Here is a 60,948-nt window from a genome sequence, read left to right on the forward strand (position 1 = left end):
TGCTTGGACCATGTTAGTTTGTTGGTGATGTGGACGCCAAGGAACTTGAAGCTCTCGACCTGCTCCACTACAGCCCCCTCGATGGAATGGGGGCGTGCTCGGTCCTTCTTTTCTTGTAGTTCACAATCATCAACAATGATGTTGTCATTTAAACAAAAAATTGAACAAACGTGTTTTTACTTACTTATTTTCAATACTTGTGAATGGGTTCAGGTACTGTATATGTCAACCTGTAATATGGTTTGCACTGTTGAAGTGCTGGTAAGCGTTTTAGTTATTGTAAGACCCCATAAGGGCAGAAACTATTACGATTGGTTCAGTCAGGCGTCTAATCAAAACGGTGCAGAGGCGGGAGCAGGGTAGAGGTGGGAGTGGGAGCTCAACATGGAGAAGACACTGGGAGTGACTGCTTTGACTGCAGGCTAGCTTGGAGGCAGATGGATGGGACTGCGATTGTTACAAAGTTGTAGCTTTGTTTTTGGCTGATTTGGCACAACTGTACTGTGACTGGTCGGCATGGCATAAAGTACACAAAATATTCCAAATAGGTGAGGTGAAATGAAAAAACAACAAGTTAATTTTTTTTTTATATATATATGAAAAGTGGTGGGTGCATATGTATTCACCCCCTTTGCTATGAAGCCCCTAAATAAGATCAACCAATTACCTTCAGAAGTCACATAATTAGTTCAATAAAGTCCACCTGTGTGCAATCTAAATGTCACATGATCTTAGTATATATATATATATATATATATATATATATATATATATATATATATATATATACATATATACATACACCTGTTCTGAAAGGCCCCAGAGTCTGCAACACCATTAAGCAAGAGGCACCACCACGCAAGCGGCACCATGAAGACCAAGGAGCTCTCGAAAACAAGGAAGTGGACCAAAGTGGAGAGTGGTGAGCGTACATTTCTCTTTTTGTTTAAAATGTCGCCAACAAAACAATAAACGAAAAACAACCGTGAAGCTTACAGGGCTAAGTGCCACAAACAAAGTTAACTACCCACACTGAAAGGAGGGAAAAAGGGCTACCTAAGTATGATTCCCAATCAGAGACAACGAGAATGCCCACCCAAATCACACCCTGACCAAACCAAAATAGAGACATAAAAAGCTCTCTAAGGTCAGGGCGTGACAGTAAGGGACAAAGTTGTGGAGAAGTACAGATGAGGATTGGGCTATAAAAAGATATCCAAAACTTTGAACATCCCACGGAGTACCACTAAATCACTATTTAAAAAATTGAAAGAATATGGCACCACAACAAACCTGCCAAGAGAGGGCCGCCCACCAAAACTCACAGACCAGGCAAGGAGGGCATTAATTAATCAGAGAGGCAACAAAGAGACCAAAGATAAACTTGAAGGAGCTGCAAAGCGCCACAGCTGAGATGTGAGTATTTATCCATAGGACCACTTTAAGCCGTACACTCCCAGGCTTTAGGCATGTGGGAGACTCCCCAAAGGAAGAAGGTAAGAAGGTATGGAAGAAGGTACTCTGGTCAAATGAGACTAAAATTGAGCTTTTTGTCCATCAAGGAAAATGCTATGTCTGGTGCAAACCCAACATCTCTCATCACCCCGAGAACACATTCCCCATGGTGGTGGCAGCATCATGCTGTGGGGAGGTTTTCATCGGCAGGGACTTGGAAACTGGTCAGAATTTAAGGAATGATGGATGGCGCTAAGTACAGGGTTATTCTAGAGGGAAACCTGTTTCAGTCTTCCAGATTTTTGAGACTGGGACGGTGGTTCACCTTCCAGCAGGACAATGACCCTAAGCATACTGCTTAAGCAACACTCAAGTGGTTTAAGGGGAAACATTTAAATGTCTTGGAATGGCCTAGTCAAAGCCCAGACCTCAATCCAATTGAGAATCTGTGGTATGACTTAAAGATTGCTTTACACCAGCGGAACCCATCCAACTTGAAGTAGCTGGAGCAGTTTTGCCTTGAAGAATGGGCAAAAATCCCAGTGGCTAGATGTGCCAAGCTTAAAACCCTGTTCCGCCAGCGGGACCCCTCGCCATCAGCCAATGAAATTGCAGGGCGCCAAATACGAAACATCATAAATCTCATAAATCAAATTTCTCAAACATACAAGTATTAGGCACAATTTTAAAGATACAATTCTTGTTAATCCAGACACAGTGTCTGATTCCAAAAATGCTTTACAGCGAAAGCTCCACAAACGATTATGTTAGGTCACCACCAACTCACAGAAAAACCCAGCCATTTTTCCAGCCAAAGAGCCACAAAAAGCACAAATAGAGATAAAATGAATCAAATCAAATCAAATCAAATTTTATTTGTCACATACACATGGTTAGCAGATGTTAATGCGAGTGTAGCGAAATGCTTGTGCTTCTAGTTCCGACAATGCAGTAATAACAAGTAATCTAACTAACAATTCCAAAACTACTGTCTTGTACACAGTGTAAGGGGATAAAGAATATGTACATAAGGATATATGAATGAGTGATGGTACAGAGCAGCATAGGCAAGATACAGTAGATGGTATCGAGTACAGTATGTACAAATTAGATGAGTATGTAAACAAAGTGGCATAGTTTAAAGTGGCTAGTGATACATGTATTACATAAGGATACAGTCGATGATATAGAGTACAGTATGTACGTATGCATATGAGATGAATAATGTAGGGTAAGTAACATTATATAAGGTTTAAAGCATTGTTTAAAGTGGCTAGTGATATATTTACATCATTTCCCATCAATTCCCATTATTAAAGTGGCTGGAGTTGAGTCAGTGTCAGTGTGTTGGCAGCAGCCACTCAGTGTTAGTGGTGGCTGTTTAACAGTCTGATGGCCTTGAGATAGAAGCTGTTTTTCAGTCTCTCGGTCCCAGCTTTGATGCACCTGTACTGACCTCGCCTTCTGGATGATAGCGGGGTGAACAGGCAGTGGCTCGGGTGGTTGATGTCCTTGATGATCTTTATGGCCTTCCTGTGACATCGGGTGGTGTAGGTGTCCTGGAGGGCAGGTAGTTTGCCCCCGGTGATGCGTTGTGCAGACCTCACTACCCTCTGGAGAGCCTTACGGTTGAGGGCGGTGCAGTTGCCATACCAGGCGGTGATACAGCCCGCCAGGATGCTCTCGATTGTGCATCTGTAGAAGTTTGTGAGTGCTTTTGGTGACAAGCCAAATTTCTTCAGCCTCCTGAGGTTGAAGAGGCGCTGCTGCGCCTTCTTCACGATGCTGTCTGTGTGAGTGGACCAATTCAGTTTGTCTGTGATGTGTATGCCGAGGAACTTAAAGCTTGCTACCCTCTCCACTACTGTTCCATCGATGTGGATAGGGGGGTGTTCCCTCTGCTGTTTCCTGAAGTCCACAATCATCTCCTTAGTTTTGTTGACGTTGAGTGTGAGGTTATTTTCCTGACACCACACTCCGGGGGCCCTCACCTCCTCCCTGTAGGCCGTCTCGTCGTTGTTGGTAATCAAGCCTACCACTGTTGTGTCGTCCGCAAACTTGATGATTGAGTTCATGATCTTCATCAGATGACACTCATAGGACTTCATGTTACACAATACATGTATGTTTTGTTCGGTAAAGTGCATATTTATATTAAAAAATCTCATTTTAAATTGGCGCGTTACGTTCAGTAGTTCTAAAACATGCAATGATTTAGCTTAGAGCCCCATCAAATTACAGAAATACTCATAATAAACATTGATAAAGATACGACTATTATACATAGAACTAGAGATATACTTCTCCTTAATGCAACTGCTGTGTCCGATTTTTAAAAAACTTTACGGAAAAAGCAAACCATGCAATAATCTGAGAACAGCGTTCAGACAACAAAAAAGCCAAAGCGATATCCGCCATATTGGGTAGTCAACATTAGTCAAAAATAACATTAGAAACATTCACTTACCTTTGATGATCTTCATCAGAATGCACTCCCAGGAATACCAGGTCCCCAATAAATGCTTGATTTGTTCGATAAAGTCCATCATTTATGTCCAAATAGATCCTTTTGTTAGGGCATTTGGTAAGCAAATCCAAACGCGCGTGCAGGTCCAGCAGCAAGTCAGACGAAAAGTTCAAAAATGTATATAACAGTCCGTAGAAACCTGTCAAACTAATTATAGAATCAATCTTTAGGATGTTTTTAACATAAATGTTCAATAATGTTCCAACCGGAGAATTCCTATGTCTGAAGAAAAGCAATGGAACGAGAGCTTACTTTCTCATGACCGCGCGTCATGAGACCAAGGCACTCTGCCAGACCACTGACTCACACAGGTCTCATGAGCTCCTCCTTTATAGTAGAATCCTCAAAATAGTTGCTAAAGACGGTTGACATTAGTGGAAGCCTTAGGAAGTGAAAAATGACCCCATGGACAGTGTGTATTCGATAGGCCAAGCTTTGAAAACCTACAAGACTCAGATTTCCCACTTCCTGGTTGGATTTTTCTCAGGTTTTCCACTGCCATATGAGTTCTGTTATACTCACATCATTCAAACAGTTAAGGAAACTTCTGAGTTTTCTATCCTATACTACTAATAATATGCATATATTAGCATCTGGGACGGAGTAGCAGGCAGTTTACTTTGGGCACCTTATTCACAAATATGCTTAAAAATATGGAGAGTGTTTTTCAGAAATGTGTATTTGATTTGCCCCAAACGTACAGTAACACTTTGTATTAGGGACAAAAAAGTGAATTGCTTCGCAATTTTTTTGCAGTATTACTTTAGGGCCTTGTTGCAAACAGGATGCATATTTCAGAATATTTGTATTCTGTACAGGCTTCTTTATTTTCACTCTGTCAATTAGCTTAGTATTGTGGAGTAACTACAATATTGTTGATTCATCCTCAGTTTTCTCCTATCCTGGCATTAAACTCTGTAACTGTTTTAAAGTTACCATTGGCTTCATGGTGAAATCCCTGAGCGGTTTCCTTCCTCTCTGGCAACTGAGTTTAGAAGGATGCCTTTATCTTTATAGTGACTGGGTGTATTGATACACCATCCAAAGTGTAATTAATAACTTCACCATGCTCAAAGGGATATTCAATGCCTTTTTTTTTACCCAGCTACCAATAGGTGCCATTCTTAGCGAGGCATTGGAAAACCTCCCTGGTGTTTGTGATTGAAACTGTGTATGAAATTCAGTCCTCATTCTGAGGGACCTTGCAGATAATTGTATGTGTGGTGTACAGACGTGAGGTAGTCATTAAAAAATTATGTTAAACACTATTATTGCACATAGAGTGAGTCCATGCAACTTATTATGTGGCTTGTTGAGCAGAATTGTACTCCTGAACTTTTTTAGGCTTACCATAACAATGGGGTTGAATAGCTATTGACTCAAGGCATGTCAGCATTTCATTTTTTATTAATTTGTAAAAAAAATATATATATATTTCCACTTTGACATTATTGTGTGTAGGCCAGTGCCCCCAAAAATCTAAATGTTATCAATTTTCAATTCAGGCACTGTAATAGCACACAAAAATAAAAATAATATTGTTGATATACAGGTACTGTTGGGTAGAGGAGAAATGAAAACATTCATTCGGGAAAAATGAGTTAGATTGCTGGCAGAGACAATGGGATACATTTGAATAATACAAGGAAACCTGTATGGGAGTGTCATGTAATGGGAACAGAATGGAGGAAGTTATGTTGTGTAGGATGAGATTAGGGCATATGGGATTTAATTCTTATTTGAAATTGATAGGGAAACATGGGACTGGAATGTGTACACATGTACAGTACAACCTTGCTGGCTGCTTTGAGGGCACCTATGAACCTGTCTCTAGCTAGCACTACTTTATTCTGCCCTGGGGATAACTGTACAACCTTGCTGCTTTGAGGGCACCTATGAATGTTTCTCTAGGTAGCTATACTTTCTTCTGCTTTTTTGTGTGCACCTAGTATGCACACAAAAAAACAGGATAATAGTACCCTGCAAGCAGACAGATTTATGCTTATTAATGAAGAGGGTAACTACCTTACTAACAATAGCCTATTTATTTTCAGGGTAGCTTATTATCCCACTCAGTGCTGCCAACTCTTCAGTAAGGAAAGTAGCTATTGGCTGCCCTTAAAGTCGCTAAATTATGTCATCACCTAATTTGCATAATTGGCCATGTGTATGTAATTATGATGGACGCTGTAGGAGAGAGGAATAACGTCGTGGGAGAGACAAAAAGTGGGGGGAAGGCCCACGGCAGCGGGCGATTGAGAAGAGTAAGAAAGATACGTGAGAAGGAATTCATGCAATCATACATTAACCTCTAATGACTCCCCATCCCGCATGAGGGAGCGTAATCATTGACTGACACTAATTAGCATAACGCAACGGACATAAATATTCCTAGAAAATATTCCTATTCATGAAAATCACAAGTGAAATATATTGAGACACAGCTTAGCCTTTTGTTAATCACCCTGTCATCTCAGATTTTCAAAATATGCTTTACAGCCAAAGCTAGACAAGCATTTGTGTAAGTTTATCGATAGCCTAGCATAGCATTTTATCCAGCTAGCAGCAGGTAACTTGGTCACGGAAATCAGAAAAGCAATCAAATTAAATCGTTTACCTTTGATGAGCTTTGGATGTTTTCACTCACGAGACTCCCAGTTAGATAGCCAATGTTCCTTTTTTCCAAAAATATTATTTTTGAAGGTAAAATAGCTCCGTTTGTTCTTCACGTTTGGCTGAGAAATCGCCCAGAAATTGCAGTCACGAAAACTCCGAAAAATATTCTAAATTAGCTCCATAATATCGAGAGAAACATGGCAAACGTTGTTTATAATCAATCCTCAAGGTGTTTTTCAAATATCTATTCGATAATATATCCGCCGGGACAATTGGTTTTTCAGTAGGACCGATTGGAATAATGGCTACCTCTGTATTTTACGCGAGAATCACTAGGGTTCAACATAAATGCGTAAAACTACATCACAATACTGTAGACACCTTGGAGAATACCGGGAAAAAGGATTCTGGTTGATAGCCCATTCACTGCTCAATAGGGACGTATTGGAACGCAGCGCTTTCAAAACATGAGGCACTTCCGGATTGGATCTCAGGCTTTCGCCTGCAATATCAGTTCTGTTATACTCACAGACAATATTTTTACAGTTTTGGAAACGTTCGAGTGTTTTCTATCCTAAGCTGTCAATTATATGCATATTCTAGCATCTAGTCCTGACAAAATTTCCTGTTTACTACGGGAACGTTATTTTTCCAAAAATTAAAATACTAGTCACAAAAGGTTTTTTAACAAAGTGCAAGAGGAGAACAGCTGATGCTATTTCCAAGCTCCAGTGTCCACCAGAAAGGTCTAGTACTGCTTCTATGCATGCGAAAGGGCCAATAAGTGTTCAACTGAAATATGTGACTCGTTTTAGGAAACTAGGCGTATGTCGCACATCACTACTTCACAGGAGCGGCATTTGAACGTAAACATTTATTTTTTATCAAAAAGCATTTTTTGGCAGAAATGCCTACTGGAACATGTGAACTTTCATGTGCCTTAATTCCATCTATCAATACAAATACAATTGTTGAATTACAAGCCTAGTTGGGTTAGCCACAGAAAAAGCCAGGAACCTTCCCGCTAGCCATGATTGGCTGAGATAATGGATGGGATGGACATGCCGGGAGAGGAGTTTGGATTCGCAAGCCATGTAGCTTGCTTCTGTCTATAATGTGGGCTGTTCAATATGTGTTTACAGTCATTTCTACCGTGCCGTTTTTGAAAAATAAAACGTTAGACATCGAGAACTACAAAAGTTTTGCTACTTTTCTCAACAACATTGATGCCCTAAATTTAGCAGCCGCTATCGACAGATCAGTTGGAAAAAGTGATGGGCTACTTTCTGCACACTTGACTTGACACAAAGCTAGTCAAACAAGATGTAGCTACAAACAAAACAGAGTTAAATGGTTCCAGTCTGCCGTGAAGCATTCATCCATGTATACGGGTAAGATTGTAGCTACATTTTCAGATAAGTTTCTAATTTTGTCAGAAAGTCTTTTTTATTGTAAGTTAAAGTGTACTGTTAGTTAGCTAGCAAACGCTAGCTTGCTGGCTCGCTAGCTAACGTTACGCGTATGATCTGTGTAGTAATATTATTCTAATCAGAAATCCATTTGCATTGCTAGTTAAAGCCTAATGTTATTTAGCTAACAATTAACCTAGTTTGTTAGCAGATTCATACTACAGCTATGACAATGTTTGTATTGGTAGTAGTATGCATTGGGATTTAGCTGGTTCCTTGTTTAGCTAGCTAGCTACCTAGGTAGTTACATGTCTAAACAAAAAACTCAAATTCAGCAGGATTATTACATGACCCATTAAGTTAGCCAGGTGTGTCTGGGGGTGATTACGGCTATCTATTGTATTTCATGAACATGTGTACATTTTGATACGATAGTGACCCATCCACTTAGCTATATGTGGCTGGGGGGTGGTTATAGCATTTCCTTTGCATGACCCCTCAATTTAGACAAGTGTGTCGGGTAAGCGTCATATAATAATGATAAAATATTTCTAAAATATTTTTATCTGGACATTTTCTGTGTTTGATATTCTACTATGCAAGTTACCACTTCACTGTACCGTTTACACCTTCTGTATCCTGTGAAAGTGACAATTAAACTTTTATTTGATATAGGGTGTGTTTACCGCATGGCCTCACGTGAATCATTAAAGAGATGGGTGGAGCTAAGGCTTTAGAGAGTGAACATGCTGAATTGGTGTAGACCAGCCTTAAAGTATGGGTCGTGACCCACTTAATGGTGGGTCGCGACATGTCAGAGTAAACTTATAATTATTGAATTAATTAATGGAATTGATTTGGCATCTGCGCTCTCTGTTCAGTGCGCCATCACTAAATGCATGCTCTTCAACCGATCGCTGCCCGCACCTGCCCACCTGTCCAGCATCACTACTCTGGACGGTTCTGACTCAGAATATGTAGATAACTACAAATACCTAGGTGTCTGGTTAGACTGTAAACTCTCCTTCCAGTCTCACATTAAGCATCTCCAATCCAAAAGAAAATCTAGAATCGGCTTCCTATTTCGCAACAAAGCATCCTTCACTCATGCTGCCAAACATACCCTCATAAAACTCACTATCCTACCGATCCTTGACTTTGGCCATTTACAAAATAGCCTCCAACACTCTACTCAGCAAACTGGATGGTCTATCACAGTGCCAACCGCTTTGTCACTAACGCCCCATATACTACCCACCACTGTGACCTGTATGCTCTCGTTAGCTGGCCCTCGCTTCATATTCATCGCCAAAACCACTGGCTCCAGGTCATCTATAAGTCTTTGCTAGGTAAAGCCACGCCTTAACTCAGCTCACTGGTCCCCATAGCAGCATCCACCCATAGCACGCGCTCCAGCAGGTATATTTCACGGGTCACCCCCAAAGCCAATTCCTTCTTTGGCCGCCTATCCTTCCAGTTCTCTGTTGCCAATGACTGGAACGATTTGCAAAAATCACTAAAGCTGGAGACTCATATCTCTCTCACTAACTTTAAGCATCAGCTGTCAGAGCAGCTCACAGATCATTGCACCTGTACATAGCCCATTGTAAATAGCCCATCCAACTACTTCATCTCCATATTGTTATTTTTTATATATATATATATATTTTTTTTTTGCTCCTTTGCACCCCAGTATCTCCACTTGCACAGTCATCTTCTGCACATTTATCACTCCAGTGTTTAATTGCTAAATTGTAATTACTTCGCCACTACGGCCTATTTATTGCCTTACCTCCCTAATCTTACCTTATTTGCACACACTGTATGTAGATTTTTTCTATTGTGTTATTGACGGTATGTTTTGTTTATTCCATGTGTAACACTGTGTTGTTTGTCACACTGCTTTGCTTTATCTTGGCCAGGTCGCAGTTGTAAATGAGAACTTGTTCTCAACTGGCCTACCTGGTTAAAAAAAAGGTGAAATAAAAAATTAAATTACAAAAAATAAACTTGTCATTCCCACTCGCCATCACTCACCGCTGTCATCAAATGGAGTAATGCTAGCCACAAGTTCTGACTGAGCTCAATTGTCGTGAAACGCATATACAGCGATGAAATTCTCTCTCTTTCATACAAACCTATAACGAGGAGCGCCCACAATGTGTTTTGTGTGTGAAGTGCTTAGTAATGAGTCTCTCATAATGAACAATTAATATGTCCTGACCAAACATCCACAGCATGATGGTAAACCCATGGAGTTCTTTCGGAACAGGGCATAATGGTTCAGGAAACAGTGCTTTGACAGTGGAAAAGTAAGTCAGCTAGCAAGGCATTGTTGTGATTTTATAACAGGTGATGATGAGCAGAAATAAGGGAGTACTAACCAACTCTCATAGTAGTTGATGTGAGTTTCCCTTTCAAACAATCCCCTGGCCTTGTACACAGCTAATAGCTAACATTCGCCAATGCAAGCTAGCTATTGATAGTGCAACCCTAGTAACTACAGATGAAAAGATGTACAGTAGGCCTGATCATTTAATGTAGAAATTATTGTTGATCTATAAAATACAATAATATTTTTTTTATTCTTAACTGGAATAAACTGAAGTGAGATGCTAACACACTCACAGAGTTCTGGGTTGCTCATCTACAGGAGGAAGCAGTCTCCTGCCTGACTGAGAAAGCGCTATATGTTCTGGTCCAGTTTGTCACCACATACCTATGCGAGTCAGGGTTCTCAACTCTGACATACTTAAAAAACAAGTACAAAAACAGTTTCCATGCTGAGCATGACCTCAGTGTTCCACTGTCAAGACATGCTCTCATTAGGACTGTGTGTGTGTTTTCTGGTCTACATCTGTGTGATGTGATCAATCAGTTTATTCCAGTTCAGAATGAAAAAATATGCATTGTATTTTAACAGCAACAGTTCCAACCTAGACTTTCTTTCAACAATAATTTCTACAGTAAGATGTACAGTAGGCCTGATCATTTTTCATCTGAACTGTTACTTACTGTTGCACTATAAAAAAACTGAGCCTGTGTGCACTGTATGTGTTCTGTTATTCATCTGTGTGATGTGATCAATCAGTTTATTCCAGTTCAGAATGAAAATTATTTATTGTATTTGAACAGCAACAGTTCCAACCTAGACAGATATGTCGAGTGTTTAAAATGGCGGAAAATAAACATAACAAGATATTTATATGGATCTTTAATTTCATTGCTATTTTTTGTCTATATTGCATTTGTTTTAGGCATAATGGCAATGAAATGTACCAATATCTATGTATAGTTGCATATTTTCCTATGCTTGGGTCCCAGGAAAACACTGAATTTCTCATTTGGGCCCCAGGCTGAAAAAGTTTAAGAACCCATGGTGTAGACAAAAAAGAGCTCTCCAGTGGGTATACCATTTTCTCAAAGGTGGGCTTACAAGTTTATCAACGTTCAAAGCAGAATTACTTTCCCATTGTTCTTCAACTGCAGTGTATGAGTCTCTACTTTTAATCCAATGTAAAAAAATAAATAAAATAAAATTCAAATTTAGCTTCAAAAGGCCGAATCGAGGCGGTCAGTCACATATGCATTAGCTAGACAGCAAGCAACAGTTCAGAAAGGAACATTTAATGATGACAGGTGGTAATTAGATGTGCACTGTAGCCAGAACCAAACCTGCACTTGTGTTCACATTGGATAGTGATGCTGCCAGTTTCCACACTAAAGCTACCATCATAAGCATGTCTTTGCATTTAGCTGTAATCACAAAATGACATGCACATTTTTAATCAGCGGAGGCTGGGGAGCCTGGCGATCTGTCTGAGGCATGAGAGCCTGTAGTGGCTCCCGGACCCGACCTCACCCCCCCCCCCCCCAATTTTTTTGCACATTTATGAATAATGATTGAATACACACACAAACTAATTGTGACCTGTTTCAGGAAGCTAGGCGTTTGCCATCTGAACCAAAAATTGTAGAGTATTCTGATGACAGTGATAGGGAAGAAACGTTGATCAACAGTGTTGTTGTCACGGATGAAGTTGACTGAGTTTTGAAATCAGTGGAATGCCCAGTGGAAGATTTTTAATTGCATCCGTAACAGAGAGGGAGAAAGATCTGATGATTCTTATGAAATTGCACATGGTCAATGTGAATGGGAGTAACTTAATACAATGGGCCAAGCAAGCGGTACAAACAAAACAGAAATGACACAGGATGTCTGACTTAGTTAAAGAGGTTCCAGTCTGCCGTGAAGCATTCATTCATGTCTAGCTACATTTTCAGATATTATATGTTTCTAATTTTGTCCAAAAGTATTTTTCATTGCAAGTTAAATCGTACTGTTAGCTAGCTAGCTAACATTAGCTGGCTGGCTCACTAGCAAACATTAGGTGTATGATCTGTTTAGTAATATTATTAGTATCTCAGAAAGCCATTTGAATTTCTAGTTATAGCCTGTTAGCTAGCTAACATTGAACTTAGTTGGTTAGCTTTAGCTATCTGCAGATTCATACTACAGCATTTCATGAATGGTGGCTAGCTATGAAAATAAGTTTGTATTTCTAGTACTAGTACTGTATGGATTGGGATTATGGTTCACTGTTTATCTAGCTACAAAAGACTCCACTTGGCCAGATAATTGCATGACCCATAAAGAGATGGGAGAGGCTTAAACTGTAGCCAGGTGGGTGAGAGAGACATTGTGTCCCCATGGAACAACACATTTCTATGATTGATGGCACTGTGATAAAGGTATGTTGAAGACATAATTAAGTGTCAAAGAGTGTTGTGTTCAAGTATTGTTTTGCTTCCAAAACAGGTCTGGGGAAGGAACTTGATGCCTTGTCAAGGGAGAAGGCGTGCAAGGACTTGAGGCACTGGAAGCTGTCCATAGTGAATCATCAGTAGTGGACGGCAGATTCAACTCCAAGTGGAAATCTGGATGTGAAGGAGGCCAAGTGGAGAAAGCTCGTAAACCACGTGCAGGACATCCGCAACACCTTTGCCTCTAGGTCACCAGGCTGCTCATTATGGCGCACACCTGTCACAATCATTACACACACTTGCGCATCATCAGACTCACCTGGACTCCATCACCTCCCTTTTTAAATTTTATTTAACCAGGTAGGCCAGTTGAGAATGAGTTCTCATTTACAACTGCGAGCTGGCCAAGATAAAGCAAAGCAGTGTGACAAAAAACAACACAGAGTAACACATACAGTAGGATAAACAAAAGTACTGTCAATAATACAATAGAAAAATCTATATAGCTTTATCTATATAGCTTTACCTAGCAAAGACCTATAGATGACCTGGAGCCAGTGGGTCTGGCGACGAATATGTAGCAAGGGCCAGCCGACAAGAGCATACAGGTCGCAGTGGTGGGTGGTATATAGGGCTTTGGTGACAAAACGGAATGCACTGTGATAGACTGAATCAAGTTTGCTGAGTAGAGTGTTGGAGGCTATTTTGTAAGTGACATTGCCGAAGTCAAGGATCGGTAGGATAGTCAGTTTTACGAAGGTATGTTTGGCAGCAATTAGAAGGATGCTTTGTTGCGAAATAGAGTTTACAGTCTAACCAGACACCTAGGTATTTGTAGTTGTCTACATATTCTAAGTCAGAACCATCCAGAGTAGTGATGTTAGTCGGGCGAGCGGGTGCACATAACCACGTGGTAAAATACCTGATGAACAGTGTAGAGGCCTCATGTTCGACTGTGTTCCACGCTGCTTCAGATTAAGGTAGCACACGTGTTTCACACTGCCACACTGCTAACTTAATGTTAGACATGTCATATTTGCAAGAGAAACATTCATAGATGCCCTCAAAGCAGCAATGTTGTATAGTTTCCCCCAGGGCAGAAGAAAGTTGAGCTAGCTTAGCTAACAAGTAGGAAGCGTGCTTTTGGTAGCTAAGTACTGCAGCTAGTTTGCTATCTAAACATTTTAAACTAGAATATCGCAGCTATTAGCTAGCTTCCTGGCTAATGTAGCAAGATAGCTGGAAACTAGAGGCACATTTTGCATTTAGTATCTAATCAATAGATAGATAGCTAAAACCCAGTGCAAAACAAGCAAATGTGAAAACTTTCTATCTTAAAGCACTATGCAGACATCACTCCGCCATTTCCTGGTTGCTAAAATTTGAATAGTTCGCCTAATTTTACTTGACAAAACAAGTAAGTATAGTGTAGAGAATCCTTGTACCATCTAAACTGCTGTGAAACATATTTTCCATAACCAAAAATATTGTATTTTCAGATCGTTGAAGCTGGTGTACAAAACCGAAAATAAAAAAATTCAAAAATGATACTTAAGAACTGGAAGCTTAGAAATAGTGCACATAGAACACATCTATCGCATTTATATGAATTTGGTCTTGTTGCCCAAAGAGTTACATATTGCAGCCTTAACATTGTAAACTAGAATATTGTAGCTAGCTAATTAGCTAGCAGCTAGCTAACATCACTTAGTTAGGTTATCTAGCTTCCTAGCTAACTAATGTAGCAAAATAGCTGCCAACTAGAGTCAAGTTTCACATTCAGTATCTAATCAATAGATAGCTAAAACAAACTGCACTAGCAAGCAAATGTGGAAAAACTTGCTACTATCCAACATACGTTTTCTGCTGCAAACAAATTAAAACTAATCAAGCCAAAATACTTTAATGCAGATGTTTCGGTCATTAACTATGTCAACATTCACAGACAACTTTCAACAGATTATTTGTTAGCTTGAGTCAGAGACATCTAAGTGTTAATGTCTCATCTGCTTTATACATCCATTGGCATCCTCAAACAAGCAGTATGAATGTTAGCGGACGAAACTCGAACGTTTATGATGAACTTCACCAACAGAGTGGAGCAGAGACCAGCCTTTGTGAAATCTAGCACCGATTACATCAACAAAAACTAGAAAAAAGTTGGTTGTATTTGATTAACGTTTATTGTAAAAGTAAGAATTTCAGCAAACAATTAAAGGCATGCAACTACAGAGGACAAACATAGGTACAAGGTACATGATTACGTTTTGTATTGACCTTAGACAAATGGATGTAGTCTGATCTAGATTCCACAAAGCCTGGTCTCTGCTCCACTCGGTTGGTGAAGTTTGTTCAACTTGGAGTGGAGTTTAGTCCACTATATGAATGTCAACTTTGTCATACAGTAAAAAGTGTGCGTGTGTGTGTTATATCCTATGTAGTCCTGACTTTCAACCACACAGGCAGAAAAGTAAACTTAGCCATTTATAGACATAGAACTAATCCTTGAAGACCACTCCTAATCAACAAATTAATCAATGTGTGCTACTTAACAATACACTATTTCCAACTGTTCTAATTTAAAAATGCATAATTGTTCCTTTCGTCTCATCATGATCAGAAGTGTTAAATTGAAGACTAAAAGCACATTTCTGCTGGCTTCACGTGTGACGCTCCCTGCCTTGGCTGTGAAAGTGCTCGGCCCAGCTTGCCATATTATAATTGCTCTCTGATACGGTATGTCTTATTCTGTGTTCATAACCAAGTGAGAATGTGGTAATTACCAGTTGTGAAGTCGTAAATCCCAGTTGCATTCACATTTCTCGTTGAGAAACGTTGATTGGCTAATGGCCAATAAGCTCTTTCAACCATAAACTAAAAGTACAGCTATCGTGTTTGTAAACAAATGATTGTGTTCAAAAACCATATTAATGAATTGCTTTATATAAATTATGTTTTGTTTCATTTAACTGCTGAAAATGCTGTTATCGGGGTAATTTCCTTACCAGGAGATTTCAGAATGTGGGAGGGTTCAGGGATGATAGATGAGTTTCCCACTAGTAATTACGAGTTGGAGGGGCATTCAAGTGGATTTCTCCTAGTCGTATGAGGTAAATACCACCTTCCCACTTGGTTATGAACGCAGCATAAAATTGTGGGACACCCAAGACATAGCAGATGCTTGAGTTGCTTCTCTTTCTATGCTTGAGTCTCACAGCAGCTACAGTATGTTCTGCAATGTTAACTCTCCTCTGGCCTTGACCTTGCTCTTACATGTAAGCCAGCAAAGGAATCATAATGGATGTGAAGATATCACAATAAGAATCACAATCAGTTTCTTAAACTAATTTTATTAAGACGGTTGATACACAAAAAAAACATATATACTTTTCAAAAGACAACATACGGTATCATTTGTATTTGTTCAGTGCACCATAAAAGGCACTTTAGCCAGGGTTATGGAATTCCCTGCATTTTTCATCCATGCATAGAATTGGAGCAGTAATTTTGTTAAGATGACAGACTAACAACGTTGTTAACAATCCTGAAGGGTGACATCCTGTATAGACACATTATACCCAGGCACAAACAAGCCTTTAATCTAAGGCATTATTTCTAACTCAGCAGCCCAGTACAGATCAAAATGAGGGAAATTACTTCATGTTGCTGCTTATAGGAAAAAAATAGATAACAGAAAAATGTATTCCTGTGAATATATTTCAAGGGTTAAGATACTTGGTAATGTTATTATTCCTGTCTGTCCAGATGAGTTTCAATGTATTCAGTTTTTACATGTTATATTAGTTACAAAGAAATGTGATAAAACAAAAAAAGTAATCCCCTTTTTTATGTGATTTCAATTGCATATGATGCAAGAAATATTGGATGATATTTTTCTTCTACACTTAGACCTTGTACGTTTGGGAGCCTCCCAACTCAAGAGCTGCGTTGAGTGTATCACTCAAGAACAAAAAGCTCATAACCACTTCCTAAGTCCCTCTCCTTTCTGGATTTAAACAAAGACACCTCCAGAAAGACAAACACTCACTTTCTCACACACACACACACACACACACACACACACACACACACACACACACACACACACACACACACACACACACACACACACACACACACACACACACACACACACACACACACACACACACACACACACACACTCTCTCGTAATACATGCACATATTCTGTCTTCAACACACACATACACACAGTCTGCTCGCCTCGCCTTGCGAGTGTCTAGCATTGTGAGAAAGGGACAAGTGCCGTGTGTTGAGGATTGCTTGGCTCATGTGTATCTATGAGCAGAGGAAGCCCTTGTCAGAGGCTGGGCCAGAATCTGCTGGGTTAACAACCGGATTAACTGACAGCCCATCTGATTTACCCTGCTTTCTGTCAGTACTCTCAGAGTCTAGCTGTCACAGACTGTCTGATACTACAACACTCCCTTCATTCACAGCTGCTTGCCTGTGGAGGTTCAGTACAGTGGGACGCCAGTGCTCCCCTTATATGCTGACTATTGTGGGTTAAAAGTTTTGGCTCATAATAGCTTCAATGGGGCCTCCCGAGTGGCGCAGCGGTCTATTGCACAAACCATCTTTTGATTTCTGAACGTGTCGGCACCGGGTACTCAGGATGTGGCTGTGTTATTAATGTCATGTTAAATCAGGACTTTTCATTTGAACATATGGGGTGTTTTAGTTTTGTAGGCGAGGCTACCTATTTCTGATCTCGCTCCCAATGATCAGTGCTTCAGTTTATTATGTTGCTGTCCAGAGGTTCTGAATTTGCAATGCACCCGACTGTCCACATTTTTCTGCGCAATAGCCTCTTGATTTGAACATTTGAATTTTTTTGGGGTGTGTAGTAAGCTATTTGATTTAATATATATCTATATATGTATATATTTGAACAGAATAAGTTAGAGCATGCACACTTGCATGCATGCATGCACGCACTCACTCACTCACACATGCACATAGAAACACACACACAATGCATTATTAGTTAGCTACATAATTATTTAGGTAGGGGAAAAAAACATATTGGTCCGTTCAAAACAGTGTTTGGTTGAGGAAACTCACTTGGTTTTAAGATGGCTGCTTTTGGTGACAGTATCAAAACAAATGAATGACTAATTAATAATGAATTACTCAACAAATATAAGTTTGTGTAATGAACAATAACTAGTACAATCATAACAATAAAAACATACAAATTATTATACAAACTGTATACTTTTGGTACAGTATTGCTGTTTCTTTCAGAGACATGGCTGAATGGAATGTTTGAAGGGAATGTCTTTATACCCAGCAGGTCATAATCACAAAGCTTTTCTTTGTTTTGTGAGAGCATTTTCAAAGAGGTAAAAAGAGGCAATACAATAATACATACACATACATTTACATTTGTACAATTACACACAGAATGGGTTTACATTTACGGTTCAACCATCTATCACATCTGATTTCCATTTTTCTTGGCACTGAACATCAATCATTTGTCCCGAAATTACGATAATGCCAAATATAGTTTTTCCTGAGTTCAATCATTTAGATGTTAAATCTTCATTTTTCATATTTTTTTTGTTGGTCTTTACAAATCTCACAATGTTTTTGGTAAAAACTTGCTTTGGGGTTGACTTTAGTTTGCATTGAGGAAAGTAAAATGTGTCTCTATCTAGCTAGACATAATACAATTTCAGATAAATATTACATATTTTTTAAATGGACTATAAAAACTATTCATTCGCAAAGGCTCCTAAGTAACATTGACATGCATGGACATTTAGTTATAAATTCTGCTTGTATGTAACAGATGGCTTGGAGCAAAACAATATGATGTACAGTGCATTTGGAAAGTATTCCGACACCTTCCCCTTTTCTACATTTTGTTACGTTAACACCTTATTATAAAATGTATTAAATCGTTTTTTTCCCTCATCAATCTACACACAATACCCCATAATGACAAAGCAAAAACTGTTGTTTTTTTTGCAAATATATTACAAATTAAAAACTGAAATATTATATAATATGTATTATATAATGAATAAGTATTCAGACCCTTTACTCAGTACTTTGTTGAAGCACCTTTGGCAGCAACTTTGAGTCTTCTTGGGTATGATGCTACAAGCTTGGCACACCTGTATTTGGGTATGATCTCCCATTCTTCTTTGCAGATCCTCTCAAGCTCTGTCAGGTTGGATGGGGAGCGTAGCTGCACAGATATTTTCAGGTCTCTCCAGAGATGTTTGGTAGGGTTCAAGTCCGGGCTCTGGCTGGACCACTCAAGGACATTCTGAGACTTGTCTCAAAGCCACTCCTGGGTTGTCTTGACTGTGTGCTTACGGTCATTGTCCTGTTGGAAGGTGAACCTTTGCCCCAGTCTGAGTTCCTGAGAGCTCTAGAGCAGGTTTTCATCAAGGATCTCTCTGTACTTTGCTCCGTTCATCTTTCTCTTGATCCTGACTAGTCTTCCAGTCCCTGCCGCTGAAAAACATCCCCACTGCATGATGCTGCCACCACCATTGTTCACCGTAGGGATGGTGCCAGATTTCCTCCAGACGTGACGCTTGGCATTCAGGCCAAAGAGTTTAATCTTGGTTTCATCAGACCAGATTATCTTGTTTCTCATGGTCAGCGTCCTTTAGGTGCCTTTTGACAAACTCCAAGCAGGCTGTCATGTGCATTTTACTGAGGAGTGGCTCCACTCTACCATAAAGGCCTGATTGGTGGAGTGCTGCAGAGATGGTTGTCCTTCTGGAAGGTTCTCCCATCTCCACAGAGGAACTCAGATGCTCTGTCAGAGTGACCATCGGGTTCTTGATCACCTCCCTGACCAAGGCCCTTCTCCCCCGATTGCTCAGTTTGGCTGGGAGACCAGCTTTAGGAAGAGTCTTGGTGGTTCCAAACTTCTTCCATTGAAGAATGATGGAGGCCACTGTGTTCGTGGGGACCTTCAATGCTGCAGAAATGTTTTGGTACCCTTCCCCAGACCTGTGCCTTGACACAACCCTGTCTCGGAGCGCCAAGAAGAATTCCTTTGACCTGTTGGCTTCGTTTTTTCACTGACATGCACAGTCAACTGTGGGACCTTATATAGACAGGTGTGTGCCTTTCCAAATCATGTCCAATCAATTTAATTTACCACAGGTGGACTCCAATCAAGTTGTAGAAAAGGATGATAAATGGAAAAAGGATGCACCTGAGCTGAATTTAGAATCGCATAGCAAAGGGTCTGAATACTTATGTAAATAAGTAAATAATTTTGTTTTAAATGAGCAAAAACCTGTTTTCACTTTGTCATTATGTGGTATTGTTTGTAGATTGATGAGTTTTAAAAATATTTTTTATCAATTTTAGAATAAGGCTGTAATGTAACGAAATGTGGAAAAGGGAAAGGGGTCTGAACTTCCCGAATGCATTGTAACTCAAGTGAAACGGAATGAAAGAGAGAAACAAAAAAATAAGGTATCTGACTAGCTCACCAGAATAACCCATTCTCATGCTTGTGCTTAACAATCCGACATCTACATAAATTAAGAGGTAGCCGTTTCCCAATCTTTCCTGACTCATATAAAGACAGATACCCCTTGGTATTGGAGGAGAACATTGGATATTTTAGCTTTGTTGATCTGTCTGAAATCTTCAAATCTGACAAGGTGTCTTCCAGCCACCCATATACATTAATACAATTTTAATTAAAACTACAGTCAATGTGATAGAACAGGTGTCAGTCCAGAATCTATCTCTAAATTGCCTACAATAAGGGGCCCTGACATTTCCAATCATAACAACTGTGGATGTCGAGAGACAAAAACAGTTTCTCTAATAATGTTTTTAAAAGTCAATCTTTTGTCTCTTTTTTTTCACTGACTGACTCTTATTGTGCCGCCATCAGAGAGGCACAATTTATTGAGAAGAATGCAATGAATTTCCTGTTAGTTCTTAGGGGATATGCTTTGTTTTTCCTGTTGCTGGGAGCCGGGGTCTTTTTTTTTCACCCTCGCTGACTTTCCGTCTGGAACTTTTGCTGGGAGGCTAGAGAGGTGAATGTTAGGTGCCTGGACTAGACTAGAGTCGCCCCCCACCCTCCCATTCCTGCTCCTCCCACCCCTTCCTGCCCCCGACCTCACCACTTTCAGGTAGGGTTACGGGTGAGAGCGGGTGCGTGTTTGTGGTGTGACTAAAGAGAGGGGGGTAATGCTTTCTTAAGCATGGTGAAAGAGCGACCAAATAGCACAAGGCCCCTCGGGGTGTCAGAAAGGGGAGACGGTGGTGATGATGATCTCATGCCATGCTGCTGGTTGGCGTGCTCTGAGTGCTGCCAATGCTGGCATTAGCACTACTGTTCTCAGAGGGGGAGGGGTTCGTAGAAACGGGTTGCCGTTTGCTGGTCAGAGAGCAAGGACATCCTGGGGAGAGAAAAAATGTTTTTTGATTCATGGCAAACCAAATTTCAGGTTGCAAAACTGTTGCCTCTGGGGTGCAAACCAGTTGCCTCTGCCTCTAATAAAGACTAATTTACTTGTTGGTTGATTGATTGCATGAATGATTGAGGGAGAAAGACCATGAGAGAGATCAGAAAAGGAGGAGGAGACGGGTTTTCCTGATCTATATGTGGTGCCTACATTACCATTCCCTATTCATGGAAAATATAGCTCTTTATGTTTAACTGTAACTGGCATCAACCATAAACAGTGACTAGCATCTTACCTGAGAGGTTTACTGCAGTCGACCCGACATCCAGTCCGGTGGGGTATCCTAGATCCCATAAAACAGAATAATACCGTTTTAAAATGAAGTCATGGTAAAAATTAAGAGAGATCTCAAATCAAGAGAAAAATACCTCTAAAACACTTTTGAAGTATGTCATTGTAACAACACAAAAGAGATAGTGGGACTCTGACTCACCTGTGCGGATCTTGATGAACCACAGAGCTCCAATAAGCAGAACTCCGATCAGGAAGCCTCCAAAAGCAATGCCCAGCACGGCTGACAGACCAAAGTCAATACACACAGCTAGAACACACAGAAGAAACACATGAATGAATGTCTTACAATGGGGTATTTTGTAGTATCGTTGGAGATCAGCGGAATCACACAGATCAAATCAAATTGTATTGGTCATATACATATGTTTAACAGATGTTATTGCGGGTGTTCCTCCTATGATTTCCTCATTTTCAGCACACAACCAGTTAACATTACAAGCTCATAATTTTTTTTGTTTTGTTGTCTTAAGCTCATTGCACAATTTAGGCCAAATCTGTTTGTGGAAGCAAATGCTTATCGCTGTTGTGTACTTGCTAGTTCTGGCTTTCTCATCATGCGATGTGAAGTCCCAGAGCTTGGCCCTGGCAGTGCCACCATGGCAGCCTGTGTGTGGCATGGTCCCGCACAAGCCGTTGCAGCAATTACAGACATAGATGCAAACAAAACAACTGGAGCCAATGGCTGAGGCAGAATTGCTCTCTCTCGGCAGAACTCTCAAATCAACTATTCTGAAAAAGGCCAGAAAACAGGCCTTGGCCATGTGCTGCGTTGACAAAGGCCTCTGACACACACACACACACACACACACACACACACACACACACACACACACACACACACACACACACACACACACACACACACACACACACACACACACACACACACACACACATACACGTGTGCATCCTAGCAATTGAGCATATGTGCACAAATGCATGCACACCAAGGCACACACACGTTTCCCTGCTTCTGCTTCCTTACTAGTGAACATTTCCAACATGGATCCTGAGAATTTGGGAGGAAGCTAATCATCAGTCCCCTGGGCAGAAACCATCCTGTTTCTTACCCTGTGCAGTTTCTCTCACCTGCCACCTTAAGCCTCCTGCATCCTGTGCCACTGCGCTACATGCTAGGCTCAGCGCTACGCTAGGCTACCGACCGCTCTCTCTTTTCCTGAAGGAAAGACAGGATGCAGGAAGGGTGAGGGACAGCATTCTGTTTGTTTGGCTGCATCTCTTGCCACAATCCAAGCCATGTGCATCTGGTTAATATTGTTATTTATGGTGTCTGTGTTCTTTAAATAATAATCAAGATCATTCATCGCCTCACCTTATTAAAATCACTTAATCATCACTACTGTCACAATATATTGAAACCCTTGTGTGCCAATGAAATGAAACTAATGTGAAGAATACATCCTTCAATAAAGTCTAATGAATTAGATTGTAAGTGATTGTAAGTTATCTTTATAGGAGGATCATTCATGATCTACTACTGTACTAACAATACAGACTCAAAGGCCCTGTCCCAGTTCATGTCTAAACAGAAACCTACTTTACAGTCTTTCTTTTATTTGTTTTCCAAAATGGGCCGACTTGTTATTTGTGTGTTTGGGTTAGACAGCAAAGCTGAACAAACAGAGACAGGAAGCAGAAGCCTTGTTGTAGGTGGGGAGGAGGTGGAGAAGACGGGCAGCAGCAGGCCTGTACTACGACACTACTACTCCAAAGAGCCCTCTGGGGGACAGCTACCAAACAGCAAGGACAACTTAGGGGCTTACACTGTCAAAAAAGCTAAATTCCAACACTCAGGCCAGAATTCTGAAGCAGAACTGAGAGCCCAGAAAGTTGGCTGGCTCCAGTTGTTTGGTGTGTGCACTGTGTAGTCACTTGGCAGGCGTGGATAAAAAGGAGCGCTTAGGTCAATGAGGAGTTGCCTGCAGTTTAATGGGAGGAAACGTTGTTCCCTTGCCACTGATTCTCGTTCAACCATTCTCCATCACAAGTCCCTGAGTCCCTCCACACGCCCACATCACCTTTCCATTACATAAGAACCAGAATGGGCTGGCCAGTAAAACAGGATGCAAAAACAAAAATGAGCAGCGGTGGTCTGGCTGTGTCGCCTCCAAACCCATCACCATCAAGCCGCTGATGCTCCAACCTGTATCCTCTTCTTCTCCTGCATGAGGAAATTGCAGGAAACAATTACTTGTTGGCCATAGCTGGGGAGCTATGTCCCAAGCCAAAACTGGGGAGCTATGTCCCAAGCCATAGCTGGGGAGCTATGTTCCAAGCCAAAGCTGGGGAGCTATGTCCCAAGCCATAGCTGGGGAGCTATGTTCCAAGCCAAAACATGAACCTGGGGTTCTCTTTTCTTTTTCACCCCAAAATAATGGGCTTGCAGAGGGTTGAGGAATGCAAGGTTAGTTCCTGACTCATCTGCCCAGAGATTGTCCTCCCCTTTGAAGAGTGACACCTTCCCCTCTTTGTTTTCGGGGGTTTCTGACAATAGCGCCAGTAATTATTTTGTGACGGACAGCCGCTCGGCCAGACCTCGGACACAATGGATCCCCCTGAGGGTCATTACTAGCTGATTGTGGCCACAAAGTCAGGCTGCAGGCCTTCCTAAGGAAGAGGCCCCACCCCACCTCGCATCCCCTCTACGACCCCTCTCTTTTTGTATATCCTGAACTCATCGTCACCATGACAACGGGCCCAACGTTAAAGTGGAGCTCGTTGGAAGGCGAGACAACTGAGACAGACGGACAGACTGGCAGCAGCTGCTGTGGCTGGAATGAGATGGATGATGAATGTTCTGAGAAGGGAATTGCTGAAGAGGACAATGCGGTGGCTCTTCTATTATTGCATTTGACAGCAGTGTTAGTGCTGATTTAATTTGGATTTCTTTTGGTTTTCCACAGGAAAGAAGATGGCACATTTTAGCATAGGGGAAGTCGGGGGTCATATCAACGATAGAGAAGAGTCATGTTTAAAAAAAATAATTTATGAATTTTGTCATTTAAGGGCCAACATTGGGGTTATCATGTGTACTGTAAATGACTGATGCCAAAGCTGATAAGAGAAAAGGTAAGGGTTGAGTTGCCAGAAGGACAAACTACACTACAACAACAGAGCTGGAAGGATTTGGAGTTAACTGAACTCACTTGGTGGTGGGATGTATGTCTGGGTGACCTCCAAATTCCTCTTCACTCTTCCTCCATCTCCACATTTCTACAAGATAATACAAAGAGAGTGAGACACACATCATTCATATTGCTTTGTTGGCAAATATACTAAAACCTACTAAAGTTAACTCAAAACATCAAAAATGCTTTAAGGTGAAAGGGAAAGTTCACTAAATATTTGGGTTGTTGACTAAGCTACAGTTTAGAATGAACAATGTTTAGTGAGCAACAGTTGGCACACATTATCCCTTGAAGCATATTCTCTGTGTATGATATTTCATTTTCAGTCTAGCTCTAAATGTACACTTTCTGGAACCGTTGGTGCTGTTATGAGGTTGAAATCAATTTGTCAGAGAAAAATGTATTCAAGGAGCTATGAAAAATGCTCAATAAGGAAAGAAAGGATACTAAAAGAAAAAAATGGAACAGACTTTCTCATAGAAGTAAATAAAAAAAAGCAATACCCCCCCAAAACACACACCTACATGCACACACACACACCTCCCCCCCAACACACACCTAAAGTTGAAGTTGGAAGTTTACATACACTTAGGTTGGAGTCATTAAAACTTCACATATTTCTTGTTAACAAACTATAGTTTTGGCAAGTCGTTTAGGACATCTACTTTGTACATGACACAAGTGATTTTTCCAACAATTGTTGACAGACAGAACATTTCACTTAAATTCATTGTATCACAATTCCAGTGAGTCAGAAGTTTACATACACTAAGTTGACTGTGCCTTTAAACAGCTTTGAAAATTCCAGAAAATGATGTCATGGCTTTAGAAGCTTCTGATAGGCTAATTGACATCATTTGAGTCAATTGGAGGTGTACATGTGAATGTATTTCAAGGCCTACCTTCAAACTCAGTGCCTCTTTGCTTGACATCATGGGAACGTCAAAAGAAATCAGCCAAGACCTCAGAAAAAAATTTGTAGACCTCCACAAGTCTGGTTCATCCTTGGGAGCAATTTCCAAATGACTGAAGGTACCACATTAATCTGTACAAACAATAGTACGCAAGTATAAACACCATGGGAACACGCAGCCGTCATAACACTCAGGAAAAAGACGCATTCTGTCTCCTAGAGATGAACGTACTTTGGTGCGAAAAGTGCAAATAAATCCCAGAACGAGAGCAAAGGACCTTGTGAAGATGGAGGAAACAGGTTCAAAAGTATCTATATTCACAGTAAAACGAGTCCTATATCGACATAACCTGAAAGGCCGCTCAGCAAGGAAAAAGCCACTGCTCCATAACCGCCATAAAAAAAGACAGAAGAAGCCGGTTTGCAACTGCACATGGGGACAAAGATCGTACTTTTTGGAGAAATGTACTTTGGTCTGGTGAAACAAAAATAGAACAGTTTGGCCAATATGACCATCGTTATGTTTGGGGGAAAAAGGGGGAAGCTTGCAAGCCGAAAAACACCATCCCAACCGTGAAGCATGGGGGTGGCATCATCATGTTGTGGGGGTGATTTGCTGCAGGAGGGACTGGTGCACTTCACAAAATAGATGCATCATGAGGAAGGAAAATGATGTGGATATATTGAAGCAACATCTCAAGACATCAGTCAGGAAGGTAAAGCTTGGTCGGAAATGGGTCTTCCAAATGGACAATGACCCCAAGTATACTTCCAAAGTTATGGCAAAATGGCTTAAGGAAAACAAAGTCAAGGTATTGGAGTGGCCATCACAAAGCCCTGACCTCAATCCCATAGAAAATGTGTGGGCAGAACTGAAAAAGCGTGTGCGAGCAAAGAGGCCTACAAACCTGACTCAGTTACACCAGCTCTGTCAAGAGAAATTAGCAAATATTCCCTCCAACATATTGTGGGAAGCTTGTGCTACCAAATACTAATTGAGTGTATGTAAACTTCTGACCCACTGGGAATGTGATGAAAGAAATAAAAGCGGAAATAAATAATTCTCTCTACTATTATTCTGACATTTCACATTCTTAAAATAAAGTGGTGATCCTAACTGACATAAGACAGGGAATTTTTACTAGGATTTAATGTCAGGAATTGTGAAAAACTGAGTTTAAACGTATTTGGCTAAGGTGTATGTAAACTTCCGACTTCAACTGTACATACCTCACTGAAGCAGAGTTTGACGGAGCACTCCAGGTCCCAGCTAGTGGACGCCAGGTCATGGAGCAGCTCTAGGGAGAAGCTAACCCTGGTACTGTTGGGGCACATGGTGGAGGAGCACATCTCTGACCTGAAGGGCATGTCTCTGACTACCGGGCATGAGCCCTTGGAGCGCACCGAGCAGTTGATCACCTCGATGGTCAGCACAATCTCCCCCAGCATCCTCCCTGAGATCTGGAGGAGAGGAGAGGGATGAGTGGGGACAGGAATAATTGGAGTGCTAGAAATGTTTGCATACACTACAGTATGGATGTTATATTGTGGCCTAGAGCAGGCCTGGTGGGAGACGTTGGTGGATGCATTTGCTCCCAAGTACATACTGCAAACTACATTGTATGGTCACTATATCATATATGGTGTTATACTGTATAGCAATATGACGATACTATGTACTGTAGATACATCCAGTCCTCTCCTGGATGGAGCTACATCCCCAAACATGAATTAATACCTGTAGATTGAGATCCTATTGAAGAGACTTCTGCTTTGTGTGTTAGGAGTCATGCAGATGTGAAGGTGTGCAGGGCTTAGAGGATGAGAATTTGGGCGCGGCGGAGGAACTGGGAGAGGATTAGAAAGAGCAGGAAGGTGTTGGACTGAAATAAATAGAAAATGGTCTCACCTCTGCGTAGATCCTCTTGTCGCTCTGCACCTTGGCGTTGAGGTCCAGGGGGGAGCGGTAGTCTGGAGAGGTGTACAGCTGCATGATCAGAGGCATCTGAGGGGGGCTAGCGGGCGATGGGGTGGTCTCGGTGGGTGCAGTCTCTGTGACTGAGACAGCAAGACACAACGTTCACCTGTCAGTAAGAATCCATTTGTACAGGATAGGTGGACCATATAATTGTTTTAATAAAATCCTAAATAATAATAATGTTGGCTAAGCTAGTTAGCTAGTCTAGTACAGGAGCCTGCTGGCAACAGTGGCATAGTGTTAGCTACCAATTACTGAGAAAGCTTGATAAAGCATATTTTATTGCAGTTTTGCACCATTATACCAACCAACAGTATGATCATTTATGATTGTAGAACTGGTCACTCTGCATCGGAATTTGCATTAACTTCATACATTAACTAATCGGAACAATTGTCAAATTTCCAGGAACTCCCTAGTAATGCTAGCCTTGCTAGAGGCCAATATTGACTATGCTCACTGTGACTATAACTGTATTTTACCTGGTGTGTGGTCCTTATTCCCCAGGACCAGTGTGACCATGGTGCCCTCGGTTCGGATCTCAGAGTAGCTTGTGATGGTGCTTGCTTTGAAATGGTCCAAGGCCTTCTTCTGTACAGCATCGGCACTGTCTGTGGTGATGGCGACCGTGGGAGGGATCGTATGCATCATGTTGGTGGCAGCAAGCATGATCACGTTGTTAGACTGGGCGAGATAGATATAAAATTAACGGAATTTGATATAATAGATAGTACTGTATGGTTATTTTCCAATTTATATAGGACACCTTTGTCAGTCATAGAGTATAATGCATACTGATCTGAGCCTGAAATGATGACCAGACAAATGCAGACAAAATGTCTGAGTCATTGGTGATTCAGTTTCAGGCATTGATACTACAATTTAGTCAACTGTAGATGTTATCCAGTGCTTACAAAGAAGCTGGTGTGCTGTGGGTCATGGATGCTCCACGTGGTACCCTGAGGACCTCTGAGGAACAGACTGATCTGCCTCTCACTGATGACGTGCACAGAGACATAGCTGGAACAATAAAATAGTGTTGATTTACTGTTCAAGAGCACCAACAACCAACACAATAACCAGTATAAGGCCACTATCATGGAAAGTGTTGCTAATGTTTTCAGCCAAGAGACTCTTCGGTGTCTTACCGAATGCTGACATCCTCAGGGATGTTAACGATATATAGTTCTTTCTCAGTGTGACTGTTGAGAGGCTGGTTCGAGCAGGACTTGATCGATGAAGGTATGTTTGATTTGAATGTCAGATAGTGCTTGAGGGAGTGCCATTCATTTTCAAGTGTACAGTTGTTGGAGCCAGTTGGAAGGAGTCTTGTTCCTGTAAAATCATTCATGTTTATTATTCAGATTTGTTACATCATCTGTAATTCTTCAGTCACATCAAAAACAGACCGTTTGTGGGAGTTGTGTAAGTTTGAGGTACGTTGTATGTATCTGACAGTGTCTTACCCTCTCTCCCTGTGGAAGCGATGCTCGTTGGGTTCTGGACGGTGGTGAAAGACGTCACCCCACCAAACTCCTCGGTGGCCCACCTCACTAGATCTTCGTTGTCTGTGGGCAGCGCTTTTCTATGGATGTTGCCTTTTGAACCATAAAACATTATATTGGAGTTGTTGGCCACCTGGAGAGTAAAGGAAAATACATTAGACATTTCATTTCAGGTCTCTTTGACTATCTATCTACTGTATGTAAGTTATGATACTATGGGTTCACTTGAATTGAACCCATATTGCAATAATGCAACACAGTCTGCTGGTCAAACTAGACCACAGAATAAAAATGTACATACTACTTATTAAGTTATCTTTTCAGGTAGACTCCCCTCACAATTTGATTATTAAGAAGAGGCGTGTGCCTAGGCAGTAGTTCATAAACAAACACACTACATATATAAGGCAAGTTTGATTGAATCTGTCTGTTACCATGATCCACTCTACCTCTATGAGGGTTAGACAGCTCTGTTTGTCTGCTCATTGTTACCGTGGCATTAGGTGAGTCAGCGCCTTATTTAGAGACTGCTACCTCATGTTTGCCCAATGTGTCTGACAACAGCCACATCAAAGCATGCCTCCCTCTTCCTCTCTCTCGCTCTCCCTCTTTCTGTCTGTCTATATCTTGATCTCCCTCTTTCTCTATCTCTCCTTTTCTCTCTCCATCTCTCTTTCTCTCTCTCGCTTTCTTTATTCTCTGAGCAGTGCAGAGCCATTTGAAAAGGAATGTTTATTATGCTAAAGTGTCTACAAGCCCGGTTGAACAACCCCATTGGAGCCAAGGTCTTTCCTTCGCTTCCTGAGTGGGGCCGGGAAATGGGGACCTTTTTAACTCTGTGCGTCAGTGGAGTCGGCTGGAATCTGGCTCCATACGGGTATAAATATATACATCCAGCCTAGTGCATGCACACTACAGCACACATTCCCCTAGCACACATTCCCCTGTTTCCCAAACAGGCCAGGGAAATAATGGACTGTACATGAAGTACTCAAGTAGGTGTTCTAATGTATCGGTCGGTTATGTGCCATTCTGGTGTAACCTAAGAGTCGCGCCCAATCTGTACTCATCTGCTAATCAAATAATTGTATAAAGACAACTATACTTCTATAAGCATATTAAAAAAACAATTAGATTATTAGCCCAAGAGCTTGAAAATAGAGTCCCTTTATATATTATACAGAGCATATGGATGGAGCAGATATCCATTTCCCTTTGGATCCTGTCTCAACAATGGCTTCATTTTCTCCCCCATTAATGTTCTCATCATTATTCCCATTGCATTCCAGCTAATATAGCACACAGATGGACAAATTGTTCTGGACTGGCGGGACTTATATAGGTCCGATGTGTTGTTACAATTAATTTCAGGATAATGGATAGCATAAAAACAACAACAAACAATTAGCTACGCTGCATTGCACAAACTCACAGGAGGTACAGTATGTGCTCAGTGTTTTTCCAAGAAGAGGCTAGGGAAGGGGGACAGAGCAGCAGCTATTGTGTTGGTTATGATTTTGGCGTTTGAGGAATAATTCCATATATTTCCTGGTGGTCGAGGTCTTAGGATGAAAACTAAGGGCTGGAAAGAAGACCACTGATTGTTCCCTCTGTGGACCTCCCAGAGACTGACCTCTGTGGTCAGTGTGTGCCAGTCAGAACGCTCTGCTGAGAGCCAAGTAAACCTGTGTGATTGATTGGTCCTTCTCATGCGTGTATATTTTGTTTAATGTGGATCGAAATAGAAAGACGGGAAACTACAGAGACGAGAACATAAAAAACATCACAATGGAGGGAGAGGAGGAGGGGCGGAGAAGTAAGTAAGGAAGAGAGAAAGAGAGTGAGAAGGATCAGTGAATGATAGAAGGAACTACTTTGACATGAATTTGTCTCCTGGGTGTCAGAGTTCGACGCTGCACTGCCAGGGGACATAACGCACAACAGGAAGTAGTCTGAGCAAGAACTGGCATTGTCTACTGGCACTTTCAGAAACTTCTCAGATTAGACTTCCTTCCTTTGGCCTGATCCAGAGGGGTTGAATGAGCCAGGGATGACAAGCTCCACGCATCCTCCTGTCCTATACTCCTTGCATCTCCTCTCTTCTCCTTCTCTGTCCTCCCTTCTGATTCACCTCTTCTTCTCTACTCCCCTCTTCTCCTCTCCTCTCGTACTGCATCATTAACCCCGTGGAGAACACTGGAGTGACAGCTAGGTACCATATCGCTCAGACACTGTGCAGACACTGTATTGTGTGTAGCCGTGACACTCAGCATTGTGTGTCTGTGTCGTTGCTATCACAGAGGAGTCAGGGGGATTTAAGTCACTGTCAGAGAGAGCTATCTGGTGGGCTGTTTAGAACAGGCACCCATCCAAAATAGATTAGGTTCGAGGTCAAGGCCATTCTCCTATCAGTCTGTCTCTGTCCCCTTGGCTCCAAGGATGCATCGTGAACTGTCTGCACGAGGGCGTGCGGGGGACAATGCCAGAGGGGTCATCAACTCTTACATAACATAGAAGAGAGAGCACTGGGTGTTTCTCAATATGCATACTACCGTGCTCCACACTCTCATGCTCCGAGTGAATTCTCAGATTAAGTTCTCTCGAGTACGTTCTTGCGAGGACAAGAGTGTGGAGAACGCATAAAACATTACAATTGAGAAGCACTCACACTTCCCCTACTACATTACCTCACGCTGCACCTTCGCATTCACTGAACATTCTTCCAGCCAGGACAATTGCAACAATAGACGAAACAAGATATAGACAAACCAAACGTTTTACTTCATAACTATCAGCTACGTGAATCATAATAATGTAGCTAACCAGATAGTTTAACAGGCAAAAATGACCTGAAATTAATATTATGCAAGATAGATATCAATTCTTTGTTGGTAGCTAGCTAACAATTCTTCATGGCTATCTGGCTATCGAACAGTAGTAGCTAGCCAGTTAACCCTATTGACCTATTATGGGCTTGTGATCTACGGTACGTAGGCAGGTAAACATTTCAAAATGTCATTTTAATCAAGATAAAATATTGTTGTCAGACAACATATGAGATGTGAATAGGCAACATTTCATTCCCAAATCGGAGTGTATTTTTCTTTGCATACTTTCCGTTGAAGCTTGCATCGATGCATGCTTCAAAATATGTAGAAACGGAGTATGCGTTCCATTAGTGCCCTCCGTGCTCCGTTTCGCAGACTTTGATTTGGACGCGTATGCAAAGCCTCCCGTGCTCCAATTTGCGTGCTTGGAGCACGGTAGTATGCATTTTGAGAAACACACACTGTGTATCATGTCTTGGTGTGAAGCTAAATTACCACCCCATATTAGATGGGAGAACAAACGACAAGATCTACAACACGGAGGAAAGGAGGAGGGACGACTGAGGATGTGAGACCTTGAACCTTGAAGATGAACCCACAGGTCGGTGGCCTTTTGTGAATGTACGCAAATGTACTCTGTCCCATCTGAGTGTGTGTGGTGACTCTTCTCTGTCTCGGTCACAGCTGGATAGAACACTGGGCCTGTACCCAACAGATCTGTCAGCCTCGTGACGCACTTCCTTTTTCCATTCAAATGGTAACATTCCCAAGTGATCCACTACACACTATCCCATCCTCCCATCCCACACACACATCCCCTCTTCATGTAAAATGGTCCCCCTCTCTGCAGGACACGATAGGCTATCCTACTGTCACAGACTGCTGACAGTATTGTAAACATTGAATCATCCTATTTATCGTGGAAGATTACTGAGTTTTAACAGCACCTTAATACGGCAAAGTTTAAATAGAGGATAGAAGGGGGTCGAAATACATACATAAAAGATCATGTTATTTATTTTACCCTTTGTGTGAGAAGCAGAGATCAAGAGGAAGTGGCTAGGGCTGTGGACTTGGCCTGAACTCTCAACTCAGCGTGGTACTCGTGTTCATTGCGATAAAAAGCAAGAGTTCTGTTTCAAGAGAATGGGTGCCCACAGACAAGTTGCGGTTTGAGTCCCAGACAGGGATCCAAAATCAATACCACTATAATTTACTGTCAAACTCCAAAAGACAACATCCTATCAGTCCCTTCTGCTTCATTTTCAAAATTCGGTTGACAAGACGAAACTCTTTGAGACACACCATCTCTTTCTGAAGGAGTCCTTTCTTTCTAAAAACTCACTTGACGTGTGTAAATCTAGTAGATAGGTTGAACACAATACTCCAGCTAATGTCTCCACTATAACACTACACATCCTCAGTGTCTGATAGAGACTATTAGGTTGCTCCCTACTCCAACACACTTTAAGCATTTTTATAATGTGTACCAGATATAAAATACACACAGGTTCTTCGGTACTGGGAAACTCAACAAACAAGGGTAATTGCTCCTCCAAACTGTCCCAGGGGCTTGCACAGCTGTGGCTGGTTTGGAGAGCCCATCTGGGCCTGCAGAAAAGCATTTCTCCCCTGGTTAACTATGGAAGTAGGGAGCCTGGCAGTGAGGCTCTACTCCCCCCCCCCGGCTCCAAACACTAGAGCTGAACAGAGCAGAGTAGAGTGGAGGAGTAGAGTGGAGCAGCTCAGCTGGCAGGAACAGGAGAGCTGCCAGGCTAGACTCCTAGCCCTTGCCAAGCCCCCATTAGCGAAGTATCAGGCAATGCAGCCAGCTATCTATCAGGCAATACCTATTGAGAGTCCCTCTCTATTTCTGTAGGCGATTGGGCATTAAGGTGTCTAATAGAAGTCAGTATCTATGCTTTTCTCCCGGCCAGGATTTACTGTAAATCCTGGAGTAATAATTTGCATATAACATTTGTGTACTTTTCATACACTGACATACTGTAATGCCCTTACACTAACTGATACACAACCCCAAAGGAAACAAGTGGCAAAAGGAAACACTTAAATGAGGAGAGATGGTATACTTACGTATAAGCTGACATCCACGTTAGCATTGGTCAGAAAGTATATGACCTGCTCTGAGTCTGTGGTGATGATGAGGTGCATTGGCTTGGCAGTGGTCATGTTTAGTTCAAACATGGTGGAAGCCTAGAGGGGACAGAAGAATCAAGTTAAACTTCAAGAAAAATACATTCAAGTTTGTGATGACTGTAAATGCCAAAAAGCATGATATCATGTTTATCACAATTCACCCCACATTTTTTACTGCAAGAAAAACAATTCTTACACACCCCCAATCACCCACCCCACCATCCATCTGAGTGTACAGTACACATCAACTTAACCACCACATCAACAATGGCTGTACATTCAAAACTGAGCCAAGCATGGTATGTACAGTAGCTATAGCATAAACATGTGGCTTGCAGGGGAAGTGGTGGTGGCTTTAATTCCCAAAGGAACTTTGCTGTGATTACAAAATAAGAATCAAGCAGTATAAAAAAAAAATTGTAAGAGATCACACTGGGGTCACAGAGAGGGCAATGTTTACTGTAGGATTCTAAGATCTAATCTGTTCGGTCACCTTATAGGCCTTATATAAGGGTAATTATGCAATGTCATTGTTTATGAGAGTCTCTTGATAAATTGTGAGCTGGCATAGATTCTAAATGTACGTTATGACAGATTATAGGATGAGGCTTACTGCTTCAATGTGTGTCTGACTGACTAGCACATACTGCACACACACAAAACCTGGTTCCCAATCTATTCCCCTCACACGTATATGGACTCCACACCTCCATGCTGAAAAATCTACTTCTCCAATAGTGTTATTACATTTCACTGAGTCAGTGCATGGCATCATCAAAATACAATGACTCCACACTGCAATGTAATGATCCTGTGGTGGGGTAACACATGGCGTTCGAAAGACACAAATGTAATCTAACACCTTCATTTATTTTGAAGGGACCAGGCTTGGGATTGAATTGTCGCCTGACAGCTCAACACAAGGGTTTCTATTGTGTTCTGTCTCTCCCACAGAGAAAGTCATTGAGAAAAGCGCATTTCTGTTCCCTTCCAGAGGCATCACATCAGCACAATACGTGTGAAAAATACAAGGATGGGCCGCATGCCAAATTATGTACCACTTTCTTCACTTCTTCAATTCCAGAGATGACAAGATTCAAAGAATTCCCTATATGGTAGGTCACTTGTGTGATTTGATAGAGACAGCTGATCTAAGACACATAACATTAAGTAGTCTCTCTAGCATTGGGAAAGTTATCTACTATAAATCACTGCGTAATTATGGCACAATATGGAAATGTGACATATTCACCCCAAGTGGCAGGTGTTGGCAGACAGACAGTTCTGACTGAAGCTCCAAGGAGTCTGTAGTAGAGGGACAGGCTATAGCAACACCTCATACCAGCACAACACTAGCAGAACCAGCTCATGGAACCAATCCAACACCAGTGAATCCAATCCAACACCATTCCAACACCAGTGATCCCAGTGCAGCAACAGTTCCTGCTGTGAGGCTTGGGGTACCAGGAGAAGTGGAGGTGAGAGGCTTGGGGTACCAGGAGGAGTGGATTTGAGAGGTTTGGGGTACCAGGAGGTGTGGAGTTGAGAGGCTTGGGGTGCCAGGAGAAGTGGAGGTGAGAGGCTTGGGGTACCAGGAGGAGTGGAGTTAAGAGGCTTGGGTTACTAGGAGAAGTGGAGGTGAGAGGCTTGGGGTACCAGGAGAAGTGGAGGTGAGAAGCTTAGCCATATCCACTCCACTAATCTCTTCTCCCCTCTCCAGTGACAGCAGAGTCAACATGTCCACCTGGCCGGCCCCATACAGTGGACTCCCAACCCTGACAGAGAGAGGACAGGATGTGCATGGATGCCCTCCTGTAGTGCACACTATCTGCTTCAGAGGTCCTGGAGGAGATTAAATAGCCTCTTTCTGAGTGGCAGTGGCCCCGACACATGCTTAGCTCACAAAGAAAAGCTCCACTAGGCAGCTACAGGATTCGGATAAGCCAGCTGTACAGTGGGTCAGAGAGGCATATTCTACACTGAACAAAAATATAAATGTAACATGTGAAGTGTTTTTCATAATTGTCCACACACACAAAATTATTATTTCTCTTAAATGTTGTGTGCACATTTTTTTACATCCCTGTTAGTGAGCATTTCTTCTTTGCCAAGATAATCCATTCACCTGACAGGTGTGGCATATCAAGAAGCTGATTAAACAGCATGGTCATTACACAGGTGCACCTTGTGCTGGGGACAATAAACAGCCATAAGCCACCTCCAACATCGTTTTAGAGAATTTGGCAGTACGTCCAACTGGCCTCACAACCGCAGACCACATGTAACCACGCAAGCCCAGGACCTCCACATCCGGCTTTTTCATCTGCGGGATCGTCTGAGACCAGCCACCCAGACAGCTGATGAAACTGTGGTTTTACACAACCAAAGAATTTCTGTCAGAACTGTCAGAAATCGTCTCAGCGAAGCTCATCTGCGTGCTTGTCATCCTCACCAGGGTCTTGACCTGAAAGCAGTTCAGCGGCGTAACCGACTTCAGTGGACAAATGCTTACCTTCAATGGCCACTGGCACGCTGGAGAAGTGTGCTCTTGCATTTTATCAATGGAAAATTGAATTAACAGAGATACCGTGACGAGATCCTGAGGCCCATTGTCGTGCCATTCATCCGCCGCCATCACCTCATGTTTCAAATTGACAATGCACAGCCCCATGTCTCAAGGATCTGTACACAATTCCTGGAAACTGAAAATGTCCCAGCTCTTCCATGTTCTGCATTCTCACCAGACATACTAACCATTGCTCAGGGATTTCCATTGAAGAGGAGTGGGACAACATTCCACCGGGCCACAATCAACAGCCTGATCAACTCTAAGCGAAGGAGCTGTGTCGCACTGAATGATGCAAATGGTGGTCACACCAGATACTAACTGGTTTTCTGATCCACACCTCTACATGTTTTTAAAGGTATCTGTGACCAGCAGACCAGTAGACAACAGGTGAACAGTGTTGGGCTTCAACTTCCGGTAAGTCAAATATGTTCTTGCAATATTGACCACAGTCAAGAATGCGTTATAAGCTAGTGAAGTTTACAAAGATAGAGATGAGGAAGACAGGATATTTATATTCTGTTTTGAACTTGCCAATTCATTACCATAAATGAATTGGTATTTACTTTCTTTGTATATCAGTAGGGAGGAAAGGAAGGTAAAAGGTTTGCGGTTGTGAATACTGAAGTGGAGGAAAGTACTTAAATACCTCTAAAACACAGTGCTTTTGGGGAATTAACTATTTATATTTTATCCTGACGTGGCGGTTCTCAAAAAAATCATCTCTAATCTCTTGCTTGTTTTGGAGCTGGATATTCTTTGCTGCTGGTCTTTTTTCTTTGTGTGGATGAGTGTGCTGAGGAACACAGTGTCTTTTGTTCGTATCTGCTCGCTCTTATTAAATTGATTGTCTGCTGCCTGCTGCTGACAGCATGCATTCCGAGAGGGCCACGCTGGGCTGAGGCGAGGGGCCGACATGAAATAATCGGACCCCTGATGTTTGGAGCTGGTCGGAGGAGACCACCAGTGTATTGTCTGAGGCCTACCACAGGGCTAATACACAAGGCCTCTGCAAGGGCCATGTTCAACACACATAGACACACAGACAACACACCACAATTGCTGCTGTCAACAGGTCATTTGAAATGCCAGGCAGGTTAGGGTTAAGGTTTGGGTTTGGCTCAAAACAAAAATCTAAAAATCAACCTTCTATTGCGGAATTTGAACATGCAACCTTTGGCACCAGAGGTAGATGCTTTCAAAGAATTCCAGGTTATAAGTTGAGGCATTAATTCAAAAGTTTTAAGGTTAGGGTTAAAGGAAAACTCCACCCAAAAACAATTATTTTTGGTATTTGTTTCATTACTCCATTGTTGAATTGGACAAATGTATATTTATTTTACCTTTAGTTAACTAGGCAAGTCAGTTAAGAACAAATTCTTATTTACAATGACAGCCTAGGAACACTGGGTTAACTTTGTCAGCTCAGGGATTTGCTCTTGCAACCTTTCGGTTACTAGTCCAAAGTTCTAACCACTAGGCTACCTGCCACCCAAAATACCAAAAATAGTTTTGGGGTCGAATTTTCCTTTAAGTTTAGGCATTAACTCCAAAATCTTAAGATTAGCCATTAAAGCTGATGGTTTAGATAAGGGTTAAGTTTTGGGATAGGCTTAAAACAAAAATCATCTTTTCATTGCTGGATTTGAACATGCAACCTTTGGCACCTGAGGCAGATGCTTATGACCATCTTTGCCCACAAAGGCAGGTAGAAAAAAGTACTCAATTATTATACTTGAGTAAAAGTAAAGATACATTAGTAGAAAATGACGCAAGAAAAAGAGAAAGTCACCCAGTAAAATACTACTTGAGTAAAAGTCTAAAAGTATTGGGTTTTAAATGTGCTTAAGGTACTTAGGTATCAAAAGTAAAAGTACAAGTATAAACCATTTCAAATTCCTTATATTACGCAAACCAGACAGCATGGTTTTCTTGTTTTTTATTTAATTACAGATAGCCAGGGGCACACTCCAACACTCAGACACCACTTACAAACGAAGCATTTGTGTTTAGTGAGTCCGCCAGATCAGAAGCAGTAGGGATGACCAGGGATGTTCTCTTGATAAGTGTGTGAATTCGACCATTTTCCTGTCAAAATGTAACGAGTACTTTTTGGTGTCAGGGAAAATGTATGTAGTAAAAAGTACATTATTTACTTTAAGAATGTAGTGAAGTACAAGTAAAAGTTGTCAAAAATCTAAACAGTAAAGTAGAGAAAAAACAAAAACAAAAAACAACTTAAGTAGTACTTCAAAGTATTTTTACTTAAGTACTTTACACCACTGCTTTAAGGTAACAAGTCGCTAGTGGCCGGTTTCAACATCGTCTCCCGACGTCGAACATGTATGGACGTCGAACACTGACTTTGTACCACGGGTGACGTGTGTGTGTGTGTGTGTGTGTGTGTGTGTGTGTGTGTGTGTGTGTGTGTGTGTGTGTGTGTGTGTGTGTGTGTGTGTGTGTGTGTGTGTGTGTGTGTGTGTGTGTGTGTGTGTGTGTGTGTGTGTGTGTGTGTGTGTGTGTGTATGTGTGTGTGTGTGTGTGTGTGTGTGTGTGTGTGTGAGATACTAGTAGGGACAATGAGTCTAGCAATACGTCTGAAAAAAATGAACAGTTTCCCTCCCAACTGTATCATTAAAGCACACTGCTTGCATAGTCTTTTTAGCAGTGTCCGAAAATGTTTATCATCAAAACTCCCTGAAGAATAAATCAATAATCAGTCAGCTGAGAGATACATGTCTTCTTTCTTCTTGGGATTCATGATATAAATTGACCTCTAGTTGCCTCAACAAGTGAAGTGTCCATAGCTTAGAAGACTAAGTACTTCTCTGACAACTAGACTATACACTTCCCGTTCGATTAAACATAGTAGGGTTGATTGAACATAGTTGGGTTGATTAAACATAGTAGGGTTGATTAAACATAGTAGGGTCTTAGGTGAGTTGTTATCCTGTTTGCTAATCATATTGTTAAATAATGGGTGAGTTCTTGAAAAGCACACAATATACAGTAAATGTGTGACTAATTTTCCTGTTATTTGATCGTTTACCAGTCTGATATGGGCAACTGATTCACTCAGTTTGAGTCAATAGAGTCAAGGATGTGTCTGTGACTAATATGAGTCAACAGGATTTAGTCTTGCAAATCAGTTGGGAAACATTAATTTAACTTTAAACCAAAAATCAATGGCCTTTACTAAAGAACTGTCCTCCCTTATTCTAACTTTCTCCATCACTCTCTCGCTTCACTTTATTAGTTTGAACAATGCACATTGCCGTCCCTGGTCACTCGCCCTTGCTATTTTTGTTCCTGTGCTTTCCAGATACAATTGTTTTCCTTTTTTGAGAGAGAGAGAGCTTCTTGAGAGCAACTTTTTTAAAGGCTTTTGCTGGTGCATAACAGCTTCCCGTTACTCTTTGTCTCTCTCCCCTAACCCGAGCCGGCTCCGACGGTCCAGTCTCGGCTGTGAGCCAAGGCCCTCACACTCGTGCCTGAATGGGACATGTCCAGCCCTCCTGCCTTCCACCCCCTCTTCCCTCTGTCCTCTATCCCTCCATCCCCCTCCAAGGCTGAACCCATACACAGGCCGCCAGGCAGCCACACTTCCTATATGACCACTCCCTTTCCACAAACACCTTTGTCACCACCTCTCCTCTTTAGGGGGCCTAATATTCCATCATAGTTGTTTACAGTGCCTAGTGGACATTGAGGAATGGTCAGGGTTGTATCCTGGCAGGGGGTGAGGGGTGTTCAGGGGTGATGATGGGTGATGATGAGGGGGGGGGGGGGGGGGGGGGGGTCATGTGAACTCTTGTTTAGGATGGAGGGAATTTTTTTTTGTCTGTGTGGAGTGCATGCAGGTAGGTGAGCACTGAAATACTCTGCAAAACCCCAAACTAAACCTCAATTCAGGAGGTGTTATCTTGTCCAATCATAAACGATTTCAGTACCAACTTGAAGTATACAAGTTGACTGACGTCTGGAAGAAGTTTTGTGGAGCAACTGAGCAAACGCAAGAATTGCCTGAGTGAGAAGGTAAGCAAGCTGTCATCTACACTGTTTGACCATATATGTTTTTTTGCGTTTCTTCAAATGTGTATCTCTACAAAGCTCAGCTTTTTGGGAGCATTTTGCTACTGTCTTCTGCTATCAAGATGGCATGCTGATTGTTGAAGCTTACAGATGCTCATCCTGTTTTTGTTTGTTTGATATTAATAGGCCTGTATTCTTGCCATGTTTAACAGATACCTTGCATGTCTGGATGGCCTCTTCTACCCCACTTCTGACTAATTAGTCTGTATAATGGAAGGACACACACATACAGTTTATTGGTTTTGTGAAAAGTACAGATGCTCATTCTGATTTTGTTTGATGTTTATAGGCCTGTATTCTTTGCACATTCACTATGAACTATGGAAACTACTGCACTGACATCTGCCGGTATGAAATGTTTTATCTTTGCTGCTAATAAATGGGCCAAAGACCCAGCAAAGAATATGTTTCGAAAGGGGTTTGTTGTGTACGCATTTATCTCACCTTTGCTAGAGTAGCTGTCAGGGAGGTTAGCTGCCACCACACACACACAGCACACAGCGTAGTCTAAAGCTTCCGACTGGGCAGCCCCAGTCGAAACAGTTCGCACATAGACTGAGTGTACAAAACATTAGGAATAACTTCCTAATATTGAGTTTGCCCTCAGAACAGTCTCAATTCGTCAGGGCATGGACTCTACAAAGTGTCAAATGTGTTCCACAAGGATGCTGGCCCGGGTGACTCCAACGCTTTCCACAGTTGTGTCAACTTGGCTGGATGTCCTTTGGGAAACTGTTGAGCGTGAAAAACCCAGCAGCGATGCAGTTCTTAACACACTCAAACCGGTGTTCCTGGCACCTACTACCATACCCCATTCAAAGGCACCTAAATATGTTATCATACCCATACATGCACTGAATGGCACACATACACAATCATGTCTAAATTGTCTTATGGCTTAAAAATCTTTCTTTAACCTGTCTCCTCCCCTTTATTTATACTGATTGAAGTGGATTTAACAGGTGACATCAATAAGGGATCATAGCTGGATTCACATGGTCAGTCTATGACATGAAAAGAGCAGGTGTTCCTAATGTTTTGTACCTTCAGTGTATATTATGACAACATATTTTTATTTGTTTTGGTGTTCGACAGCATTCAGCAGGATTTTTCCAGCTGTTCGAGCACAGAATTTTTTTTCTTGAGGCTTGTCGAAGTTCGGTAGCCGATGTCTACGCCCATTTATTGGTAATTGGTCAACAGTAGGGATTCTTCAATTAAGTTGTCATTTAACGACAGACTTTCACTTGAGAAATATTGTACCAAACATCTTAGTTAGATGTAAAATTGCGCAACTAAGAACTCAGCAAAAACGTCAAAATTAAATACAGATTTCTTGAGTAATCTTAGAGTAATTCAAACTATTTTGAGGAAGTGTACTGGCTACGGCATCTCAAGAGGGACAAATAGTCAATGAGATGAGAGAAAGTGTTTGTGTGTGATAGAGAGAGATCATTGATAAGAAATTACGAATACGTGCTGACCAGACACTGTCAAAGAATGAAAATTAAGTCTGGGGTGAAATAGCAGTGTAGGATTACATTCCTCCGAAGCACTGATCTTGGGACAGTTGGCTATAATTGGAATTACATATTGTTATGCAATTTGGGGTACAACTTTGAAATCAACCTGTATTCTACACACTTAGCCCCATTCCCCATGCAGGCTGTTGGATGAGGTGGTGTGTTTTCACACTGCTTTGTGTAGTGTAAGGAACCCCAGTCACCTCAGGGGAGACCCTGGCTCCATGTTATGTCTGGCATGTGTTTGTACTTATCAGGCTGAGCAGAGGTGGTGTCGGTCATGTTGACTCTCAGCCACATGGGAAAACTAGCTAATTTATCTGACATCAATCTCTTGTGTAAACTAGCCTAGTGTGTTAATGCTCATCTGGTATCAATCAACCTGTGTTTTCAATGTACTGGACTATTCAGAATGAGTGTACTGGATGCATCTAATTCTAGTGGAGGGTTTCCACAGTAGTTCAGTACATACACACAGTACGAAGATTGCCTTACCCCAGGAAGGAAGTGCAGGCTGAGGATGTGCACCTCTTTGCTGTCCTTAGTGGTGTAGCTGGTCCAGCAGCCTGTTGGCATCTCCCTCACCCTGATCCAGGCATTCTGGTTGTCAGGAACCTTCACTGGCTCACACGTCTGCTGGGATGCTGGGGGAGAGACAAGGGGCAAACCTGGATAAGCAAAGTAGAGAGGTCACACATTCTAGGACAATACATTTTATTGAACCTTTATTTAACCAGGCACATCTGTTAAGAACAAATTCTTATTTACAATTGTGGCCAATGATGACCTGGCAAGTGGCTAGAGCCTTAAATGCCATGTTTAAACTTGTAAAACAGGCCTATGCTTACGAATAGGGTTTCAAAAGGAGAGTATATAGCTGGAAGCGTTCAAGTAACAAAATTACACTGATTTGCCAGATGGTGGTGCTATAAAAAGAGATTGAAAATGCAAAGTTTGAAAGGTCACGGCCGTCACCCTGTTTGACCTAGTCATGAAATTCGGTACATAGGTTGCTCTCCTCACAAGGAGCCAATTTGCCTAGGGACACGCCATGATGGATTTTCCGCCATTTAAAATTGTGTGAAAAACACTTAAAACGCTACTCTTCTGGCAGCGAATGACCGGTCGGCACGAAACTTGATATGTGGAGTCTATGGACAAAGTTCTCTCAAATAATATTTTCCAATCTAGTACCTAAAAAAACATGGCCGCTATTTACCAATAAACATTCATGTGGCTGGCAGATAAATGCATATAAATCAGTCAAGGACATTCGTATTGTAGCAAAATATGGTACACATGTTGCAAACACTGTCAATACTCAACATATGCAAGAACATTCATACGGTAGCACTATCTCTTGATCTGTTTGACTCAGAGTGATGAAATGTGGCATACTGTATGCTCAGGGATATCCAGCAAACCCACGCAATATTTCAAACACCACAGGCCCGATTTTTTTTTATTTTACCCCCTTTTCTCCCCAATTTCTTGGTATCCAATTGTTAGTAGCTACTATCTTATCGCTACAACTCCCGTACGGGCTCGGGAGAGACGAAGATCGAAAGCCATGTGTCCTCCGAAACACAACCCAACCGCACTGCTTCTTAACACAGCGCGCATCCAACCCAGAAGCCAGCCGCACCAATTTGTCAGAGGAAACACTGTGCACCTGGCAACCTTGGTTTGCGTGCACTGTGCCCGGCCTGCCACAGGAGTCGCTGGTGCGCGATGAGACAAGGATATCCCTAACGGCCAAGCGCTCCCTAACCCGGACGACGCTAGGCCAATTATGTGTCGCGGGCGGCTGCGACAGAGCCTGGGCGCAAACCCAGAGTCTCTGGTGGCACAGCTAACGTTGCGCCACCCGGGAGGCCCACCACTGGCCGATTTTGACGAAACTTGGTTGAATGATGCTTCTAGCCATAAAGATCTAGCATTTACAAAAGTACACTGATTGGCCCAAGGGGGGCGTTGCATCATTCGCGGGGAACGATATGTTTACTTTTGCCTTGCTTTACTATGACGGTATGTATTTGTGGTCAATGTTTTGGTGTCAAACTGGTGGCAGTTGTGAAAAAAGTCAATAGTTGGACGAGTTGCAAAGGTAATTGAAATTGTTGATTAAATTAAGCTATTTTCTCTTGAACAATATGGTCTATCTACTAGAAACTCATGGACAATATGTTAAATTACTTGTAGTTTTGCAACCCTGCATAAAAATACCTGCCGATGTGAAATGCATTAGGTACAAGAACATAGGTACAATAAAGAGAGAAAACCAAGGAGAGCTGGTAGAGCTAACACCCTCTATTATGACCATATGAATAATGCATTATGAATTTCCTTGAAATGTTTTATGCATCAACAATAAATACATTAAAACACATTATATCATTAGTAAGATATATTCATACACATTATAGGCAACATACAAAGAGCTCGGCAGACCAGCAATATAATGCATGATCTGAAACGCATTTTAAATCACCCTCTTGGCTACAGCCTAGACTAGCCTATGGAGGGTGTTGCTTTCCTGTTCTATTCATCTCTGATTCCTCCACATGCACTCCATCACTCCTGCTTCAGTGACTGTCTATCGGAGTGGAGGAGGGTTGCATGGCGGGGCATTTGGAAGCAGTGCTGCCGTGTTTTCTAATCAGGAGATAAAGTAAGAAGTATGGATGCTAAATGGGTGGGAGGGGCTACCGGTCTGATCGGCACGGCTGATAGGTCAAGTTTATCTGGGACCTCACGGCTACATGGGCAACATTAAATCAAGTCCACTCGTCTCCTCCCTACTATCCCTCACTCCCTGACTGCACCACACTGCACCGCAGGGAGTTTCCTCCCCAACCTCTGCTCTCTGTCACACAGACACAAGGGCAGCTGATTTATTGCATGTGAGGCTGTGTGTGTCAGGGCAGAAGATGAAGGGAACCATTGAAATAATGTATTTGCTCTTTTTCTTCCTTTTACTTTGTCCCCTGGGGGAGTATCCTGTTGGTGCTCAATAAATATTGCCCACCAGTAAACCACCTCCTTCTTCAGGAAGAGCAGGGTCAGGTGCTGTGTCCTACCCAATCAACAGTCAGCACTAGGACCAAGTCCCGCCCAGCCTAGTCAGAGATGGGAAATCTGATTGGGGCCCTGATGCCCCCCACCTCAGACTGTCTGTCTCCTGACCCTATAGGATGTGACTCAGATAGTGTCATAGGACTGATACAGAGACAACCCTGGTCTGAGAGTTTGAATCCCAATCAGTAGACATGCATCTAAACGGAATACAATATCACCACTGACACCCATTATGGAAAGGGATGATATTATTGAGCACAGAGGCAGTGGTGGAAAAAGTACCTAATTGTCATACTAAGATACCTTAATAGAAAATTAATCAAGTAAAAGTGAAAGTCACCCAGTAAAATACTACTTGAGTAAAAGTCTAAAAGTATTTGTTCACATTCCTTATATTAAGCAAACCAGACGGCATCATTTTCTTGTTTATCTATTTACGGATAGCCAGGGGCACACTCCAACACTCAGATATAATTTACAAACTAAGAATTTGTGTTTGGTGAGTCCGCTAGATCAGAGTCAGTAGGGATGACCAGGGATGTTATCTTGATAAGTGTATTAATTGAAACATTTTCATGTCCTGCTAAGCATTTGAAATGTACTTTTGGGTGTCAGGGAAAATGTACAGTATAGAGTAAAAAGTACATTATTTTCTTTAGGAATGTAGTGGAGTAAATGTAAAAGTTAGAAATATAAAAAGTGAACTTTAAAGTATTTTTACTTAAGTACTTCATACTACTGCGCAGAGGACAACCCTCTTTGGGAAAACTGATGAGAATTTTCAGCTCGTTACATTCTCTTATTTAGACCGGTATAATAGTTTAATCTGAGAAGTTATTACAAAAGATCAAAACTGTTATGAACACCTAAGAGACAATCATAGCTTCTCAGTTCCAGGGTCCGTTTCTATGCAAAAATCATAACAGAGTAGCAGTGCTGATCAAAGATCAGGTCACCCTGTCCATATAACCTTATTCATTATGATCTAACTGGCAGAACGAATCCTATATCAGCACTCATACTGAGACTCTTGAATACGGGCCCACGTCTGAAGATTCAGGATTTTCCGTATCTACTGTAGCTACAAGGTGCAAAGCATTTGGGGGAGGGGTTGATGGTTGATGAGCGCCATGGAAGGATAGAGAGACAGAGAGGGGAAGGGGGGTGTGGGGGTGAACAGGAAACAACAACTTTTGTGAGGGCAACAGGAAATGCCCTGTTTAGACGGCTGGCCTGATGATGACGGAGAGCCCTGGCAGAGGACATTGTCGTCACCACGAGAGGACGGGATGGAGGGAGGGAAGTGCGAAAGAAAAGGGGTATGAGTAAAGTCAAGCCAATGCCCACCACACAAACAGCTCTTTCTTTCAAGCCTCTCATCTTTTCGTTAATTAACTCTTTATTTCTTTCCCCACTGTGCAGTGAGAGATCCTCCCTGTCTTTTCTCATCATCCCTCTTCTTCTGCTCTGGTCAAGTACCGGCTTCCTGTTATTCTGCCCCTGTGCTTTAATGTCCACTCAACAGCCAGATTACCTCCCATAAAGAAGCACCGTCTCATTCCACTGTGACAGAGTCAACAGCCTGTGACTGCGTCGGCAGGGGCAGACTACTTTGCGTAAATCACCCCTGGTGTCTGCAAAGCACACACACAGACACACACACACAGAGACGCACACACCGATACTCCCCTAATCCTATTTACCGATCACTAAGGATATAAACCATAGTCACACTGACCCCTTTGCCTGACCCGGAAATGCCAACTGCCTCATTAAGCGGTTTGCTGTTAAATGAGCTATAGAGAAGCGCCGTTCCATTCCTCCTCTGTCTTTATCTATTTTTATCAGCAGCGCCTCCAATTTTCTTTTCCACGATGGTGGTGATTCCCATATAGATGTGAGGGGGAGTCAGGGGGATTTTGAAGGAATCCATCATAATGATTCTAGATGATAGAGGATGTATAGGAAATGATGATGAGCCTCATGCTTCACAGTGTTGTATCACAGTGTTTATCTGAGTATGGAAGTCCTTGGCTTGAAACGTGTCTGGCCATGTTGCTGAATCTGCCATTCATACCTCTCCTCCTCCCTTGTACTTTATTTTCCTGTCTGTGTCTATCTCTGGACTGTCCCTTCTTGTCTCATTGTTCTGGTCAACTCCCAAACCTGATGTTGGGCCAAAGAAAATGCTCAATCAGGCATGTGTCTCCTGTCTGATGCAGGGGCGGACTACGGTGGGTGGTGCGGGAGCTTGAGTTAGGAGCGGGAGATTTCTCAATGCTGTAAAGTACACACAAAGTTATCCCTCTGACTCAACTTGGTACATTCCAAGTCTACCATCTGTGGCTGTGAGTGTATGTCTCGTTAGGACAGTAGACCACTGTTTATTTTTTGGGACAGAAATAGTTTGTTTAATATTAACGTTTATACCTAACATTGTGATAAATGTTTAATATCTACAGATGTCACTGACGTAGTTAACAACTAAACAGCAAAAAATGAGTTATTTTTTATTGGCAATCCTGTAAACGTTTTTTGCAACTCTTCAAGGCATACTGTAGGTGTATTAAGAACAAAAACATCCTGTAGCAGAAAAAGACAGCACGGCTCCTTCCTAGAAAAAACTGCCAGAAAGCAGAAATACTAAACGCATGACTTCATCATCAGCCTCATCTGACTTGGATCGGACTACCAGTTCTTGTTTGGGGGGTGAAAGGTTCATCGTCAGTATTCTGTAGGGTGGATCTCCCGACTCAGCAGAAAGAGGACCTTGGCTGGAAATAAAAACCCACACAACTCTGACATTAAAGGTTATATATTCAAGAGAGGCATTGTGACCCTGCCTGCAACAAGCCACATCCTGGAAACACTGACTTCCTTTATTGAGTCTCCTCGCAGAGTCAAAAGATCAAACCACTATTCACTTTGACAGGGAGGGACAGGAAACGCAGATGAAGCAGTTTGGACTTGTACTATCCTACATTCACCTTTATTTGAGATAGGTTATTCACCTTTTAATTTAGACATGAGAATTTCATTTGGGGAATCAACAGAGTTATTTTATTTGATTGCAATTCATGAATACAGTAGTCTGCCAAAAGTCTGTCACCTACAACAGGACCCTAACAAGAAATCTTACACATTGATGACAACTGTTTCTATTTTAGTCTAGCAGCAGTCCTTTACTACTCTCACTACAACCCCTTTCCTGCCAAAAAAATAATTAGGAGGAAACACTTTTTCTTCCATTTTATCTAGGCTCAATATTTACCACATCTTTGGAAGCAATTCCCTAATCTATTTTGTCAACAGTTCTATGTTCCAAAAGAAATGTGGTCTGTGGGTAACTTTTTTCCCCACTTACACCCTTATGCACAAAGTTCTGGAACTGTCATCAAGATGAGTGGCTTGGCTCTCCAATTAACTAATTGCTGTATATTACTGCATCAAAAGTACCATGATGATAAGTTACCAATCAACTAAAGCATATTACATGCCATAATATATGTTAAAAACGACAAAATAATGTATTGCCCTGGCATGAATCAATTGTTCTGTATAAAATGTATTTCAACAGGTTCCAAAAATGGTGTCTGCATCACATCTAAACCCCACCTTATCTGTAAATCTAGGGTAAACCCTGGCAAACACAGAGCAGTGTCTGGGGCAACTGTCTCACTGAGGCAGAGTAAACTGTTTGCGTCCCGGGTCGGAGGAGCCATGATGGTGAAGGGGAGAGGTAGGGGGGTGGTCGGAGCACACGGGGGGGGGGGGGGGTCTGGCCTGCCCCAGCCTTTCCAGCTCCACACACCTATTGTCCTGGTGTTTCCGTGGCCACAGACTGAGGCTTGACCATCCACAGGAAGGTAAACAAGCTCTTATCAGCGTTCTGCAGGGGCCCGCAGTGTCCCCTGGCCTCTCACCCCTACACTGCACAACACTGTGTCTCACCTCTCTCCTCCTCTCTCCCCACGCCAACAAAATCCCCACAGTCTACAAAAAAAGTCCCTAATTATCACTATCACTTTTATTACTAATGTGTGTGGGGGGAGGTTGTGTATGTGGTCGTAGGGGGACGTTGTGTGCTTCTACACCTGCATTGCTTGCTGTTTGGGGTTTTAGGCTGGGTTTCTGTACAGCACTTTGAGATATCAGCTGATGTAAGAAGGGCTATATAAATACATTTGATTTGATTTAGTAGTGGGGGGAGCGTTGTGTATGTGGTAGTGGGGGGAGGTTGTGTATGTGGTAGTGGGGGGAGGTTGTGTATGTGATAGTGGGGGGAGGTTGTGTATGTGGTAGTAGAGGGAGGTTGTGTACAGTTGAAGTTGGAAGTTTACATACACTTAGGATGTAGTCATTAAAACTAGTTTTTCAACCACTCCACAAATGTCTTGTTAACAAACTATAGTTTTGGCAAGTCGGTTAAGACATCTACTTTGTGCCTGACACAAGTCATTTTTCCAATTGTTTACAGACATTATATTATTTCACTTATAATTCACTGTATCACAATTCCAGTGGGTCAGAAGTTTACATACACTAAGTTGACTGTGCCTTTAAACAGCTTGGAAAATTCCAGAAAATTGTGTCATGGCTTTAGAAGCTTCTGTTAGGCTAATTGACACAATTTGAGTCAATTGGAGGTGTACCTGTGGATTAATTTCAAGGCCTACCTTCAAACTCAGTGCCTCTTTGCTTGATATCATGGGAAAATCAAAACAAATCAGCCAAGACCTTTTGTAGACCTCCACAAGTCTGGTTCATCCTTGGGAGCAATTTCCAAACGCCTGAAGGTACCGCGTTCATCTGTACAAACAATAGTGCGCAAGTATAAACAACATGGGACCACGCAGCCGTCATACAGCTCAGGAAGGAGACGCTTTCTGTCTCCTAGAGATGAACGTATTTTGGTGCGAAAAGTGCAAATCAATCCCAGAACAACAGCAAAGGACCTTGTGAAGATGCTGGAGGAAACAGGTACAAAAGTGTCTATATCCACAGTAAAACGAGTCCTATATCGACAAAACCTGAAAGGCCGCTCAGCCAGGTAGAAGCCACTGCTCCAAAACTGACATGAAAAAACCTGACTACGGTTTGCAACTGCACAAAGTCAAGGTATTGGAGTGGCCATCACAAAGCCCTGACCTCAATCCTATAGAAAATGTGTGGGCAGAACTGAAAAGGTGTGTGTGAGCAAGCAGGCCTACAAACCTGACTCAGTTACACCAGCTCTGTCAGGAGCAATGGGCCAAAATTCACCAAACTTATTGTGGGAAGCTTGTGGGAGGCTACCCAAAACGTTTGACCCAAGTTAAACAATTTAAAGGCAATGCTACCAAATACTAAGTTAGTGTGTGTAAACGTCTGACCCACTGGGAACACGATGAAAGAAATAAAAGTTGAAATAAATAATTCTCTCTAATATTATTTTGACATTTCACATTCTTAAAATAATGTGGTGATCCTAACTGACCTAAGTCAGGGAATTTTTAATAGGATTAAATGTCAGGAGTTGTCGAGCAGTAGCAAATAAAAATACTGTATATATACTACATAGCCAAAGTATTTTGAGAGCAGAAAAGTAAATAAATAAAAACAGTATGGGGATGAGGTAGGTAAATTGGGTGGGCTATTTACCGATGGACTATGTACAGCTGCAGCGATCGGTTAGCTGCTCAGATAGCAGATGTTTAAAATTGGTGAGGGAGATAAAAGTCTCCAACTTCAACGATTTTTGCAATTCGTTCCAGTCACAGGCAGCAGAGAACTGGAGAACTTTGTAGTGAGTGTTACAACCGAGGACAGACATTTTTATGCGCTACGTGCTTCAGCACTCAGCGGTCCCGTTCTGTGAGTTTGTGTGGCCTACCACTTCACGGCTGAGCCGTTGTTGCTTCTAGACGTTTCCACTTCACAGTAACAGCATTTACAGTTGACCAGGGCAGCTCCAACAGAAATTTGACAAACTGACTTGTTGGAAAGGTGGCATCCTATGACAGTGTCTCGTTGAAAGTCACTGAGGTCTTCAGTAAGGCCATGTAAGGCCTTCAGTAAGGCCATTCTATGGAGATTGCATGGATGTGTGCTCGATTTTATACACCTGTCAGCAACGGGTGCGGCTGAAATAGCTGAATCCAGTCATTTGAAGGCATGTCCACATACTTTTGTATATACAGTATATATACTGCATTCGGGAAAGTATTCAGACCCCTTGACTTTTTCCACATATCATTACAGATAGAAGTAGGCCTGTTGGCTAACTGGCCTGCGTGCAAATGTAGGAATATAAATGTGCCCATTTGGGAATCTGATAGTATTTCTGATTGACTTAACGCACCACCAATAGTTCCTCAATGTATTTAAAAAATCTTTCCAGCTCTCTCCCGTTTGACCACTCAGCGTGAAAGGGAAAATGTTATGCTCTGATCCAGTGGAAGCGTCATGAAATAGGCCTACCTGATTAGTTCTTATCACGTGCAAATAGCCTACAGCTGTGTCTGTCCCAAGCTCACTGGCACCGGAAACTCTGAGGGCCCAGAATATTTTTAACAATGTTGCAAGTTTGCTAGAGGGAGCTTCAGGCTGACTCAAGGTAAAAGTTGATACAATGTTTCAAGTTCGCTGCAGACAGGCCATGTGTAGCCAATTTGATTAATAGGATATTTATTTTTAGCAGGATATTTTCTATCTGCAGGCTGCAATGTTTTCATTTGTTGGCTTTATAGGCGGTTTTTACATAACTTGTATTGCCAACTACCTTTTAGGTTTGTATAATTTTCCTTTAGATTTGGATATAATTAGGATTAACCACATGACAATGATTTTGAGATACGAAGACCTTATTATAAATTAAATGAAACTGTTCCATGAAAATTTGCACATGGAAACCATAACTGGCACGCATATCGGTAGAAATTATAAGATAAACTGGCATTCCACATGAAAAAGGTTGCCGATTCCTCATGTAGCCTATGACCGGCAACTTCAGCAGAGTAAAGCCAGAATCTGCGAAAGCCAATAAGAGCAGGAGGAGGATGGTCAGGTAAGTTTTTTTAAATATATTTTTTATTAACAATTTTCTGGCTCTCTGGATCTCTGGCTCCCTCGAGTCATTTGTGTCTTATTTCATCAAACAGTGTTCTTAAAGCATCAGAAAACCTCAATGCATTGCCTACAGTATATCGTTGATTTTATTAAAACACGTGTCTATATATGGTAAAATTTCAACCAGTCAATTGGGTTGAAAGAACAGCCAACTTTTGGTCGACCAACATCGGGGACAGCCCTGGTGTGTGTGTGTGTGTGTACGCTCACGCGTGTGTGTGGTTATTTAGGTGTGTTAATGGAATTGAGCTGTGGTAGAAAAATAACATGATTTGTCATACTTGAGTAAAAGTAAAGATGGCTTAATAGAAAATGTCTGACATAAAAGTGAAAGTACCCAGTAAAATCCTACTTGAGTAAAATTCGAAAAGTATTTGGTTTTTAAATGTACTTAAGATTCAAAAGTACATGTAATTCCTAAAATATACTCATGTATCAAAAGTAAAAGTGTAAATCAATTCAAATTCCTTATATTAAGCAAACCAGACAGCACCCTTTTCTTATGTTTTTAATTTACGTATAGCCAGGGGCACACTCCAACACTCAGACATAATTTACAAACGAAGCTTGTGTTTAGTGAGTCCGCCAGATCAGAGGCAGTAGGGATGACCAGGAATGTTTTCTTGATAAGTGTGTGAATTAGACCATTTTCCTGCTAAGCATTCAAAATGTAACGAGTACTTTTGGGTGTCAGGGAAAATGTACGGAGTAGAAAGTACATCATTTTCTTTAGGAATGTAGTGAAGTAAAAGTTGTGAAAAAATATAAATAGTAAATTAAAGTACAGATACCCCCCCCCAAAATACTTAAGTAGTACTTTAAAGTATTTTTACCCCACTGGCATTGAGTATGTTAAAGCTGGTCTGTAGACAGCGTGTCTTCATATATAATTGGCTCTGTTTACACCTCTTGTCAGATATCTCCTCATGTCAGAAGTAGTACAACAAATCCATGGAGGGCCTATGGCTCACCCACACACACACACACACATGTATTTCTTAGATGCTTGAGAGCTGTCTCTCAATTAATCTTTATGGTTTGTCTGTCTGTTGCGGTTCCTAAGGCAATCTGATGCTTTGATGTTGAAAAACCTAGTGTGCTCTTGTCATTCACTATACTAGCAGTTCTTTCCTAGAATGGTGATGCTAGGAACTTTAGATATGACGAATGTTAAATACATTGCCGTTCCCCATTGATACACTACAGGCTCTCTCTATATCGCTCTCTCGCCCTCTCACAGACACACACATACAGAAACATATATCTGTCATATTCCAGGCAGCATAAGCGTGTGCAATGTTTCCGTTTCGTTGCTTTGGTTGCCTCTTCCTTCAAATTGACAAGGTGTTCCATAAACACTCTATTAGCTTTCAGTCTTCAGGTTGGTTGCAGTATGAACAAATTAATTTATCACTAAACGGCGAGACATTGTGAATTTGCTCTATAGTGAGAGTCTATTCATCTTCCAGGCATTAATTAGCAAACGTGGCTTTTGGAGGGAAAGACTAATTTAGCGGTCGCTGTGCTAACTCCGTTCCACCGAGCAGATGGAAGCGGCAGAGACGCATTGCACACTGGGTGCTTCCAATCATTCAAGATTGATGTCGCTTTGCACAGCATATGTTGCTCATAGAACCAACAGACATTACCCCGTTTTTCTCCACTGATTTCCCAGAAAATATTAACGAGCCCACTTTGGGATCATAGATAGCATAGCTATGAAGGTTCTGATACTTTTCGACACGTTTGAGACGTTGAAGAAGTGGAGTTAGGTAGAGTCTGGAGCAAAGACAGAAAGATTGTGCTGCTTTGCAGTGCCAAGTTTTATTTTTCTTCCTCTAAGAGTAATGAAATAGTGTGAGAGTGGAACGCTGTCAACAAGCTTGATTATATTCCCTCAGGAAGATAAGTACAGACTGTTAAGACGCCTGAGCATGGCGTTGGGATTTGTTGGAGTCATATGACAAACATCTGCACTACAGGGCCTTTAATTAAAGCCTATCCCTTGATCACACTTTCTACTTTTCAATGTATTAATAATGGGAAAAGATTATATCAAAAGCCTTCCATCATATTCAGAGGGACTCTCTATAACCCTCAATGTGGCCCCTACATAAACACGCCAACACACACAGGAGCACACTCATGCGTGCACACACACACAAGCACACACACCAAGTTTGTCATAAATCAAAGAGAATTTTGAGCGCTTCACCACATGAATCCAGAGAAAGCAGCATGACACCTGAAACAACACGAAGGTTCAACTTTATACACCCAGGCTTGCATAGCTCTACCATTAGGGTCAAATAACAAGTGACTGTAGCTACCCTTCGTTGTTTCAATTCTGAACACCATTCAATCGCGTTTTTTAAGATTTGTGAGACATATCGCAACAAGCTTCAACTAAAGCCCATGACATCCGTCATTGCTTCAAAGCATCAACTGTTCAATAATAATTTCCTGTCCTTTAGAACCTTAGCTGACAACTATCTCTGTTCTGCCTGAAGAAAGCAGCACATCAACATAGCATACTAAATAGTTTATGAATTTGCATAGTGGGAAATAAAGAATAGGTACCAAACAGCCAACCCAAGTACTACTCTCTCTGGGATTTGGGGAAGATAACCCCAAAAATAATTTTTAAAGGGACAGGTACAAATCCCCTTTCAAGACTTCTTCTGATTGGGCAGACCCTTGGCTGAGTATGGGCAGACTGGCCAGAGATAATAGCTACACAACGCCATGCCTTATCTGTCCACAGTGTGCAGACGGCCGCCGCTGGCATGGGCACATAGCGGTCGCCATTCTGATGAGGAGTTTTATCTCAGCGCCATGTACTAATGAGCCATTCAGGTCGCACGCCACTGCCAGCCGACCAACCCAACCTGGGCCTTACCAATCCCCAGGGATAGTGCACCACGATGAGAAAGACAGGCAGACAAGGTCCAGGGCCTGGCCAGAAACGGTGGCTGAAACGAGTGGACACTTAAATATCCATGACTGTGTTTTCATTTAACATGGTCATCTTTTGTTTAAAAACTAAAGTACTCCATGTAAATAATGATGTGTGCACTTGTTAAGAGCTCAACGGAACTGGTGCTCTCTCTCTCTTTGCCTCACAGCCAAGTAATAGAATAATTACTGAGGCTCAAGCATCTCCTTGCAGATGAGAAACGATTGTGTATGTTACTCTCAATGTTTTTCTTAGATATGAAAAGTCTTAAAATAAATGGTTTCTGAGATGAAAGTGTGCCTATCAACATTAGGTGATGCATAGCCTAAATAGAGTGAGCTGGATGTGTTTTGCAGTGCTTTGATATATGCCTTACCGCATGAGGGGTGCCTTGTTAACAACCAACTTCAAGAAAAACATAACTCACAAGCTGGAAAAAAATGATTTGGCTCTCTAAACGTTTTACATGACACTGCTGCTGCCCTGTTTTACTCCAGAGATAAAGTGAACCATCACACATCATTCATAATCTATACACAATCAGGAAAAGTTATCTGGCAGCAAACATTATTGTAACTCATCAAGCGCTTGCTCTCCCTTTTAGGTTCAACAGACAAATAGAGAGAGAGAGAGAGGTGAACAACATACTGTAGCATACCCACTGGGCACAGACATCAATTCAACATCTATTCCACATTGGTTCAAAGTAATTTCATTGAAATGACAATGGAAACAATGTTTATTCAACCAGCGTGTGCCAATGGGTAGCTAGTCCTGCTCAGCACTGCTAGTAAAAGAGAGAAAAAGAGGCAGTCAGAAATGAATTGTTGATTGCAACAGTGAGATAGAAATCGGTCTGCAGCAGCGACAAGTGGTCGCGTCACTATGTCTCCCTGGTCCTGGAACCCAGTCTGGCTGCAGTGTGGGGAAGTGGGCTATTTAGACTCTCAACGCCATTTTTAACAGAGGCAGCAGGTTTTTTTTTGTTTTTTTTCCCCTCTGCAAGGCCCTACTAAGGAGCTGTCTGTCACCTCTTTTTATCCCTCTCTCCTTCTCTTTCATCTCTCTCTGCATCTTGCCATAGTGTATTTCTCTCTCACACACAATCTCTTTAGTCCCTCCCCCTCCTTCTGTTCTACCTCTCCTCAGCATCATCTGTCTCTCAATCTCTCTGCCTCATCCCTCACTTCACCCTCCTCTCTCTCTTTGTATTTGTCTCTCTCCTTTCATCCCTTTCTCTCTCTCTGCACCCCTTTCCCGATCAACCCACTGTGTCACTGATGTGTTGTTGGATAGTTACATAATCCACCCCTAACCACCACCACCATCTCCACCCCTCAACACCCTCCCAGCCTCCAGCATAGCTTCCTCAGGATGTGGTCCTAGTGGCTTCCCTGCCTGCTGTTCTGCTACTCTCCTTACCTTTCTTCCCTCCATCTCCCACCCCCTACTCTGTCAGCTTCCCCCAAGCTCTCCTTCAGGCTCCCCTCCCTCTATGGCAGCTGCCTAATCACTTTTGTATTTTTCCTTCAGTCTGTGGAGAAGGACCCGGCTGGGAGGAAGTGCAGCGGGAGGCCAAGAGTCGACAACCAACACATCAGGCTCCCACGGGGAACTAACTGCAGTGGGGAGCCGATGGGGCCCTACAGTCAACCTAGCCTCCTGTAGGGACACCCCCAGAGAGGGGCTGTACAGCTGATGGCCCCCATGGAACTACAGAACAGAAGTCTGGAGTCCAACTACTGTCTGGAGCCCAAACGGAGGCCCCCAAAAGGGGCAACAGGGATTTAATCCAGTGAGACCAAAGCAGTCGACAGATTCCCAACTAGAATCTCTACAGAGGGCTACACTGTCGACAGACAGTCACAGTTACAGCCACAACCTCAGCCACTCACTAGTGATGGGTGTAAAAAATGCTGTGTTCAGAAACGTTGCTATAGTATTCCTATTTGGAAGTCTCACAGAATATTCCAATAAATGTCTTGGCATTTCTTGGTTATGTTGCAGTTTCAAGTTGTACTAGTCGTATGTACAGGATACACATGGTATATACCGTCCAACAAAATGCAACTTGCAGATTCCTTCTCCACAATGGTACAACCAATAAGAAATCATATTTAAAAAATAATACAAACTGTTTTGGACTGCTTTCCTTTGTCTGCTAGAGCCAAATACATCAAATGTGCATATATCAGTGCATAAACATGAGGATCCACTGGAATAGCATGAACTACACCTGCTCTGTCTGACATAACTATCTGAAATAAGTATCACTCCAAAGATCCACACATGTTAGTGGCCAGAGCGTAACTGAACACTGCAGATCCTCTTCCATTTCCTACATAATACTCAAGCTAACTGCCAACTGACCACTGCAACCACAGAGAGCAATTGTAATGGCACCTTTTTGTAGGAACTAATGGAGGGTACCACCATTGCTTGTTGGCCAAAGCCTATGGGAAAATTAATGGGGGGTTTTGTAGGGTTTTGGGATAAAAGAGGAAAATAAGACCTGTGGTAAACACAGGCTTAGGAGATCTTATTCGTTTTGTTCTATGACGTCTCCATCAGCTAATTTCACTTCTTGTGAATTTGAAACATTTATGTAATCAAAATAAGCAGACAAATGCTTCATAATTCATAAAGGTCATGTTAACTGACTGATATTACAAAAGTATACGATCTAAGCCTGTGTTAACCTCAAACCTTATTTTCTGTGTTTATCCTAAAACCTCATTCATTCCACATTTGATTTTTAGGAATGGCTGAACAAACCTGAGGATTCATTTTCATTTTTTAGGACTACAAGCTGGCGAGCTCTATTTAACATACCTATTTTTTTTTATCATACGCCCCAAAAACGTACTTAACAAATATATCAAATATACCTATAGCGTATTCCCAGCACAATAATAAACTGGTGCACACATTTCTCATTTAATCCTTATACTTTACGAGTTTTAATGAAAGTAGTCTTTAGGAAATATTGTCAGTCACTATATACGTTACACCTCTATATACAGACTCATCCAATCAACTGGTAATCCTGAGAAAACCACTGAAAACAGCTGTGAAAATAAAGCCCTGGTTGGTTTTTTAAAAAGAGATGACGTTCGAATAAGTAAATCATGACAGTTCAAATCAAGGTTAATGCCGGTTTTTGAAGTTTGCTTACACAGAAGGAAAGACCCTCTAGGCTTCAATTCAGCACCAGTCTCCAAGTCGAGTCTAGCACACTAGCCGTCAACCAAACAGCTCTTCACTTACACAACCATTAAGAAGAGATGGAAGTTGGAGGTTCAACCAACCGTTGGTCTTACCTGAAGTGGCGATGGCAAGGCAGAGTAGAAGCAGAGGTAAAAGTGACATGTTGCTGCTATCCATCTCTAAGTCAGATATCTGTGGGAGCCTCAATTAAGAACTTGCCGGTGTGTAGGTGCTCGGGCAGCGAGAGCAGCGTCCTCGTCCAATGGCAGCACGGCAGTGACTGTGGTGGCAGTGGTTCCGCTCCAGAGGGGTGAGCACACAAATCCAGCCTTGATAGGTTAAAGGTCAGCTAGGAGAAAAGAGGCGGGGCGTCAGTAGGAGATTGCCAACTGCCAAGCAAAGTCATAGATGAATAATGAAAATACCCAATCAATAAGGAATCGTGTATACCTCTGATATTACTGATGCTGCACATTTATATAACTACATCAGAGTAGAATTAATATAATGTCAATGCATTTTAATCAATGTAATACTCATCCTCTACACTCAATGCTGGCAAGCTTAACAAATCCCCTCAAGGAACCTTTCCTGTTGAAAATTAAATTGTGAGATGGTGTTGCCAAGATTATAAACTGCATCACTTTCTTTTTTCTGAATTTTATCTGGAATAGTGGTATCTGAGATTATTATTGGATAAAATGTTCTCTCCAAAGGGCCTCTTCCTAAACGTCCAGGATCAGATGAAGTACACTGATTAACATCTATGTTAGTGATGATTAACAAGGCCATTTCTAATAAATGTATGTACTGTACCTCTCTCTACTCAACTACCACCCATTTCTAGTAAGGTGCTTGATTATAACTGTTGCTACCATACCAAATTCAGATAAAAAATGGGATAATTAGTTAAAACTTGACACGTGATATTGCCATCAACTTCTGCATGTGCAACTAATGATAGGCTACAAACGTATTACATTTATACTTCCAATGAGATTGTCTGTCCTTGGATAGCCTAGAATATTATCGTGGGGCCCAGAGCTCTAGGGTTATCCAGTGGTCAGTAACTGCTGGCCCAGTCTGCCAGGAAACAGTATGGCGTCGCTTTCTTTAAATAATGTTACAATAGGGAGATCTGATAAGCGGGGGAGACTGCTCTTGTTATATGATTCATATAGAGCGAGGGGAAAAGACTATATAAACTGTTTATGCAACCAAAGCAAAACAAAAGTAACTTTGGCTACTTCCTTAACCAGACAAACACGAATTATTGAGTCAAATGCCTAAAAACGATTTAACTATAGAAAATGATCACTAGAAAGTAGTTGAATATTTCAGGTAAACGGAAGACAGGCTATTAAAGTGAAACAAAAGCAAACCCATTAATGTCTTTATTTGGCTGAAATAAATAGGATGAATAAGTGAAACTCATAGTTCTGGTTTTCAGAAATGTACGATTATACGGTTATAGGCTAGACGTTTATCTGACAATACACAGTTCACAACGTTATAATTCACGTTAAGTTATTTTACCTAATTGTCACCTATCATTGGCTTCAAATAAACAACACATCAAGGGAATACATTGTATCAGGGACAACGGCTAAAGCTGTCAGCAAAGCATTGATTAAAAGAAACTCACATATCAATGGAGATTGTCCCTTTTAAATTGCGGGTATAATCCACGAGTGCAAAGGGAGCAGTCAGTCGTGTAAACGCTCATAAACTTTCTAGTGTAGCTGGGCGGGCGGGGAAGCGCAGATTGACTTTCGTACCACTCCCAAAAACCAGAACTTCGCGCGCTGGTGCTAATGCCGGTGACTGACGTCAATACCCACACTGCTTGTCTGCACAGAATATTGTGAGAGGAATTTGGGATTTCTTTGAGATTTTGCATCACAGGTGAATCGACAACAATGACATGTGGTCGACCGGTAGCAGCCTAATGAAAGAAAAGAAAGTATAAATCACAGAAGCATAAATTTGTTCTTTCCATAACCCATTCAACATGGTTTATTACATTGTAATAACCCAAACTGTTACGTATCATCAAGAGTAAAGGGGTTGTGTCCTTATAATCTCAGATGGGATGATGATGATGATCCTTAGGTTTTGGAAGAATCTCACCTCAGTATAACATATAAAGTCAAAAACAACTGGGGACCACACCGCCCTCTTGAGGCCAATATTGCTACAATCATCTTTTGTCGCTCTATGGGAGTTGTGACTTGTGACTGTACTTTCTCATCCTCGAGACTGTTTAGTTTATGAGAACAAATTGACATCATGTAACCAGGGATGTAATTTCAGAATGAACA

The 60,948-nt window shown here is 41.8% G+C and overlaps 1 protein-coding gene across 1 annotated transcript; it reads right to left on the reverse strand.

Annotated features, from left to right (window-relative positions):
- Nucleotides 1–17,641: 17,641 nt before the first annotated feature.
- LOC139387934 (endoglin-like) lies at nucleotides 17,642–60,378 on the reverse strand. The gene is made up of 14 exons (XM_071134328.1): nucleotides 60,273–60,378; nucleotides 58,741–58,976; nucleotides 42,775–42,923; nucleotides 34,036–34,155; nucleotides 29,075–29,246; nucleotides 28,757–28,943; nucleotides 28,523–28,628; nucleotides 28,091–28,292; nucleotides 27,540–27,688; nucleotides 26,861–27,091; nucleotides 24,736–24,802; nucleotides 21,708–21,815; nucleotides 21,510–21,557; nucleotides 17,642–21,208 (listed from the first exon to the last, which is right to left on the reverse strand). Exons 2-14 carry the CDS (start codon nucleotides 58,802–58,804, stop codon nucleotides 21,084–21,086), a joined length of 1,728 nt encoding a protein of 575 aa, XP_070990429.1. The 5' UTR covers nucleotides 58,805–58,976; nucleotides 60,273–60,378; the 3' UTR covers nucleotides 17,642–21,083.
- Nucleotides 60,379–60,948: the final 570 nt, after the last annotated feature.

Source organism: Oncorhynchus clarkii, chromosome 29 (assembly GCF_045791955.1).
Source record: "Oncorhynchus clarkii lewisi isolate Uvic-CL-2024 chromosome 29, UVic_Ocla_1.0, whole genome shotgun sequence".
In the NCBI taxonomy this organism is placed as follows: domain Eukaryota; kingdom Metazoa; phylum Chordata; class Actinopteri; order Salmoniformes; family Salmonidae; genus Oncorhynchus; species Oncorhynchus clarkii.

What these genes read in the sequence shown, in the direction of transcription:
- LOC139387934 (XM_071134328.1), bottom strand. Translation starts at nt 58,804, where the DNA reads ATGGATAGCAGCAACATGTCACTTTTACCTCTGCTTCTACTCTGCCTT. An exon ending in GCCTGCACTTCCTTCCTGGG is followed by an intron (nt 34,156 to 42,774) that starts GTAAGGCAATCT and finishes TGTCCCCTCTAG; the next exon opens with GCTTCCACCATGTTTGAACT. An exon ending in CCTGAGGATGTCAGCATTCG is followed by an intron (nt 28,629 to 28,756) that starts GTAAGACACCGA and finishes TTATTGTTCCAG; the next exon opens with CTATGTCTCTGTGCACGTCA.